The 67,691-nt window shown below is 33.5% G+C and overlaps 1 protein-coding gene across 1 annotated transcript; it reads right to left on the reverse strand.

Annotated features, from left to right (window-relative positions):
• Nucleotides 1-23,524: 23,524 nt before the first annotated feature.
• LOC131949930 (uncharacterized) lies at nucleotides 23,525-48,243 on the reverse strand. Its single transcript, XM_059311890.1, has 16 exons — nucleotides 48,183-48,243; nucleotides 47,377-47,520; nucleotides 46,975-47,088; nucleotides 46,680-46,823; nucleotides 46,365-46,508; nucleotides 44,615-44,866; nucleotides 44,320-44,448; nucleotides 43,330-43,455; nucleotides 42,441-42,545; nucleotides 40,799-40,975; nucleotides 40,147-40,266; nucleotides 39,094-39,178; nucleotides 34,482-34,558; nucleotides 28,829-29,035; nucleotides 24,859-24,981; nucleotides 23,525-23,655 (listed from the first exon to the last, which is right to left on the reverse strand). Exons 1-16 carry the CDS (start codon nucleotides 48,238-48,240, stop codon nucleotides 23,525-23,527), a joined length of 2,136 nt encoding a protein of 711 aa, XP_059167873.1. The 5' UTR covers nucleotides 48,241-48,243.
• Nucleotides 48,244-67,691: the final 19,448 nt, after the last annotated feature.

The following is a 67,691-nucleotide window of genomic DNA, read 5'->3' on the forward strand; positions in this document are numbered from 1 at the left end:
ATTGGACAAAACGAACGAACGCGGCTGAGACCGAAATTCTCGGCTCAAAACAGCTAAGTCTGCGCGCGCACAGATAGACGGTTTGCACCGAGAATTTTAGACCGAGCAAACCGTCTATCTTTTTAAACCTGCTATAATTTTGTAAATATCAACAAAACCCATTTTAAAACGCTACAGTATAGTCGGTAGAGAGTTTCTTCGGAGATATCTTTTTAAAAAAATTGTATTAGAACGATCGAGAAGGAAATAATCAGTTTTTTGTCTCTCCTGTAAAATTTACATTTTCGGAGTTAGACGGTTTGCGACCGAGACCATCGATATATATATATATATATATATATATATATATATATATATATATATATATATATATATATATATATATATAAAGCAAAGTGGTCAAGTGCCCGATAGGGCACTTCCCGGCGCCGCAGGCGCGTCAAATTCGGCACGATGGTACCTTGGGGCGATAGAAGACGAGGGCCGTCGACGGTTTGCCAAAACTGTCCTCGACTGACCGGCGCCTTATATGGGCTATATTACGAAAAAAAATTCCTCCGACGACCCCCCTTGAAATTTTGTGAGCTGGTAGGAGAACGCCTTGAGGTGTCACAAAAAACTCGTTATGTCCGGAAAAAAATCGGGAAATGGGTCAATACTGACAAATCGTATTTCCCTATATAATCTATGTAGTTTTTGGGAAAAACAGAGGGTAATTTCAAACGGATTTTAGGGCAGTTACCCTCTTTACATCTGGCTAATTTTTGGCATGCTTATAGGTAAATGTCTTGGCCGTATGGCAGAATAACGGTTTCACTCAAAGCCCTTGACGACGGCTAAAAAGTGACCGCGAATGAAATTCTCTTCATATGAGCTCTATTACGAAAAAAAAAATTCTTCGACGACCCCCCCCCTTGATATTTTGTGAGGTGGTAGGAGAACGCATTGGGGCGTCACCAAAAAAACTCGTTATGTCCGGGAAAAATTGGGGAATGGAACAAAACTGACAAATCGTATTTCCCTATATAATCCTTGTATTTTATGGGAAAACCAGAGAGTAATTTCAAAACGGATTTTAGGGCACTTACCCTCTTTACATCTGGCTAATTTTTTGTATACACCTCTATAGATGACTACGCCGTATTTAAAATCTGTTGGTCAGACTTAAAGCTAAAAAAAAAAACCGCGAGTAAAATACTCATTATACGAGATTTTGTCATTTGGTCTATGAACAGGGAAGTAACTTTTTAATGTAATAATTTTTAAATATTTTGTATAGTCCTACTCTTTTTAAGAACAAAACAAAAATCATAAATATTTTGTTTAAAATTAAGTTTTGCATTGTACTGAAATTGTAAAAATTAATTGCGAAAGTAATTTATTATTATATTTGATTGATACTCTTATGAAATTACTCCACTGTATAAATTTAGGCCCTAAGCATTTAACATAGCAGCCAATCACCAATTAATTAAATGACTACTTCCTCCATTGTTTTGAAAACCTAAGCAAAACCTAAGCGAAGCTAGGTAGTATGCCTAGTATATATATATATATATATATATATATATATATATATATATATATATATATATATATATATATATATATATATATATATATATATATATATATATATATATATATATATATATATATAGATACATATATATATATATATATATATATATATACATATATATATATATATATATATATATATATATATATATATATATTTCTATGAATACATATATATATATATATATATATATATATATATATATATATATATATATATATATATATATATATATATATATATATATATATATATATATATATACATATATATATATTCATATATATATATATTCATAGAAATATAGAAATATATGCAAATAAACATATACTCTAAATATATTATTCTCTTCATGGGGAATACGATGCAAGCCGACTATCTAACCCTGGTTTCACGGGGGGAATAGTGTCGATTTTACAAATTATGAATTACTGAATGGTAGAAAATAAAGCATCTGGCCTCTCTGAAAAACCTATCTGAAAAAGGACCATGAAATTTGTGTTTAGTAATCAGCATATAACCGGCATTGCCCACCCTAACTACAAACAACCAAAACCAAAACACACACTCACACAAGAACGCAGATAAAATCACAAAAAAACACAAACAAAACGCAAACAAAAAAGCAAACGAAAACACACAAACAGAAACCCAACGACAAACGCAAACCTAACCAACCCGAACATAGAGAAAACACAAACGCAAACATACACGCAAAGTGCTCACAGTCTAACCCCGGGCGCCAAATTGCACCATGCTGGGGCGCCGCAGTTTAATAAACCACTATAGTACCCACATTTATGCAAAGTCTTTTGCATTCACTTAAACGGACGTAAGCGTCATAGCGAACACGTAGTAAAGTTTGACACTGCAAAATGTACCGTTAAAAAATGGATTCGATATTTTTACACATTTGAAAATTAAAAATATTATTCTATATAAAATATTAAAATAAAAATACAAAATTTCATTTCCAACCTGTTTGGCGAAGTGCTGTTAAGTTTTATAAAAGATATTCTTACAAGTAATTAAATTAGTATACGGTAGGTTCTTCAGACGTAGCAAGCTTTTTAAAAAGTTTTTGGCGAACACGTCTACTTTTCTGAGAAGCCTGATCAGGATACGAATAACACTCACGTAACACTCGCGTACTAGGTAGCTTCAAGAGGATCCAGAAAAAACATCTCTTGTATGCAAGTAACTTATCTTCTAAATGATGTGTATTTTTTTAAAAATTGATGTAAGCCGACACTTTTATATCCGCATATGGGGAGTTTATTAAATGTAATATAATAGTGTGAAAGGCGTTTTTACATCCTGAGAAAATATTGTTATCTTGCGTAAAATTGAATTAAATTTTTTTTCTTGTCACTTAACACTAGCAATTTTTGTCTGTCTGTGTGTGTAGTGTGTATGTATGTGTTAGTGTGTGTGTGTGTGTTTGCATTAACATTAAACAAAATAATCTAAAAAGTAATAATTTAATACTTAACCAAAGCCTTACCATATATATATATATATATATATATATATATATATATATATATATATATATATATATATATATATATATATATATATATATATATATATATATATATATATATATATATATATATATATATATATATATATATATACATCAGATTTCTATAAGAGACTGGCTTGAATGAACAATTTTCGAAGAAGCACTTGATAGCTGTCATTTTTTAAGGAAGAATAAGTTGGATGGCGTTTCTTTTAACCTTTTTTTTAAAAATTAAATTACCACATTTTAGTCATTCATGATATTGTGAGTGTGAATTCTTTTTTTTTGTTGTTGTTGCTAAGCTACCGTTTCATATCCTTAATCTGTTGAATAGTATTGTGACTTATATTCTAGTAAAACTCGCTCATCTCTCTGTAGTTCATCTACTATACAGCGTCCAGGTAGTGTGTTAGTGGGACAGCAATTTTGGCTCTTCGGCTCCGTTGGCGCTGTGGTGTCGTGAACATTTCACGGCAAGGCGCCGGGCTCTCCCTGGCCTCTGATGCGCTAATGGACACTTGCCTTAATACGCCAACATAATTAAGTCTATAGGTTGCAGGAAGGTGAACCATTTCGGCGCCCGGGACGAGCAATCAGCTTATAAGTATATAATCTATATATATCATTCTCTTATTTGAGACGCTAGAAAACAAGCTGTAATCGCGTTTCCTACCACCACCACCCCTACATGGTTTGGTGAGCTGTGGTTCACGCTAAATGTTTACAATCGTAAAGCCGGGTTTAGTGACGGCTATTAGGGGCAGATAATTCAGTTTGAAACGATTTTAAACTTAGGGGAGGTAACTAGGCGGATGCTGCTTTCACGGGGGTAGGGGGGGGGTAGGGTAGGGTTTGGGGGAAAGGAGGGTGGGGGGTAATATCTTCCTTAACGACCTACTGATAGTGTTTTAAAGCAAATATTTTCAGTGGCAGCGTTGGTACTGTCGAATTCACAAATTATGAATTACTGAAAAGTAGAAAATAAAACAACTAAATAGCGGTGTATGATATGCCGCGGATTGGCTCGTATTGAATAATACACCAGAGCAAAAACTTGCTTCCACCCATCCATTCAGGAATTGTATTTGCTTTTTTTTTCCACAGTCTCTTATAACAAATCTAATTTTGGTGTCAGATACTTCATGTCGAAAACAATTATTTGATTCCGTAAAGTCAAGTAGCAGTCTATTTTCTTGAATTCTACTGCGTACAATTCAAGAATGCATCTCAGAGTAAGATTTGAATAATTTATAATTTTCTCACCTCATTTGTACGTGTACGTGTACGTGTACGTGTACGTGTACGTGTACGTGTACGTGTACGTGTACGTGTACGTGTACGTGTACGTGTACGTGTACGTGTACGTGTACGTGTACGTGTACGTGTACGTGTACGTGTACGTGTACGTGTACGCGGATGCGGATACGGAAGCGGATGCGAATGCGGATGCGTATAGTCTTTATATATATATATATATATATATATATATATATATATATATATATATATATATATATATATATATATATATAGTCTTTATAATGCGGTCGCGTGAGTTACGTGGAAACACAATGAATAAACAGCATTCTTTCACACGTACCACTTTTAATAATTTATCTTTGTTTTTATCGTCAAACAATCGAGTTTATAGATCAGTAGTTGGGTATGCAGGAAGTAGGTTTCGCAATTCCCAATAGACTCCCAACATTGACTTTTTGTTATATATCTACATCTATTGTCGCTGTATGTCTTCTTTTTCAAACATGGGGATATAATATAAACAACTATTTTACACACACACATACAGAGAGAGAGAGAGAGAGAGAGAGAGAGAGAGAGAGAGAGAGGGCAAGAGAGAGGGAAACACAAAACATACATATATATATATATAATACATTTATACACACACGCAATCTTACATCCACGTGCAGTGAACCACATACACATACACATGCACATTCGCAAGTTGTAACCAGACTGGAATTAGGTCGCCATTTAGAAAGTATGGTTGTCTTCCACTTTTAATGCGCAGCATCATTTTGGCGTATGAACATTTATACTTTTAGGTCTAAAAGTATTATAGAATTACATTTCTATGCATTGAAATGCGAGTTAAATTTAGAAAACAACTCAATTTCTTAATGAAGTCAAACAAATAGATTCGATAGTTTTACTCAATAAGACATGAAAAATGTTTTTGTTTAATATATAAAACTAAATTTCTTACCTGATTAGTGATGTGTCTTTCTATTTTATAAATAATATTATGTCTAGGACTTGAAATAGAATGTGGCTAGTTCATAAGAGGCAGCGAGCTTATTAGATGTTTTTTAACGAACACGTCTACTATTCCGAGAAGGCAAGGTGATAAGGATACAAATTCAACACGTACGTCTCACAAATAAGGTCAGCTTCAAGAGGATGCAGAAACACATATCTCTCGCCAGCAAACCACTAAGCTTCTAAATCATGGGTTCCAAAATTGGGAGTCAGGTGGGTCGCGAAGGGCTGTCTGTGGGGTCGCCAACTAGTAGACAAACCCTTGCAATGAAAAAATAATCGTAAAGAAGAATATCTGAAATTCGACTTTACTAACATCACTAGAAATGGAATAGAGAAGAAAGAATGGGTACTGTGCAAAGTTGTTCTCAGTCATGAGTCTATGAAACTTTCAAAACTAAAACGTCATTTTGAGACGAGCCATTCGGAACACACCAAAAAAAGATATTGAGTTCCTTTCGTCGGCATGAAGCTAGTTGTAAATCATTCACATTAAAGGTTCCCAGAATATAGTTCGCTGTTGTCAAACAAAGTGTGAATCATTCATCAATGGTTGAAACACCTTCACTAAACAGCATCTAAGTATTATCGGACATTTTTTTTTTGCAATTTATTCGTCTTTTAGAAAGTGCGGTGGCATTTCTTTGTTTTTCTTAATTAAAATATACAGAAAAGAGAATGAAAAATGAATATCTATGTATACACACTGACACATACAAACTCAAATATGCAAGCATAAACACACACACACACACATTCACATTCATTTTCATAATTGCCAAGGGACTTGTGTGTCGTTTTTTGTGTGCGCAATATTCTTATTTGCGCACTTTTATGTGTGCGCATATTTTTGTTAGCTCAATTTGTTTTGTGCTCAAATTTATGTTTGCGCATTTTTCTCTTTGCGCATGTTTTAGTGTGCAGGAATTTCTGTTTGCGCATTTTTCCGTTTGCACATCTTTCTGGGAACCAAGAAAAATATTATGTCAAAAGGGGAACAAACACAAACTAGTTTTACTTGATAGTTCAGTTGTGGTTATCTCGCTTTTCAACTTTTACTTGTATTGTACACATTAGAATTAATTTTTATTGACATTCACATTTATAAAATTAAATATGAATGAAATGTTTTTTTTTATATTAAAATGGTTTTTAAAACATTTATGCAAGAAATATTAAAATCTTAAATAGAAAACATTTACAAATTTATATGTTTTTTGTAAGGAAAAAAGTCAAAACTTTTCTTAGATCGGTAAAGGAAATTAAATTTTTAAGTATTTCTTTTCAATTTTTCAATTTAGCTATCTTTGATTTTAGAACTTACAGAATAAAATAAAATAAAATACAAACAAACATTTATTTGTTTCAAATATTATGTTTAATCAGGCATGAATACATTTTTAAATTTCAATATCGATTTTAATATTAATATTTAGTAACATATAAATGCTATCACAAATTATGAACCTTATAATTTATTAACTTAAATGTCTATTGATATTATTATATTGGGAAATATATTATCTTTTATAAGGAGTTCATTTAAAGGTGCACTTTCTAGATCTAAAGGACGAGTCAATCTTGATCACAATCATCCACTTCACTTACTATTGAGATTTCTCTAAAATTTTGTAAAAAGTATTTAATCGAAATTTTGATGTTTAAAATATTACTAATCGCAAGAATCTATTGGATATTTTGTCATTATAATTGCTCTACCAAACATTCATAAGCAATAGAAAATTACCAAAGAAAACATAATTCGTTTTGAATTAGACATTAAAAAAATATGTCTTGAAGTAGTGACACCTATGGTTTAAAAAAGAAATCCCTTGGTCCCGGAATCAATGAGAGTAGGGAATAAACTATAAATTTTACCTCTAACATGCATTACACTATTTTCTTTGTTTTTGCACTAACAAATACTAGATATAAATATTACAGACACCTAAATACAAATGTTAATTTCATTCAGCTCCATCAGGTCTTCACGCCCTGTCCTGTCTCCTGTTTTCAATAACAGCGTTTTTATCTGGAAGATAGATTTTTGCCTTTCTTATACAATTTAATAAATAAAATAGAAAATAAATATAAATCAGTAGGTCACCATGAAATAATGCCGATAAATTTCCCTGACTAAAATTCTACGACCTAATGAATTTCAACCAGTATTCGTCTCAGTGGTTATGACCAAATGACCATGACTCAACATGTCTCAATATACATACTCTTATGACCATAGCGCGGTAGCAAATATTTTACTGTTTTGTTTCTCGCTGTCCTCTTCCAGATTCAGAGTGAGACGCTTTTTTACAACGGAACTTCATTACAAGCACCACTGCAAGCACGAAAAACGTGACCACAACACATGTACCGATCCCAATGCCAATCCATTCAGCCAGTCCAAACGAATTCATCTTTTCTGAAAAACAAAAACAATGTTGAACAAAAAAAACAAATTGCAGATATGAATAGTATGAAAACTGCTTCAATTATACATGTGAATTTTTATTCAGCTTTCCTTAACTTTTATTATTATAAGGCTTTTTTGCATTACCGTACAAGCATGTGTAAACTGTTTAACAGTTAGAAATTGTTCTGAATGACTACAGCTTCCTGGTTCGGAAAATTTTAATTTGCAATTTTTTCTCAAAGTTTTCTGTGAAAAAGATAACTGTACCGTTTCAGATTGATTTCATATATAAGTATTTTATTTAAGTTTTAATTAATACGCTTCTGTCGATTTGAGTACCGTTTAAGTTAGCTGTGCGAGCTTTAATAAATAGGTGTTGTACGCCCATGTTTTATCCAGGGGCGGAACTACAGTGTCGCCAGACCCCTAAATGCAGGGAGGCCCACGCCATTCAGGGGTCCAAAGCCGACCATACATTTTTTATAGTTATTTTGTAAAAAGAATACTGTAGCTGCATTATCTACATTATTGGATTATCTTTATTGTATAGACACCATCCCACGCTCTTATTTTTGCGGGGTGGACATTTTATTCAAGGTCCGCCACTGGTTTTGCCACAACGTTTTAAACAATTTCTAATAACCGGAATTAGTACTTTACTTAATTTACGTGTGAAAAAAACCCGATATATTAAGTATTTAAAATGTATTAAAAATCGTGTATATATCCCGAGTTGCCTTTCCCTGTTGTTTTATACAAGAATATTCGAGAAAGTTTAGGATAGATTACTCCCGGTTTATTTTATACACAATATCATGTATTAGTATGATATTCTATACTTAGATTTAAGTGAATTTTGAGATTCGAAAGTGGTATTTTAATTTTTTTTCCGGTATCTACAACACTTATAACTTAAGTTTCGATTCAGATGGATGGAGAGGCGTTGCGAGGGGGTACGGACCGCACGGGGTGACAACATTAAGGGGGTGACACCAAGACAATTAAAAGCACGATAAAAGAAATACGGTTAGTTTAATGAATGATTATTTAGAGTTAAAAAGTATTTTTAAAATAGTGATGATTCCGTCAAGGGGGGGGGGGGGGAGTGGGTGACTAACTTTAGAGAAAATAAGGCTACATTCAGCTGTATTAATAACAAATGATATATACACATCGGTACTATTAACTAAGAATATTTTATACAATTACCGGGGGGGGGGGGAGTGAAACTTACTGCGAAGTTTACAGATTTACAGAGACAAAATTGTTTAGTTGAACACTTTTAATAACTGATAGGTCAATTCACGACCGTGGTGGGGGTAAAGCCATACTTATAATTTACTATTAGCTTTTTCCACTCGTATCAATGGGAGGATTAAAATTATGTGTTAAAAAATTCAAGCCATCTAACAAAATTGTAGGGATGTGACACAAGTTACAACTATATATTTAGGACTATGAAGACATATATATATATATATATATATATATATATATATATATATATATATATATATATATATATATATATATATATATATATATATATATATATATATATATATATATATATTTTGTTTCCTATGGTGGGGGGGATGACACCATAAGGTGTCACAGCGGGTGACACCCGAACTATTAACGCCACTGGTTAAATTGACGCTATTTTATATATAACTTTAAGATCATATTAACATGTTTGTGTCAACTTTGTGTTCTAAGGTAAAAGAAAATTGTATTTTGTTCTACTTTCTTGAGAAAATGAGAAGATTAGTACAAATGTAGTTAGGCAGACAATATTTCGCATATTATTTCTATCATCTGTTGAGCTGTTTCCGGGAGCGGATTTTTGAAAAGCTTTCAGAATGTGATGATTTTTATCGTCTCTCTCTCTCTCTCTCTCTCTCTCTCTCTCTCTCTCTCTCTCTCTCTCTCTCTCTATATATATATATATATATATATATATATATATATATATATATATATATATTTATTTATATATATATGAAAGAATGTCTGTGGGATTGTTTGTATTTGATGCATTTCTTCACCTTTAATCCGATTGCTATGGTCATTAGAAATGTTCCCAGTCTTAGACACATTTCCCTCTATGGTAAAGCTAAGTATTGCCGTCGTTGACATGGATGTCACAGATGTTGTTGGGTCAGTTTTAGATGTTGTGGTTATTTGGTTATTTCTGCAAATCAGTTTATAGAAAAAAAATATTTATTCTGATAAGTAAATCAAAATACTTCAAAATAAAACATTATATTACGAATCCAATGGCAAAGTTCCTAGTATGAAATATAAATATCAAAAGCAATCATTTCATTCCTCGTATGGTCATCACAAATGAAAGCAAAAATATTATGGAATTTTTATTAAATCACACAAAAAACGTTTTAAGAAAAGATAGTTCACACATTTAAACTAACTATAAAATGTAACTTTTTAGCATCATGCTCTCGTAATGCGCAATATTAAATAGACGGAGTAATGATACAGAAGGTTAAATGCTGGATTCAAAACAACTTATTGAGTGATAATACATTCGATGTTCTATAAAAGATAAAAATAAAAGCAAGCTTAAAATTTATGATATTTTAAATTCGATATTTTAACCGCTCAGTTGTATTTGACTAACGTAAAAAACAATTTCCCTGCTCTTAAACTTATCTACAAAGTTTATTTACATTAAGAAGCACAACATTTTAATTACAAAAGAAAATTTTAAAATATCTTGACTTTTAACCTTTGATGAGGTCAAACGTTCACTCAATAAAACAAAATTAGGAAATATGAATCTTGCGGAAAAGATATATAATTACACAGACTTATAATGCGTAAAATCTGTACAATGTAAACGGAAACGAATTTTTCGTCACGATTTGCAAGAGCCTTTACGTCGGCTGTACGTGGATACGCAGGCAATTAAAACAACTGCCGGTTTCAATTCAAGCTACCCCACCTCTTACTAGTAAGTACCATTAGAATATTACAGTCCTTGGGAGCTTTAGAACGATTGCTATATAGAACGAAAAGTGAGTGAGTGAGTGAGTGAGTGAGTGAGTGAGTGAGTGAGTGAGTGAGTGAGTGAGTGAGTGAGTGAGTGAGTGAGTGAGTGAGTGAGTGAGTGAGTGAGTGAGTGAGTGAGTGAGTGAGTGAGTGAGTGAGTGAGTGAGTGAGTGAGTGAGTGAGTGAGTGAGTGAGTGAGTGAGTGAGTGAGTGAGTGAGTGAGTGAGTGAGTGAGTGAGTGAGTGAGTGAGTGAGTGAGTGAGTGAGTGAGTGAGTGAGTGAGTGAGTGAGTGAGTGAGTGAGTGAGTGAGTGAGTGAGTGAGTGAGTGAGTGAGTGAGTGAGTGAGTGAGTGAGTGAGTGAGTGAGTGAGTGAGTGAGTGAGTGAGTGGGTGAGTGGGTGAGTGAGTGGGTGGGTGAGTGGGTGGGTGGGTGGGTGGGTGAGTGGGTGAGTGAGTGAGTGAGTGAGTGAGTGAGTGAGTGAGTGAGTGAGTGAGTGAGTGAGTGAGTGAGTGAGTGAGTGAGTGAGTGAGTGAGTGAGTGAGTGAGTGAGTGAGTGAGTGAGTGAGTGAGTGAGTGAGTGAGTGAGTGAGTGAGTGAGTGAGTGAGTGAGTGAGTGAGTGAGTGAGTGAGTGAGTGAGTGAGTGAGTGAGTGAGTGAGTGAGTGAGTGAGTGAGTGAGTGAGTGAGTGAGTGAGTGAGTGAGTGAGTGAGTGAGTGAGTGAGTGAGTGAGTGAGTGAGTGAGTAATATATATATATATATATATATATATATATATATATATATATATATATATATATATATATATATATATATATATATATATATATATATATATAATATGACTTATTCTGTAGACAAACAGGTTTTATATTAGTATCATGCTAAGCTAAAATATTAGGTACAAATATTTATGATTTTTTATAATTTTAAACTAGAGTTAATCTAAACGAAAATGAAAATGTGTCTTTATAATAAGACCATGATTACATTAAAAATGCCAAATATTGCTGTACTATTAAAACGGTATTATTTTTTAAGTAAATTAATAATGAATGTAAGGGTTTTTAGTTTGTGATCTTTAACATGATAGCTATCTATTCCAGTGCCTCTATTTGCATAGTCTTCATAAATTATGAGTTCAAGTGATTATCAGACATATGTGATTATGGGCATATTGAAATAAAACATGTTTTTATTACAGAGAGCAAATCATTTATACTTTTTAGCCTAACTTCATCTACATACGTTATAATTGTATTATTAGTATTTTATCCATGTTTTGATTATTAAAAAAATTATGATTTATGTTTTTTTTTTTGTTTTTCTTCCTAGTCTGAATCGAAGATTTGGTTTTGAATTTTTCAAGGGTGATAACTAAAATTAAATGTTTAAAATTTCGCTGCATGGAAAAACGTTAACATTTTGTTTTGATAAAATAATTATTTTAAAGCGTCGAATGTCGAGCCCCTATTTTCCATGGCAGGAGAGAGTGAGGCACCAGTGCCATCTTACGAACGAGTTCTCCTGGACTTTTTTTTTTACTTTACACGTGCGCGTGTTTGTTGTTATTTTTTATGCTGCCACCAGGCTGTCGTAATCTGATACCTACACACGTTACCATGGTAACGAGATGGATGGGATCTATGGGAAGGTGAGTGGTCAGGTTGTTGTCGTGTTGACGTCGCGTGGAATGGTTACACACGTATATCCGCATGCAACAGTTGTGTGTGTGAGAGTGTGTGGTTGTGTGTGTGTTTGTATGTAGTTGGTTCGGAAGTAAAAGGGGAAGATATTGGTTGTGTGAGTGTGTGAGAGTGTGTGGAGGCTAGAGTGTTTGAGGAAGTAGTAGAGGTTGTGTGTGTAGGTGTATGTGTGTGCAGGATGAACGTTTTGTATGTGAAGTTGGGCTAGTATAATGTGTGGAGCTGTAGCCTTGCGTGGTTGTGTGTGTGTGGTTATGTGCAGGATGAAAGTGTATATATGTGAACTCGGGTTAATATAATGTTTGGGGCTGTGGTATTGCGTGGTTTTGTGTGTGTGGTTGTGTGTGTTTGAGAAAAAGAGAGCTCGTGTGAGTGGGTGGGGCAATAAGTTTGACTTTGTGTGGGAGTGATAAGTGTGGTTGATTATGTGGAGGATGAATGTGTATGTATGTGAATGTGTGTAGCACTGGTGTGTGTAGTGTGAGGGGGCTGTGGCCCTGTGTGATTGTGTTCGCCAACGTTCGCCCATCACGTGTATATGCACATCGATTTATACATGTGAACCTGCTTCATGTCAACAAGATAATAAAGACTCCATGCCAAGCTTATTAAAAATTGATTTTATGAAATTTTAATATAATACTATTGTATAGATGCATGTTAAAACATAACCATTTTTTTCTCGCAAAAACCTGCTCAAACTTTCATGACGATCGGATAACAGGTGTAGTAATGCATAAAAGACACAAAACACACACACACACATACATTGCTTTATATATATATATATATATATATATATATATATATATATATATATATATATATATATATATATATATATATATATATATATATATAAAATAAACCCACCTTCGTCATCTAAATTCCTATTTTTTCAATCAAACTTATGTTTACAATCTAGTCACCAAAGTGTTAATCATGCGTATTAAAAGGTGATCAAAAACACCTCAGGTTAGCTCCATTTAAACAAGCTTTTATTATTATAAGCTTTTTTTTAAACTCACTTCCTGTGTCTTTCGTCAGTCTGTCTGTCTGTCTAGATCGAAACGGCCGAGCAAAATTGCAGGCACTTCTACCTGAAAGATACTGTTCGTATTTGGTACGTGGGTCAAGACATGAAGACAATGCATCGTGACATTGAAGTTGACTTAATTGGATGCCCAGTTTTTTTTTTTATGAATTAATTAAAAATTTTGACCGAATTAGTATCAAACTACTCCACACGCATCATAAAGTTAAATAGCGCGTCATCACGTTCAATGGGTGCGCAATGGTTTTTAGTCATGTAACTCTATTGTAAAGAAAAACATGTAAAGTACTAAAAAAAAATCACATGAAAACGTTTTAATAACAAGCTTTTTTCGGTACCCGTTACACGTGAATTATAGGCTTATATATTTTTAATGATATAATCATATTTGAAAATAATAAGTTCTAAAATATTGATCAAAATGCAACACTATACGTTGAAACAGAGGCATAGCGAGGGGGGGGGGGGGCGGGGGTGCGGACCGCACCGGGTGATACCATTTAGGGGGGTGACACCAAGGCAAAAAATTGCAAAATATGTAGAGAAAAATTTGAAGGGGGTGCAAATCAAAAGTTTGATGGGGGGGGGGGGTGCAATTCGAAAGTTTGAGGGGGGGGGGGTGCAAGTCAAAAATTTGAAAGTTTGTCCCCGAGAAGGGTCACTACGCCTCTGGGGGGGTGACACCATAAAGTGCCGCACCGGATGACACCCGACCTCGCTACGCCACTGCGTTGAAATATTAGTGACAAAGCATGGAAATAACTAAATAGCTGAAAATCCGGCACATTTAAATAAACAAAGACTACCAATATCCTAATATTTTATAATTAGTTATTGGTCAAAACGCAATGTGATTTACTACGCGGTTAACGATATTAGTGACCATATACTACCAATAGGTATTCGAAAAATTAAAACCAAATTAAATACATTATTTGTCAACAGAAAACCATATTAAATGCACTCACTGATTAAAAGACTTAAATGATTACATTAAAAACCTGGCTATTCAATGGTCATTATGTTGTTTGTTAAGTAATTTGTATTAGTTTGAAGGATGAAATTGTATATTTTTTATATCGTAAGTCTTGATAAGTAGATCTAAACATCTAGATCTAAATCAAATTTGAATGAACTAGTTACTTTTTTAAATTCTAAAATCGGAAGATTCACATCAAAAAAAAACATATTGAAAAACAAAAATCAAGATTGACTAATAATGTATGAAGAAACTTAACTTCCGCAAACAGGCCTATTCTTTCAAATACATTTTATCCAAAATTAGCCGATTCCATAGCTAAACAAAGATTTCTATAAAATAATTAAGGCCTGAAATAGTTTAATAAAGAAATTTATTATTGGAATAGATTCTAGAGTAGGTAAAGTCTAAATCTAGAACCTAGATCTAGAATCTTTCAACAAAAGTCCGTATCAAGTTCTCCATATATCGCTGAAGATTCTGATGTGATATCCTGCGGAAATATTTTGCGGACAGACAGAGAGAGAAGTGCGCACATGGTTTTTTATATATTAGGATTACACTATCCAACCCCATTCTACCTATTGTAATAAAATGATAACAACTTTTCACAAACTGTTGTTCTTTAACAAAACTGTTCGACGTTTCTCCTCCACCGCCGAGCGATGCCAAAAGTTAATAACGACTTCTACATTAGCATAAGATATTTGAAATATTATTTTTTTACCGCCAGTCTTTCTTAAGAGTATTTATTTTTTACTTGTCGTTTGCTTCGTTTGTATTATCAATAAACAGTAACTTAAGTGTTAAATTATTAGAAAAAGTATGTAGGCTTACTACGACGAGCTCTTTTTTTTCAGTTTACGTAACGTGTAAGGCCATTTACACATGCGTGATAATCAAAAATCAAAAATGACTTTTTATTTTGTTTTTAAATCTTACACCACATTCAATATTCATGTTCTCAACGATTGTTTCAGGTAAAAACAAGCGAGTGATACTAAATTTACCAACTTACATGTCTGTATTAGTCTGGCCAACCTATCAGGTTTTAATTATATAACAATATAATATGTTTGAATAAAAACAGTAAAAGAAAACTTCCGGAATAAATGATCCGCAGGTGCTAATATTGAGTAATATTTTGTCGTCGTCTGCTTATAATTAGATGTTTTGACCCTACTGCCTAGATATTTTCTGTATGTAATAATGTAGTTTTCGAACCAAAAAACTCTAAACAAATTTACTGATTGAACAAACGAACTTTAAAACAGTTATCAATAAATACATACCATGAAATTCCATGCAAATGAAAGAATAATTTTGTTGACAATCGTCATCATTTAAGTAATTTCTATAAAGTTGAAGGCAGTGTTCCTTTCCACCCAAGTTGTTGGGTTCGCCTTTATTCCACATAGATGTAAGATTAGCCTTTGTACCATCTGTCCACACCCAATCACCTTCTTTTAGTTGATCACTAGCTCCAAGCCACACTTATGGAAGAAAACAATCTACATAATTATATCATACACGTTGATAATTTAAATAAAAAAACGTTTAGAGGATGGGAGCGGAGGAGGGGCCACCACGAACACCGACTCTTAGTTAGAGCCAAATGAATTTCGACATGTCGGGGAAGGACGACACTGGTAAATGTATATATTTTCTCTATAAATTACATTATGCCTTTTTTGGGAGGGGGAGAATAGACGTTCTACCGTGGGGTAGGTGGGGGGTTAAGGGGCTTTGCCCCTACCAGAAGAGAAACTGCACGCAAAATACTTGTAACATTAGACACATAATTTAGGCCGTAATGTCAGTATTTTTTATTATGGAGTCTCGATGACGTCATTTATTTGAGAGGGGGGGGGGTCGGCATAGACGATCTACCGGGTGTGGGGCTTCGCCCCTACCCGATAAGATGCATGAAAGAAACTCTTCACTCAAAACACTGCATAGATTAGACACATTAATTAGGCCGTAATGTATGTGTTTTTGTTATAGAGCATTGATGACGTCACTTCTTTTGAGCGGGGGGGGGGGGGGGCGGGTTGCCGTTCTTTAGGGGGGGGGGGCGGTGTGCTGGGGCTTCGCCCCTAACCAAATAATTGCATGAAAGAAACTCTGCAAGCAAACCACTTTTAAGATTAGACAAAATTGGCTTTTTTAAATTCAATGTTTACTCGAGAATCAATGGCGCCATATTAGTGTGTGCACTCTCCGGCTTGATACTATTTTCTACTATATGCTAAATGTGACGTCATATTTCGTTTCCGTTTTATTATGAAAGCTTTTATTTTGCTTGTGTTTTCTCTATAGCGTTCTTGTCAGATACGTAGATAGATACACAGATAGATAGATAGACAGACAGCGAAACTATTAGTATAGATAAAAAATACACCAAGAGTCAGTGACCGGTAAAAACCGCTCTTAATGGTGGGAGGGGGGGGGGACGTTTTTTCGATAGTATAAAAATTAAATCAAAAGGATTTCCAACGGATTGATCAGAAGATAAATATCGTATGATAGCATAGTGTACGAATTGTCCAGCCTGTGTTGTTAGGAAATTAATCGACTACTTCTTTGTAATTACAAGTTAAGTTTCACATAAGTAACTTTAAGGTGAGCGATCAGAGACTTTTACTTGTTTGTAATAAATCTTTTCTGTATTCATTTCGGGGGTCTGTTAGTCGAGTTACTTTCTGCCGTTAGCCGTCTACGTTCGTTACGTCAAGGCTGTTTTCTCTTGACTATTTGGTCGAAGAAGTCGTCTGGGAACCCTAAACGTCCATTAACCGACTGATTTTTGCACATGATTTTTTTAAAATTATTGCATACCTCGTTGATCTTTTGCATAACTCTGTCTCATAGAATTGAGAAAGTGCAACACAGAGGGTGAAGAAACTTTGGCCAGGCTCCTGGATCCATTGAAGTTTGAACAGAATTTCTTCAAATAATAATTCAAGTCGCATAAATATGATTAAAATTATAAGCTCCAATTATTCATCGCTAGTTAACTTCGTATATTAAATAATAAAATAACTAATATGTAATATGTAATTTATATTTAAAATCGTCAATCTGTTCACTATAACTTCACATACACTAAACATTTTAAATTACTTACCTGCGCTTGAGTATAGTTCATTTTTGCTGTGAATATCTCGTAGCAGTAGTTTTCAAACTCTTTAGCCGTTTTGCTTATGCACGTTGCTGGTGTTTTAGAATATAACACAACAAAAATGATTTCTACTGTTATGCCATATCAACAAAACTGTATCACAAAAAATATAAAAAGGAAACCTGTTAGCTAAGACATTTAGGCCTACCTTGTGTAATGACAACTTGTACGATAAAAGCCAACAAGATACATGTGAAAATCTTCATTGTGTTGATCCTCAACATAATGACTTAAATAACACCTGATCAAATAAAGATTTTTAAATTTTCATGTATATATATATATATATATATATATATATATATATATATATATATATATATATATATATATATATATATATATATATATATATATATATATATATATATATATATATATCAGAGGCGTAGCGACCCGGGGACAAGCTTTTCGATTTGCACCCCCCCCCCCCCTCAAGATTTCGATTTTTCACCCCTCCCCCCCCTCAAACTTTCGGATTTGCACCCTCCTCAACCTTTCAATTTATTTTTCCAACCCATTTTGACGCCCCCTAAGGTCGGCGCCCGGGGACATATGTCCCCCCCCCGCCCCCCCCCCCCCTCGCTACGCTACTGATATATATATATATATATATATATATATATATATATATATATATATATATATATATATATATATATATATATATATATATATATATATATATATATATATATATATATATATATACATAAACCCGTTTACTTAGATTTTACTTTATGTAAAGAGACAACATGTGCCACAAAAACCATCAAGTTACATATGAAAACGTTTATATTTGTATAATATATAATTACATAATAAACACATAATACATAATATACATTATATATATATATATATATATATATATATATATATATATATATTTGTTGTACACAAAGTATTATAGGATTATGATTCTAAATATTAAAATGAGAGTTAAGTTTAGAAAACAGCTTATTAACGAAGTCCAAAAATAGATACGATAGTTTTACTCGTTTGGCATTAAAAATATAATTATATATAATATATTAAAATTAAAATACAAAATATGATTTCCTACCTGTATGGTGACGTGCTGTTCAGTTTTATAAAAGATATTCTGTCTAGGACTCAAAATAGGATACGGTAGGTTCTTTAGACGCAGCAAGCTTTTTAAAAAGTTTTTGGTGAATACGTCTACTTTTCTGAGAAGCCTGATAAGGATACGAATAATTCACATTTGCCACAGAGTAGAGCACGCTTATATACTAGGTAGCTTCAAGAGGATCCAGAAACGCATATCACTAGCATGCAAGCCGCTTATCTTATAAATTATTTGTATTTTTTTAAAAACTCATGTAAGCCGTCACTTTTACATGCGCGTATGAGGTATTTATTAAATGTAATATAATCGTGTAAAAGTCGTTTTTACATCCCTGAGGAAGTATTGTTATCTTGCAAAAAAGTGAATTCATTTTCCTCTTCTTCAATTTTTGTCGTTTAGCACTTTCATGTGTCAGCAAATTATTCTAGCAATTTTGTCTGTCTGTGTGTGTATGTATGTGTTAGTGTGTGTGTTTGTTTGTGTGTGTGTGTGTGTGTGTGTGAATTGACAGTAAACAAAAATGAAATAAAACTGTGATAATTTATACTTATCCAAAGCCTTACCATATATATATATATATATATATATATATATATATATATATATATATATATATATATATATATATATATATATATATATATATATATATATATATATATGTTGGGGCGCGTTTATTTTTTTATAAAAATATACAGACGTTGGAATGAATTATAACTCTCTATGTATACACATGGGTAAGTGCAAACTCAAACATGAACGCATAAATGAACACACACTCACACACAAACACACACACACACACACTGCCGTAATCCTCATTGGTTAGCAATTTGTGTAATTTACCGTTTGCGCATTTTCCCTGTGTTATTGATAACATTTCTAATTTTTTAGATGTTAGTGATGAAACAGAAAAACAGAGCTGAAAAAGAAATTAAATTGATGAACTTTTTCTTCATTTCCTGGATTAGATCCCTTTGAATATCAAAATAACCAGAGACATTTTTTTTAAATTATAAATAAGAAATTGTTTCATTTAGTAACTCATCCGAGGCTACATCGCTTGTCATTTTTTTATATGAATATTGATATAAAAATAAATGTATTGATATGAATATGTATGAATATTCACATGTTATTAATACGAATACGGGGGGGGGGGGGGGTGCGACGGGGCCTAGGCCCCGTGCATCCACTCCAGGGGTGCATCCAGGAGGTTGTTTGTTTGTTGGGGTTTTTTTTTTGTAATTTAAAACAGAATGTTGCTGACTGATTTATTAATTTGCCAATCTCACCTATCAAATACTCAATCGTCTATTATTCGTTTTGACAGTATGTGGTCAGGTATTGCAAAAATTACTTAGAAAAAGCGGGCATCATTAAAGGGTAGTCGTTTGGTAGTCATTGATATTTCTTTAATAAATGTAGGGCATGTTTAAGAGTAGCTGTACCCAATAATTCCTTTGCACTATATTCGTTATGCTAATTTTGAAATACATCCGTAAAGTAATTATATCCACATTTTTTCATAATCTGTAGGGGCATCTTTAAAGTTATTATTAGTATATCCATTATATTATATTTTAAAGGCATCCAGTAATATGCCCACTTTGCTTTAAAATACATTTAAAGGCATCCATTCAGTAAGTATGCCCATTGTCATTTTATATATTGTAACGGCATATTATTTATATATAAGTAATTATGCTTCTAATCATATATTACATTCGAAATGCACCCATACAGTAATTATAGGATCATTTGTCCGTGAGATGATTTGTCCTTAAGATCATTTGTCCGATTGATCATTTGTTCTTGAGATTATTTGTCCGTGAAATCATTTGTCCGTGAGATCATTTGTCCACGAGATCATTTGTCCGTGAGATATTTTGTGTGGGATATTTTGAGTGAGATAATTTTTGTGCTGAGATTATTTATCATGGAACCATATATATTTACATACGCATACACACACACATATATATATATATATATATATATATATATATATATATATATATATAATAAGACATGTAACACATTGCTTCGCTAAGGTGAAAATACATTCAAACATTACTCTGTAGAAATCAAAAGAATAATGCACCGTGCAGACTGAATGTAGACTGACAAAACAAAACAATTTATCACACAAAACAAAACACAGCTCAAAATATACACACAGCACAAAGAAAAACAAGAAATGCGAGGCAATCTGTTTTGTAATCTTGTTAAAAAAAACAATTTAACATAATGGAATATTAATTACAGTAGCGGAAATAGTCACCATCTTAATAACCATATGTATGGGTCTACTTTTTTAAATGTTATTGTCAAATTCAACAAGATAAATAATTACTTTATTTTTTAATGTAGTAGCTTTTTACTAATCGTTTTTCCGAAAATATTGTCTACAATCAGAATTAAATATATTTCATTATAAATGTTAAAACATCACAGCATAAAGAAAGTTTGTTTAAGCGGAGTTGGTATAGAAAAGAGCTTTTAAGTCACATGGAAAACAAAGTTCAATACGTTGAGCTTTCTGAAAAATAGTCGATAGTATATTTTAATTTAACTAAATTATTGGTCTTGCATTTCAAATCTTTACATTTTTGAATTAGCTTCTGCTTTTTTTGTGTTCTATAAAGATTATTATTTTTAATAAAGATAAGGTATGGGTTAGATCACTGTATTGCGAGAATAATATTCACATAGTTTTACCCTTTTCAAAAGCTACAATTCTGATTGTAAAAAAAATAAAATGTTGCTATTTATTAATTGAAGTTTTTTTCCTATTCAGCATTTGGAGGCAGTTTTAAATGTTAATTAAACTTAAGTAGCCTACATCTGCACAATCTGATCACCTTGTCCGATACTAAAGTTCTTTAATTTGTATGAGAATGTGTTTCTTTGTATGTACATTTATTCATCTCCCCCCCCCCCGCCATATAGTTGCATAGAGTTTTTATACACAATCCATATTTAAAAATATGTGGATCTGTATAAGATGCCTTTGGAAAATGTTCTAGATCAGCTGGCTGGCAAAGAACCTGCAGATAAGCATAATCCTACTCTAAGAGTCCTACTTTAGGTAATAATTACCCTACGTTTCTGTACTGATCTTAAAACCCAAAGTTAAGGGGTCTCTCGTTTAAAAAATATATAGCTGAATTAAGCCTGACAACTTAAGCAAAATGCTGTGAATTACGATCGATCAATGGGTTGTTCACGGTCTATGTTCAGCAAGAATAACACAAACCGAAGATGTACAGGCGCTAAAGTTAACAGACATTGTGACAAAAAAAAGCGCCTAGCGCTGAGAATGTCTTAGTAATGTTTTGAATAAAGACTAAAATAAGAAGAATTAGTATCCTGTTAAATATAGAGTGATGTCTATGACCAAGTGTTAACATATAAGGGAGTGGATATCCTAATATATAAATCCCCACGTTCGCACATCTCTCTCTCTCTCTCTCTCTCTCTCTCTCTCTCTCTGTCTGTCCGCAAAATATTTTCGCCGGACATCACGTCAGAATCGGCAGCGATATATGAAGAACTTTTTACGGACTTTTGTTGAAAATAATATGTTAGATGTTTTAAATGTATAACCACAATTTTAGTTAAAGAAGAAAAATAAAAATTAAAGGCGTATTCGAATGTAGAGAAACAGTATTATTTATGCAACCGGAAAAGCATTAATATATGTGAAAAAGAACGCATAAAACTGTGACGTCACTATTGCTTATACATTAACTAATGACGTCATCTGCCGTGTTTAGAATGAAAAGAAATGAACTATTTCATTCAAATTTGATTTAGATCTACGTACACTATGAAATGTATACAATACAATTTTTCCGGCCTAAACTCATAAAATTTATTTTATTTATTTGGATTCTAGATCTAGAGATTCTAGATCTAGACTAAATCTAAATCTAAATCTACGCAATAACTAGATCTAGACGTAGACGCTAAGATCTAGATTTAGACTCTAACTTCTCTAAAATCAATTCCAAAAATAAATTTCTATATTAGGACTCAACTATTTCAAGACTTATTTATTTTATACAAAATCTTTGTTTGGAACTGGCTAATTTGGGATAAAAAATTAATTTGAAAGAATAGGCATATTCGCGTAAGTTAAGATTTTAAAATACGTGTTTCATTCTCCGTATTTTATAAGGTGCCTAAATAGCAGAGATGTTAGTGTACATTAAACCACGCAGGTGGTGCGGGTTCGAGACACAGCAAGTCAACTTGGTTAATGTACTCTTTATTATTATGCTCGGGCTAAACTTAAAAAAAAAATTCTTTTAGGAATCTAGATCTAGATCTAGATTGTCGGGTGTCCGATAGGGCACTTCCCGGCGCCGCAGGCGCTTCAAATTTGGCATGATCTTGCCTTGGTGCGACAGAACACGGGGGCCGGTTGGCCGAAAAGTCTACGATGTGGGGGTCAAAACTGACCTCGACTGACCGGTACCTTATATGAGCTATAAATCGAAAAAAAAATGTCCACGGAAGAACCTCTTCATAAGCTATTGAGGTCGTAGACCGAACTTCGGGCGAATTAATTAAGCATTCAAATTCTCAATGTTTTCGAAAGCCTAAGCGAAGCTGGGCAACATGCCTAGTAGGTATAGAAACGCCCACAGTGATGATGGTATGAAAAGGTGAACCTCTCACAGCAATCTCCCACACTAGATATAATTATTACAACCACCCTGTTTGTCCAAAAATTCTGCATACACATGTTTGGTTTCATCTAGCTCCACCAGTTGGGCTCGCCCTGCCTCGGTCCGTGCTATATTTTCATAAACAGTGTTTTCATCTGGAAGAGAAATTATTCGCATACAATACAATAATATAACAATAAATATTTGTAGAGTCACGCTGACATAATGCCGATAAATGTCTATGACTAAAAGTCTATCACGCAATGAATTTCAACCATTATTCATGAGACAATTGTTATGACCTAATGGCAATGACTAAATATGTCTCAATATTCATGACCCAGAGACCATAACACATTTATAATGACTCATGCCTCTCTGCATATATGTCACTGCCTATATGCCTAGTGGTAGAAAGCTAGACTGCTAACCCGTGTGTCTTGAGTTCGAATCCGGTTTCAAGTTAGTAGACCGTCCCTGAGTCCCCACAGCTCTGATGGGTACATAACTCATGTTATTGAAAGTAAAGGCGGTGGGGCATAGTGCTGACCATACTATCCCTTCATATTCCGAGGTCACAGAAATAGGTGAACTCTACTTCACTTGCCCATAAACCGTCAAGTTTGGAAGGGGAACTTTACTTTTATATGTCACTAATCATAATATGTCACTGACCCTGATCCAGTGACCATGATCTAGAGATCGTAATTTTCATTTTTTTTTTTTTATAAAACATGCTCTATGTATTAATATTACAGTCGCCCTTATGGTACGCATAAACTTAATCAGTTTCATCCAGATCCACGTGTTGGACAGGACGTGCCTCTGTCAGTGTCATGTTTCCATTAAATTCTTTTGTTGTGGGAGATAATTTTTACCATTGTTGTACAATATAACAATGAGTAACTAAAATAACTATTACCATGAGCCAAAGTCTATGATCCAATGACTTAGATCCAGTGTACATGTCTGAATGGATTTGTGCAAATGACTATGTCTAAACATCCATATCCGAATATGCGTGCCCTAATGAATATGGTTCCGTGAGCATGATCTAGTGCCCATGGTCCAGTGGCTATAACCCTATATGAATTACTTAATATAAAAGCCTCACTGACCATAATCCAGTGACCATTAATCAATAGACATGGCTAAATACCATGATCTAGGTCCATGGCCGAAAATCAAATTCAATGTTTCATTAGATTTATTTCGTGGTTTAAGCTTATTTTTTATCAATACATAGGAATTTGTTCTTCTGTTCTGAATATCTAATATGGAACTACTATGGGATTAGAACATTTTATGTGCAAATATTTTACTTATATGCTTCCCACTGTCATTCACCAGATACCTACTGAGTGACTGTGTTTTACTACATTTTATAGCAATCACCATTGCAAGCACGAAAAACGCGACCACAACAAAGATACCAATCCCAATGCCAATCCATTCAGATAGTCCAAGTGAATTCATCTTTTCTGAAAGACAAAAACTTCAATGAATCTATATGGACATAAACATTTTGGACATAATACGTATGAAAATGGCTTCCATTTTTGGTATATGCTCATTACAAAATCCTGATTTTCGTCATAATGGATTTTTTGCTCTTTTGGATACTTCGTGCATTTTTTTAAGAAAATTATAACTTTAATGAGAATTTTTACCATATTTCTGTTATGTAAGAATGTACGAGAACGTTTTAAGGAGATCATTCAAATTTTATACCACTAGCGTTTCGGTAAAATTGAGATGATTTACTGGCATTTAAAATCACCTGTGTGCATTTTTAAAATTGTAGTGAGCAATAGTGAATAGTTTACAGCGTTAGATGTATATTTTAATAGGGGCAACACCAACAGTGATAGTCGAATTTTCAGATGTCAATGTCAAAGTAATGTCAAAGTAATGTCAAGGTAATGAATGTAAAAACAACAATTAGCTATTTGACAGCTTGTTTTTAAATATTTCTAAAAAAATATGAACGCTTAGGATTTGGGTATTGTTGTTGACTACTAAAATTTTCTTTTTCAAACAAGAGTATGCACATTCAAAATAAGCTTACACATTTATAGGTAACCGGTCGTATGTTATCATGCTACATAGATTTAAACAGATTTACCGGAGCTGTCACTAGAAACGTTATCCGCTTTTGACATATTTCTTTCTGTTGATGACGTCACAAATGTTGTATTTGCTTCTACAGAAAAGAACAAAGTAAAAATGTTTAGCCAAAAATGTTTTGATTATTTTTGTGTGAATAAAGTGGGAAAATTAAAAAATACAAAATTAGTAATCAATATAAATGCCTATAGAATTTTTAAAAAAATCTATTGTTTTTATGGTTGTTTTTTTTTACAAAAACTATTTAGTTATTAATGTAAATTTTAAAATATAAATTCTATAACTATTTGCACTTTTGTACTCCAGATTCAATTATTAACATTTACTAATAGTTGCAGTATTCAGTGATTGTTTGGAGACCTGAATGGTTATAAAGGCAAATACAGTCTATAGTTGTTAACAAGTAAAATGGCGTTGCTAGGGGGGGGGGCAATAATGATTGTTATTGCTTTGTTAATTTGTTAAACAAAACTGATAACCTGAAACTAATATAAGAGACAATTAGTATCGAGATTTTTCTAATGACACGACCAAAAATGTCTCAAAAAATAGCTCAAAATTCTTGTTTTTCCTTTTTTCAAATCATTTTGGCTCCCTAAGACCTAGTCATATATTGTCACCTAACTTGATTTTTTTTAAAACTTAAATTAAGCGTTAACAATCCAACCTCCTCATCTTCCTCTCTAAACATTACCTTCATTACTTTTTCGGTATACAACTCTTCCTCTTTCCCCGTGATTGCACACCCGAGCCTGCTTAATGGTGATATAACTGTCTTTATGAGGGTGTACCAATGCCAACTCCTTTTGTTAGTTACCCTCTGTCTCCGAGCCATCCAATAAAAAGACTTCACAATTTAGCTAACGATCCTGATTTTATTATTTTTTTTTGTTTTTTGTATTCCATTATTTTTCCTGTGGTTTGTTCCTTTGTTTAATCAACCAGTCAGCCAAATACCCCTAACATACTCCAAGTTTTACCTTAAAAGTTTCTAAAAATGTGCTATTGCGCATCACTTGGCATTTTGAGTAGAGGTTAAGTTAATGGATGATTAAAATACATTTATCTGAACTTCCATAGTGCTTCATGAGTTTTTATATTACTATGCAATAGTTTAAAAACGTATGAATCCTTATGTGTACACTATTAAATGCTTTTTCAACTGTTAGAAAAGTACATGTAATTTAAAGTACATTCCATGCCTGCTCTAAGCTAATCCTCAGTGTTGCAATATGATATACTATGCAAGAGTTAAATTTTCGAAACATGCCTGCTCCTGTCTAATTTCCAACTGTCCTATAGCCTATCAACCGAGTTTGATTATAATTAGTATTTGTACAGGTTTATATAGCAAAGTGATACCTCGTCAGATGAAAGCTACTGTTTTGTAACTGTTCCAACACACTTATATACATATATACAACTAGTTATTAACTGTTCAAATCAGTAACACGTTGCACTAAACGTAGTTACAACAGCCTTGGCCTACCGGTATTTTATTTGATTCTATTATTAGTAAAAAAATTATAATTGTTGCATTTTGTTTATTCGCGTCGTGGTATTTTTAAATCTTGAAGCGAGAATAACCGCCATGATTTTTTTCAATAGAAATAAAGTTTACAACAACTTTGGAAATGTATATATCTCTACCTGGCACATTTCTATTTTAAGTGAGTAAGAACGAGACTTACAGGTCCTATTTTGTTGACTTATTCGTCCAGTAATTCAAATTCAGCAAACAAAATAATAAGGAAACCGTAGCTAAAAACCGTGTTTTCTATAATATAACGCTGCTGGTAGTGTGTCATTCCATCAGTCATCGCTATAGACTTTGGAACCATTAAAGTAAACATCGAACCATGCAGTGCATTTACATTGCATCGCATTGTCTTATTATAATGATTATTATCTTATTATAATTAATAGAGTAGGGTTTCTTTATATAACGATTTAAACCTATTTTATAGTTGCCACCGTTTTTACTCTTTCGCATAACGTGAAAAAATACTGAATACACGCACATTGCAAAAACATATTAAACGGATCAATGTCAAATATAATTTTCGGTTAGATTCCTAGATAAAAGTGGATACATTTTCATAACAGTAGGGTCGAAAAAAACTAATTAATTAAAATAGTTATTAGTTTTGCCAGAAGAAATAATTTAAAAATAAATTCAATTTACGCTCAATAATTTGATTTTTAATATTATTAATTATTATATGTTTATGTTCATAATTAAAATAGATAAATGTTAAGATTATTTATAGTATTTTCTAGTTAGTCAATTATCTCTCAAAATCACAATTTTTTGTTTTGTTTTTCGGTGTTATTTAAACTGGAAATGCACCCTCTGGGCGCGGACGCCTAAGAAAGCGTGTTGTTCGGTGGAGATCCTAAGTACAGTACCAATGTGTTTTCTTAGAAACATAAACGTAAACACCGCTTGCAATACATTTACTTGCATTGCATTGTCTTGTTGGAATGTGTCTTATATGGAGTGGAATCTATTTATGGGTGACAGGACAAATGATCTCAGGACAAATGATCTCAGACAAAATATCTCAGACAAAATATCTAACGGAAAAATTATCTCAGGACAAATGATCTCAGGACAAATGATCTCAGGACAAATGATCTCAAGGACAAATTATTTCACGGACAAACGATACCAGGACAAAATATATCTGGACATATGATACAATTGACAATTGATCTCAGACAAAATATGCCCAGCAGGCATTCCCGACTGCTACATTTGCATAAGATATTACATTTTTTTTGGTTATATTTGCTTTTGTATCACTTTCTTAATCATAACTTGTATCTATTTTCTCGTGTGTAAGTGAGAAACAGACAATAATTTAAGATCTGATTTTAAGAATAAAAACCTCTAGACTTATTACAAAAAGTTTTGTTTTATTTTTTTTTACATGATAGGGTTATAAGATATGTGTGATTAATAACAAATCAAAAAGACGCATACATAATTTAGTAAATCTTACATCACAGTCAGTATCAACATTCTTAACGATCGTTTCGGGTGAAAATGCCCTGCTGAAACTGGATATAGAAATGTACTAGGCTGAATTTATCTTGCAAGCTATTCAGATCATTTTTTATTTATATAGCAATACATGTTTGAATAAAAATTGTTCGATAATTGAAAAAACTAAGATATCTTTTTAAATAAATACTTACCGTGAACTTCCATGCAAATAAAAGGGAAAGCTCTAGAACACGCTTCATCATTTAGATTTTCCCATTCAGAAATGTCAAGACAGTCTTCACTTTTATTATTATAGCTGTTCGGTTCTCCAGCACGCCACATTGATGTCAGATTGGCCTTTGTACCATCTGTCCACACCCATTCACCTTCTCGTAATCCATCAGTAGCTCCAAGCCACGCTTATGGATAAAAGAAATCTACATATCGCACAAGTTGATACTTTTAAAAACGTTTTAGAATGTTACTCTTAATTATAAGCTACGGCGTGGCCTAGCGGTAGAGCGCTAGACTGCTAACCCATAAAATGTCTCAAGTTCGAATCAAGACAGCGGAATATCCCTGAGTCCACCCAGTTCTTATGGGTAACTAACTCACGTTAGTGAAAGTAAAGACAGCTGGGCCTTTTGTTCATATCGGCATTTTGTTCATGTCGGCCTTTTGTACGGATACAAGTATTTACTATTACATAAGCCATCGAAATAATTATTTTTTTAGATTTGTCAATTTTATTTAATTGTTTATTAGACAGTTATGTCAAATTTGTTTGAGGTGACAATGTTTTATAATTTTAATTATATAATAGTAGCATCAGTTGTACTAAATATTAATAGAATCAAACAAGATCGAGTACGGACATTAAAATTGAAGATATTCGGTAACATTAGGTTACTCTGAGGTAACGTGAATAATATACTGATTTTCCCAATGCTGTTTTCAATTTTAACAAGCTTTTATTATTTTTAACTCAATGTCTCTGTCGTCAGTCGTCAGTCTGTCTAGATCGAAACCCCCGAGCGAAATTTCGTACAATTTTAACTGACAGATTTATTTCAACGTTGGCACGTGGGTCAAGATATGAAGACAAAGCAACATGACATTAAATTTGACTTAATTGGTTGCTTGAAAAAAGAATTGCGCAGCAAGGGAACGCCAAAAAAATGTATGTATAATAGTGCGGAATATTTTCAGTCTAATATATAAAGCTCAATTCTGTATGTAAAATATTTGTTTGTAAAATTAAATTTGTTTGTTGTGGATACTTCTATGGAATTAAGTGTTAGATTATTATCGTGCTCATAGTCTAAATTTATGAGTTAAAAAATTACTATTGAAAGTCTTTAAAAACAATTTTCATTTTATATACTTAGAATAAAAATTTTCAATTATGATTATTACATAAAATTTTTAAAAAAGTGTATCAACGTTTATAAAATTTCTAAAATTGTGTCTGAAATGTATTAACTACACAGTTACTTCCCTTTAAAAAAGTCATTAAATCGGGGGAAGAAAGAATTTACTTTTTATTACTTTGTTTTGGTGTTAAGAAAAAAAAATATTACATTGATTAAGTGCAATGTCGTTGGTATTTTTAATACTGCCTTTTATTTATTCTATACACTGAACATACTGTTCAATAATTATTTTTTTAAATCAATAACATTTAATAAGCCAGGTCCTACAAATCCTATATGTTTATTTCTTTCCATTTACGGATAAGCTTAGAGTATTATGATTTTGTTCACTAAATTGAAACAAGCGCGTCCGCCGGCGCCCCTGCACGGTTCGATTTGGCGCCCTGAGCTACATGTGAGCGCTATGCTGCATAATTTTGTTTTGAACAGTGCGATAGAATATGGATAAGAAAGGTTACTATAGTCTTTAAGTGAATCAAATCCGGGCGTCCTCATGCACCCAGACAGGGTGCTATTTGGCGTGAGTTCAAAAGACTATGAATAAGTTATGTACTATAGTCGTTTTCTAAGTTGAATCAGGCGGTTACGTCATGGTGCGTGCTCTGGCGCCCAGACAGGGTGCTATTTGGGGCCCCGGGCCTCCCGTGTTCGGTTTAGCGCCTACGTTCGTTAAAATGAGTGCAAAAGACTATGAATAAGTTGGGGTACTATAGTCGTTTATTAAGCTGGGACAGGCGATTCCGCCCCGGGCTAGACTGTGAGCACTTTGCGTTTATGTTCGCATTAGTGTTTTCTTTGTGTTTAGGTTGGGTTTGCGTTAGTGGTTGCCTTTTGATTTGGTTCGTTTTTGTTCTTTCTTTTTTTCGTTTTCGTTTGTGTTTTTTTCTTTGGGTTTGTGTTTGTATTTGTGTTTGTGATTGGTTTTGCGTTTGGATTTGGTTTGTTTTCGTTTGCTTTTTCGTTTGTTTTTTTCTTTGTGTTCGTATTTGTGTTTGTGGTTGTGGTAGGGTTTGTTGTTAGGTTTTTGTTTTCGTTTGTATTTGTAATTGTGTTAGCGTTATGATTGCGTTTTGTTGTTTTGGTTTTGGTTGGTTGTGGTTGGGTGGGCAGTGCCGGGTTTATGATGATTACTAAACACACAGGTAATGGTTTTTAACAGAAAGGTTTTTCACAGAAGCCAGAGCAGGGCCTGGCCGGGACGGCTAGTACTTTATAAATTTACATGCGTTTTTTTATTATTAACACGTTTTTATTAACTCAGCTTCGCGTGTGTTTGTTGTTAAAATTGACATCGAAAATTAGCCCACTTCTGATTGCTCTATAGATCTGAAATTTGGCATGCAGGCTACTTTCGCCTAACAATTTCAGATGCAATCATAAAAACTAGCAATTAGAGACCGTAATTAGCTTAATTTAATTACGCCCTAAGGACCATAAAATTGAGGACATGATTTCTAAAGATACCGACAAGACTGGAGGCCTATTGACACAGTTACTTCGGCCCCAATCGATGTGAGCGCGCTGGCCGTGATCGTATAGTGGTTAGTACTTCGCGTTGTGGCCGCGACAACCCAGGTTCGAATCCTGGTCGCTCAAGATTTTTTAGTCCATGTATTTATAAACACTTAGTCAAGTCATACTTAATCAAGTCATTAGATAAAGTAGAAAATAAACTATATAAAAAACTTTTTTAAAAACCACGTTTTTCATGTGTAGCAACGGACTAAAAAGGAGAAAATAACTATTTACATACATTTGATGACAAAAAACGTGGGTCGGGCAGATGGGTCGGGAAATTTGATGGTGAACGTACCCACGTTTTTTGTCATCAAATGTATGTAAATAGTTATTTTCTCCTTTTTAGTCCGTTGCTACACATGAAAAACGTGGTTTTTAAAAAAGTTTTTTATATAGTTTATTTGAGAATATGGAAATAGCGTAAATTACTACTTCCAGTCAACGGAAATTACTCAAGTTTTGAAAGAAGGCAGAGAGTTAGATCTTTTATTTACGTGTGAAATTTCATTTATCTGAAACAGTACTCAAGTTATAGATATATTCAAAATTAGTAGTTCGGTCTCCCCCCCCCCCCCCCCTAAATTTTAAAAAGACCCCCTCCGTTGAAAAAAATTGAATAAAACACGGGCTGTTCCGGGAAACCATTTGGTGCTCAGAGTGACATTATCGTATGAACGCCGGAGGACACCTGGTAGTTTGACCGTTAATTCACAGTATCCCTAAAATCCTATGCGGTGAGTCGGTTTGCTGGCTGGTTGGGCTGTTTTCGGTGTAAGCTGTCGTACTCTAAACAGCCCGGATCCCGTTCACTACGGGACGTACCCTACTATTCCATACCTCTTGTATCACTTGTTATAGGAGTCATACCAGTTCATTTTGTGAAGAGCTCATAGCAGTTGTTTTGAAACTCCTTAGCCGTTTTGCTGATACACGCTGCTGAAGTTTTAGATTAAAATACAGTAAAAATATTAAAATTGTTAATTGAACATATACTTTATTAACAAAATCTGTTTTGTGTAGCTAAGTTAAAGACACTGTCGTCAATTTGGTGCTTTTTTACTGTCTTGTATACGAAGTATAGATGAAGTATTGTAATCGTGAAAAATTCAAAATTGAGATTTTCACAAATCTTAACGTTTTACACCTCCCTAAGTCGGATAACCATAGTTTGGTATTTGTGTCCGTAGGCCTATGTCTGTGTGATTGTGTGACTGTGTGTGTGTGTGTTTGTGTGTGTGTGTGTCTGTAAAGAGGATAACTTACGTACCGTTAAAGCTAGGTTGATGAAATTTCATATATAAATATTATATCAAATTTGTAGTTCTGTTTCAACTTTTAAGCGATATCCGGTAACTGGAATTTGAACTTAATCTATTTCTGGATTTTCAAAAGCCTATAACTTGAGTATTGTTTGGATAAACGAAATTTCACATGTAAGTAAAAGATCTAATTCTCTGCCTTTTGTCAAAATTTGACAAAATTTTTGCCGTTGACCCGTGGTAGTACGTTACGCTTTTTGCGAATTCTCAAAAAACGAATAGGCCTATAAAGTACTAATATTCCGTACTATTATACACACATTGTTTGCTGTTCACTTTGTGTGCAATCATTTTTTCTATTGGATTCTTCTCTATTTTTAAAAAGTTTATGTAAAAACTGATTAAAAATAGTGTTTCTATCCCAATAGTGTTATATCAGTATATATTTTAGAAGGTTTAGGGGAGATCACTCCCTAATATAGGATAGTTACTCTTTATTTGTTCGGAAATTTTTCAAGCATTGTGGTCTGACGTGTTAGTGTGTTTTGCGGGAGAGGGGGATATGATGTTTGTCTCTGGCGGTTGTAGAAGTGATGTGCGGAGTCGATTTTTGTGTGTACATTTCTGCTGATTTAACACTTTTAAATATATCCTAATATATAAAAAGTCAATGTGCGCACTTCTCTCTCTCACTCTCTCTCTCTCTCTCTCTCTCTCACTGTCCCTCTCTCTCTGTCCGCAATATATTTTTCCGAGGCTATGCGATCAGTATCTTTAGCAATATGTGGATATATGTTAGATGTACTAAATTTATGAACTAAATTTTATTTAAAGAAGGAAAATAAAAATAGAGGCATATTTGAATAAAGAAACACATTTTTAATTATGTAACTCGAAAAGTGTTTATGGTTGTGAAAAGAAGACTCTATACTAGATAGCACATTGTAAAAAAATCACAATCACTGGCAAAGAGAATGACGTCACGGAAAACAAATAGAAAAATATCAATATGAAAGTATGTTAATAAAAAGTTAAATACTACGGAAATTACACAACACTGATGACGTCATTAATTATTGGATACATAAAATAGAATTAAAAATCGAATTCCGAAAATGATGCACAATACTTCAATAAGATTCGCTTCCCATATCTTCCAGTTTTAGAATATGAACAATCCAATTTTAGAATATGAATAAATAAACTATCTCTTTAAATAAGATCTATAGATCTACATATCAAGATGTACACTGTGAAATTTATAAAATTTTATTGGCCAAAAATAATATAATTAGATAAAAAAAAATACCATTGAATAGCCTGGTTTTTAAGCAATCATTTAGTCACTGTATCAATGTGAGCATTTAATATGGTGTTGTGTTGACTAATAATGTATGTAATTTGGTTTTAACTTTTCTAATATGAATTGGTAGCCTATGTTGTATTAAATGAGTCGGATTTTTAGCTATTTATAATATCGTTCAACGTGTGATAAAGCAGATTATGTTTTATAACAATAACTATTTTATAAAATACTTTTTTCAAACAGTATAACATTTAAATATATAGGCCTATATTTCACGTGTAACGGGTACCACTGGCTAATTTAGAAGTAAAACTTGTTGGTTTAGACATTTACCTTGTGTAAAGACAACCTGGGTGATGAAAGCCAACAAGATACATGTGTAAATCTTCATTGGGTAGATCCACAACAAGATGACCCGAATAAAAACTGATCAAAGAAAGTTTTTTTTTTACAAATTCAGTTTAGTTAAAGTAGAACTTTTAAAAAAATATAATATTTTTTTTATACTCGAAAACTATTTGTACATTAGTAATGTTAATTAATATCTAAACTGAAAAGAAAACAATAGACGAGATTATTTTACGTGTAATTGAGAACTTAACATTTAAAAAAATATGATGTCCTACCTGTTTGGTGATGTGCTGTTCAATTGTTTAAATGATTTTATGTCTAAGACTTGAAACAGGATATGACTGGTTCCTAGGAAGCAGCGTGCAGATTAGAATAATTTGGTGAGCACGTTCACTATTCTAAGAAGTCAAAGTGATAAGGACACAAAATATGCACGTATTTCACGGAGTCTTTTAACGCTCGCAAACTAGACAAGCTTCTAGAGAATACAGAAAAACTTCTCTCGCATGCAATCCTTTTATCGTCTAAAGCATGGATTCCCAAACTGGCGGTCGCGACCCCCGGGGGGTCGCAAAGGGCTTTCTTGTGGGTCCCCAACTGGTAAACTAAAACCTATCATTGAAAAAAAATTAGGAGAATATCTGAAATTAGGCTATACAAACAACACTGGAAATGAAATAGAGAATCAGAATGTAAAATAAATAAAAAATTGAAAGAGGATTCTAGGCATTATTTGAATCTTTTGTAAACGAACTTCGACTTTATTTTCCTCTGAACTGAAAGAAGAAGAATCTGCATTGACCCACTCTCTGCATCCCTTGAGGTTGCCAGCATTCCAGATGAATTAATCGATGAAATCTTGGATTTGCGGAATGAATCCGCGTCAGGTACTGTGTTACACACGATTTTGGTGTAATATGCACCATTCATACCCCAACGTGAAATTGAATGCGTTTCGAGTTTTAGTTCCTTTTGTGTCTACATTATCTTCGTGAGAATACATTTTCAAAATTTCTCCAATTTAAAACAAAGACTCAAGTAAAATGCTGAGAATGACATGAGGTTGGCGTTAGCAAAAACTCAACGGCAAATGTTGAGTCTAGATAATAGCATGCAATTTCACTCATCGTATTAAAACCGTTATAAAAAAATAATTCATATTGCAAGGCTACTAGAAAATCTTATTCTAGTGTGTATTTATTTCCTTACTAATACCGACTTTTAAATTCTATGGGGGTCGCGGGTCACTTACTCTTTATAAAAGGGGGTCGCCACTCGAAAAAGTTTGGGAACCACTGGTCTAAAGGATGTGTAATTTTTAAAACATGCGTTAAGATGACGCCACTTTAACATCCACACATGAGGAGTAGTGTGGATGTAATGTAATTGTGCAAAAGACGTTTTTACATCTTCCTGAGGAAGTAATGTCATCTTGCTAAAACAAATTCAAGTTGTTTTTTCCAAATCTCGACGTTTTACACCTTCCTGTCAGAGTTTCTTTCAGTCATCTCTTCTACCCCCTCCCCCCCCCCACACCCCCCCGAAAGAAATGTAATGTATATAGAAAATATATGTTCTATATACGGTGGTCGCCCCCCCCCCCGTCGAAAATTTTAGCTCCCCCCCCCCCCCCCCGCTATTTTTATTTTAGGTGCTGGTGTATCTCTAATAGTGCCATCAATGTAGCTTGTAAAAGGCCAAATATTTTCTAACTTCCCCAAATTTAGGACCTTGAAATATTTTATGTGTGTACCTTTGCTGAACTACATACGTTCTTTTACGCTGTTTGATGAGGCATAAAGACAGAGTGTGGTAGAATTGAAAGGCAGGCCAGAATCCAATCAACAAGAATTTACAACCCGGAAGGTAAGACTTAAAAGCTAAAAACATTTCGCATTGATTAATCACCTAGGCAGGCACTATAGATTACATCAGTAAGATTTGATTCAGAATACAAGATCTTGAAGCATAGTGGAGGGCCGGAAGTTTGAAATCGCGTTCATAAATAGCATTCAAATGCGCCTATAGGCCTATAGTTTATAATGTTTTATTAAAAATGTATTTTTTCGAATTTGTTTTTTTACTTTCTCATTTATAAAGAGTATAGATGATATATTGTAATCGTGCAAAACGTTGTTTTACATCTTCCTTAGTTTGCTGTATATGCTCTAGTTCTATGCGCATCACGCGGATATTCGCTCCATTTAGATTAGACTGTGTGTCAGGTGTGCACTTGTTGGACATGCAAGGTTGCGATTGGCAGATAAGTCAGATGACCACTGGTCAATCAGTAAAATACTTGAGGGGGGAGTTAGTGACCATGGTCTAGTGTCCTAATTTAGTGTCCATGATTTAGTGACCTTGATTTAGTGATCATGATTAATGATTCATTGTCGTTATCTAAAAATTGAATTGAATTCATCACTCAATAATTAGTGTTTTAATAAAAAGTCAACTTTACTATATAAAGTAAGGATCGCATCTATGTACATCTACTAATATTAACGTATTTAAATGCTGCATTACTGCTGTCACATTTTTCATTATGCTCGTAAACGTCGAAGGAAAGAACATACATACACCTGCATCATATCCAGAAAACTTTTGACATTCATAAATGATATAAAGGGTCGTCCATACATGACGTAACGATCGTAAGTTTGTTACGGTATTTTATGAAGGGGGTTCAGATAGTGTGACGTCACACTTTTGCGTTATTAAAAGTAATGAAAAACGAATTTCAGTAATTAATTCGCGTTTTGGATAACTGTTTTTATCAATTGTTATCGAAATTGATTTAAATTCTTTATTTTGACCGACTTCAGTCAAGAGTTTAGAAAAAAAAATGATGTTTAAAGAAAATTTTAACTGCAATTTTAAAATTATAACAATTTAAATATTATATATATATATATATATATATATATATATATATATATATATATATATATATATATATATATATATATATATATATATATATATACGATCCCTTCGTCACCCAATATCACATAGTTAGAACTACCCGTTACCAACGAGTCAGACTTCATAAACAAACATCCACTCAATTATTATGGGACGGCGTGGCCTAAGATAAAGAGCGTTTGGCTGCTAATCCTAAAGTCTCGAGTTCGAATCTGAGTCCAAATCAGTCAGTATGGGTGAGCCTTGCTAACTAATATAAGGGGAAGTAAAGGCGGCTGGGCAAAGTGCTGAACACACATTTATATTCCGAGGTAAAAAAAAACATATGACCTCTACTTCAGCTGCCCAATGGTCCAATGGTCTGCCAGCTAGGTCTGTAGTAAATGAGTGAAAGGGAATGAATGGGGCGATTGTTGTTTATACGCTGTAGCCTTTCCCGGTCGTCCCAGATCAATCCTCGTGACAGTCCGGTTTGTATCTGTTTTCTGTAAGGGCTGCTGTGTGAGAACGTGTGTGATTGTCTCAGTTTAGTCCAGTTCTCCCACAAGGCTAAGGTTAGTTCTGTACTGTTAGATAGCCACTGGATCTTAGTTTGTGTATTAGCGTATTTATTTATATTTTAAATATCCTGCATTGTGTAGATTGTGTTGATAGTATTAAACTCTTTTAGCATTAACAAGTCGTTGTTTCATTGCGTCTCGTCCTGTAACTCGTTTGTGGTTGTTTGCCTTATATATTCCGTAGAACACTGGATCATCCGTGTGTTCACAACATACTAAAGAGGATTATTTTTCTTTATCATTTATATTTAAATGCGTTTTTAGAAACGTAAAATATTCAAAATATTTACTGTTTAGCTATATTGATTTTACTAATTGTTTGTATTTACTTTTATACTTTCACATTATAGTTGTACGATACGCTATACTTTGGCTAGAATTGTTTCGACTTGTCTTTTATGGAATCTGCTTCAGCTAAAAACTAAAAAAGTTAAGCCGTGCCTAAGTTGATGTCAAGTACCAGTTCAAATCTCAGCGTAGCCAACACAAGAACTAGGAATTTGAACTCTAGTTCCGGAACTCGACTCTGCCTTCCCGTAGGCAGAAGTTAGTGCGATTAATAAATAATCGTTTCTCACAGTCGTGGTACTAGTCATAGGAACAGGCCAATGTTGATTAAAATCCGCATCACATTTATATATAATTTTTTTTCTAAAATGTGTACTATTTTTATCGTTAATAAATGATACATTTTTAAAATCTTAGAGAGAATTTATTTTTTGTGTGTTAAAATTTTACAAATATAAACAAGTTATGTGTGTCAAACTTAACATTGCTAAATAATAACCAGTAACGAAAATTGTGATTAACAAAAATGAATGTTACGAAATATGTTGAAGATAATTAGGACTTGAAATATCTATGAACTTCTCTTTGGTTAACAAAAGTTTTAAAAAAATTTGTTATTGCAACGAGAGTAGGTAATAACCGCATATTTTGACATTTAAATTACGTAATTGTCTTTATAATCATAAATGTAATGTTTTAATATAAAAAACACTCTGTTAGTCTAGAACAGGGGTCTCCAAACTACGGCCCGCGGGCCGGATGCGGCCCGCGAGGCCCTTACATCCCTTACTGAAATTTGATAGTTAATGCGGCCCTCGGTCTGAAAAGTTTGGAGACCCCTGGTCTAGAATGTCTGTATACACATTTGCTTCACTAGCGGGACACACTAGGCCTTGGTCGTTGTCGTGATCAGCTTTTTGTTCTGGAAGAGAAAGATGTTAACCATTCTTATACAATATAACAATATAACAATAAATATCCTTAGGTTGACATTATTATAATACTGGTAACTGTCTATTATCTAAAACCTGTAATCAGATTTTCTTCCAGATACTTTCCCCGTCCCACTGACACCCCCCCCCCCCCCCACACACACGTGATTGAATCATATCCACTGCCACCATTAAAATATCTAATTTAAACAGAAAATAAATACTTTATCGTGTGCGCCACCCGAAAATTCAGGGGCGTCATCCTTCTAGAAAAAGTCCCCCCCCCTTTCCCATCAAGTGTACAATGTCTAAAAGAAACACTGCTTGTGATCCAGTATCTGTGTTTTAATGGTTATGACGAAACAACCATGCATCAATATGCACGCCCTAATGACCTTGCCGCTTTGACCGTGGCCGAATGACCAAGATCCGTTTACGATAACTCATCACGTCTTACTCCACATATGTCACTGACAGTAGGTCACTTATGTCACTGACCATATGTCACTGACAATATGTCACTGACCGTATGTCACTGACCATATGTCACTGACCGTATGTCACATATGTCACTGACCGTATGTCACTGACCGTATGTCACTGACCATATGTCACTCACCGTATGTCACAAATGTCACTGACCGTATGTCACTGACCGTAGGCCCTATGTCACTGACCATATGTCACTGACCATATGTTACTGAGCTATGTCACATACCATATATCACATATGTCACTGACCGTATGTCACTGACCGTATGTCACTGACCATATGTCACTCACCGTATGTCACAAATGTCACTGACCGTATGTCACTGACCTATGTCACTGACCAGATGCCACTGATCATGGTCACTGACCATATGTGGACTGATCTAGTAATCATGATCCAATGTACATGCATTAAAGACCATGAATTTCTTTACAACAAATATAGACTATATCTACTAGGTATTACCATTACAATCACTCTGATGCTCCGCAACATCTGCATAAACATGTTCAGTTTGAATGAACTCCGCTAGCTGGACACCCCCGGCCTCTGTCCGTGTCATGTTGTCATAAACAGCGTTTTGATCTGGAAGGAAATATATCATTGTTTTTAAACAAGGATTAATTCCCTTAATGCAACGCTAAAATTGAATTTACTTTAACATTTCTAGGTAACCATGGCTAAATGTCGTTAGTTAAATACCCATGATACTTTATATATGATCCAATGACGAAGAATTAGATTCTGTGTTTATGTCTCAATGGTAATGAGCGAGAGACAATGTCTTAGCATCCATGTCCGAATACTCTTGCCACAATGACTTGGTCTCAGTGGTCAAGTTACACTGACCATTATCTAGTGACCATGGCCCAGCGACCGTGATACATTGATAGTGCTTTGATATCTTTATCTCACTGATCATGATCCAGTGACAGTAAGGTTCATTAACCATGATAAAAGCCGATGAACCCTTCATTATTTCTATAGCTAGTCTTTTTAAAAATACTATTTATATGACTTAATAAGGCTGTTTTGTTGTGTTATTTATATAGCTTCTAATGATATAAGCTCTGGATGAATAATAAAAACTTTTTTTTTAAATAAGCGAAAATTTTACGTGTTTGGTTCTCGCTGTCATGGCAGTTTCCAGATTCCACTAGACTCCTAGTGAGTGATCGTGTTTTGCAACGCAACTTTACCACAAGCACAACTGCAAGCACGAAAATCGCTACCCCAACACAAATACCAGTCCCAATGCCAATCCCTTCAGCTAGTCCAAGTGAATGTATCTTTTCTGAAACACAAACACATCACTGTATGCGTATGAATATAAAAATAATTGCAGGTAAAATACTATGCAAACTTTTTACTTAAACGAAATGTTCAGTTTCAAAAAGATTATTTAAGCTGTAATTGTATAACACTAACGTAAAAACTGAATTTATATGGACAGTTCAATCTAGTGCTGTACAGCAAATCTGGAGGCGACCATGCAGTTCGTCTAAGACGTGGGTCTTATTGTTTGATTTATCCGATATAAAAAAAATATAACAATAAGGTAGAAGAAGATATAGTACTTACATCAAAACTTAAGTTATATAAAAAGTTCATTAAAATACAGTATAGCTATGTAAAGTGAATTGTGGAAAAAAATCATAAAAAACAACGTTTAATAGCAAGCTTTCATTTAATAATGAACTAAAAACTAGAAAATAAAATTACTAATATTTAGGAATAGTTGGATAAGTCTGCCTACTAATTTCAGAATATTCTAACTAACACACAAATTTAATTAGGCATCCAATTAAGTCAAATTTTATGTCAGATTGCATTGTCTTCATGACATGACCCACGTGCCAACTTTGAAACGAATCTGTCAGTCAGAAGTACCCGTAATTTCGGTCGAGCGTTTTGAGCTACAACGAGAGATAGACAGACTTACTGTCGACAGACAGACAGAGGAATTTTTTTGCATACGTCATGTGTAAAAAACTAAGAAATAAAATCAATATTTCAGTTAATAATTACTAATTAATTAGCATTTAAGAATAGGGATTTGAGATCGTTGTAGTCGTCAGGAAAATAACGTGCATCTTTACTTCAGAGAGGCGTTTTTCAAAAGTACTTATAAAAGGAGTATTGAATTCGTATTGCACAAAGTTTAATTTATCTTTAGAAAGCTCAATTGATGGTTGAAAATTTGAATCTCAAACTAAATTAAAGGTAAAGTCAAGATAATTAATGTAAAACTCAATGTCAAAATGTGATAGATTGAATGCGTAAAATGATTAAATAGTATTATGTGTGTGTGGGTAGGTTTTTTTTTTTAAATATACATTTATCTAGACTATAGATTAGGGGTTCTTAACCTCATTGGAGGTACCGAGAACCACCAGTTTCATTATGGGCTTTCACCGTACCCCTCTTAATAGTTCTATCGTCCGAAATGCAAAACCGATTTGAATCGTTTGAGTCGAGTGTGTGTCTTGACCTCCACCAAACCTCCGAGACTGACTCACCGATCCCCTGGGTCTCGATTGAACGCACGCTCTAGATTATGGTCGTTTTATCTATTAAACTGCTCTTCCTTTATTAAAAAGCTTTTTGTTTTTTGTTTTATACAAAGTAAATTCAAAACAAGTTTGAACATGGATAGGTGGCCATTCCTTAGTTATCTCAAATATCACAGATTTTAACCGTTCTACCCTACAACAACATACAAAAGTACATTTAGTTTAACGACATTGTCATGTTTTTACCCAATTTATAGTCAGATCCGTTCACTGTAGTAAAGCTAATTGTTGCCGTTGTTGCGGTGGACGTCACAGATGTTGTTGTGGTGGTTTCAGATATATTGGTAGCCGCTGCAAATCAGGACAAATTAAAAACATTTAACAGGGATATGCATTTATTAATTTTCTTGAATACATTAAAAAAAAATTAAAACTGATAATTAATTTGTATTCGATATAATATGGAAAAGTTAAAAATAAAGATTTATTTTCCGAGTTTTGAAAAACTTTCAGAACTTAATAATTTTTAATGAATTTCTCTTAACGCTTATTCTAAGAAATTTTCGCCACCAAGCGTTACTCAAAAAGCGCGCAATTGTTTTGTTTCAAACTTCTATTCTATTACCCGATCCATTTGTGTTATATGAAATATTTTGGGAGCTTACTATGACTTTTTATCACTCGCTTTTCTGTAAAAGTTAATGTGTTGGCTTTTAAAAACACATGTATACAATTATTGTTATAGTCGCAAGCAATTTTGAATGTAATTGTTGTTACACACTGACGTTTTTTAAAGTAAATCTAAAAGACTCTATCATTCATTACTGGAATAGTTTCCAGCAATAAATATATTTTCCATAAGGCCAAAAGCACCAGAGATGGAAGAAGTTTTAGATGTCAAGGAATTTAATGTACAACTTTATTTTGAAACGTGAGTTTATTTGAGTTTATACATCGATCGTCAAATAAAAGTTGAAAGCTTTGAATTAAGGTACTTTTCTTACTTATTAAATTGTTCATGCTTTATAATTATTTTTTTCCTCACAAACGTGATTTAATTTGAAAAAAAAAACAGTGGTAAAAAGATCTGTAGTCATTTTGTCGACATTTTGCTCGATAATTTAAACAGATTTACCTAATGTATTTAGAGAAACTTTCCCAATCTTTGAAACATTTCCCTCCGTGGTAAAGCTAATTGTTGCCGTCGTTGCCATGGATGACACAGATGTTGTCGAGTCAATTTTTGATGTTGTGGGTATCTCTGCAAATTAGGACAAAGCTATAACTGTTAACCGACAACGTTTTTATTTCTTTTGGGAATTTTTTATTAATAAAGTGAGAAAATACCCCGGATTTGGATAAATTCAAAAATTCAAAATAATAATCAATTTGAATACTTTTTTTAATAACTAGTAAACAAGCGATTCTTTTTCTATTGCGTTTTTAAAAACAAACGTTGTAAGGCATTTAAATTAGTATTAGAAAATCCAATTATTAACATGTTCTAGTAATATCAATTTTCTAGTTATGCGTTCTGCATAAAAAATTTGAAGGTACATTAAATAAAACTTTTTAACATTTCACATTTTTAACAAATGTGCGAATGGGACAAATTTGTCGTAATGGGATGACTGTTCGAAAGAACATTAAAAATTCAAACTGTAAAATAGCTGTGTTATTGTTTAATGCCTATTTATAATACAAAGCACATTCTTTAAACTATTTTCTACTATTTGAACTTACCAGTGGTAGTATTTAGCCGCACGAGAGGGTAATTAGTGACTTAAATTAATTGTTGTTTTAATTAGTGTGCCTTCCCTTTCAATAATAACACAAAGAAACATTATATTTTGTTTGCTTTGGTTTTCAATAAAGTTTTCTGTAAAATAAAAATAAACTAATTTTTCCTATTGAAGTACCTATTTTCTTATATATATACACGTCAGGATTTTTATCAAAGATTTTTTCTTTAGAGATGCAGGTTTTGTCATTATACTTGACTTACATATTTTTAAGGAGCGGATTCATTTATTTTCAGTATATTGTAACATTTATTATAACCATTTGTAAAATTGCATTAACCTTTAAAATAAGCTCTAAGCACTTTGAAAATGAAAAGACTCACTTGTAACATTACAATTGGCTTCATCAGATTTGTCTTCACAGTCAAACTCCCCGTCACAGAAGAAATCACTTGTAATACAATGGTTAATGTCGCAGAGCTTGTGATTAGGTGGACAATCACGCTTTGTACCTACAACCAAGAATGTATTGTTTCAATTTACTTAAGCATCGCAAAGCGTGTGATTACACGGACAATCAAGTTGTGTACCTAAAGCACATAATGTAGTGTTTCAAGTAACATCAGCAATTAATTTCTAGAACGTGTTAAAAGTTAAAAACAACTTTTATAAACTTACAGTTGACCTCATCACTTCCATCTTGACAGTCCATTTCACCATCACACAGCCAAGAGAGGTGGATACACTGTGCCTCGTGTGCAGGTAAAGAACAGTGGAACTCAATTTGACGACATTCTGTGTGGGTGCCGGAGCAATGGCTCTCATCCGATCCATCTTTACAGTCCTTGTCTCTATCACACCAAAAATGTTCGAGGATGCATTCTCCATCATTGCATTTCTTTTCAGCCTTTTTATCACAATTTATTTTAGCTTAAAGACAAAGACACCGACTACTGCATAGACTTCATAAATCGTTACATTTATTTACAGCTGGGTAACAGTTTTTCTGTATCAAAAATGTGTATTCGTGTGATTAATTGTTTCGAAAAGTATACTAGGTTTTACTAGTTTCTGTTTTAAAAAAAAAACATTCGCTTAAGGTTAAGCCTGGGTGTTATGTTAGGTAAACTTTATTGCCAAAGCGGTTTTTTTAGAATTCACTTATGGTTGTGGGTTCTTTTTAAGTATGACACGGAACTAGCTTATATAAATTTGATAACATTTTTAACATAACAAAACGGCTTTTGTACTATGAAATATATATAGATCGCTGAATACAAATTTTCGATACTGGAGCACACCAACTTTCAATCACACAGTTATCTCATGTAAAGTCGACTTACACTCATCTCATTTGACGCACTCGACGCGTTGATCACACATTTTATGTACCTTCTCTCACAGTCTTATCCTACAGTCAGTGAGCAAAATAAAAAAAAATCTCACATAAAATTATAACACATTTAAGGAAAAATGCTTTTATCCTATTCAAAAATCACCACAAAAAATTCACACAAAAAGCATTAAAAATTAATTTAATTAGGTGTAACCTTACAAAAGCTATTTTTAAAAATAAAAGCCAGGGCGCTAAAAGATAAAATTTAAACATGTCTTCTTTTATGCTGTCGAAATTAAACCTATCAATAAAATACACATGAAGGGAAATTATTTTCAGTAAGTGAGCGCCCAAGCTTTTATTTGTACTCACACCGAAATTTAGCTTTATTATGGATACATCAAATTAATTTGATTATATTTACTTTTTTAGTGCATTTTTTGTTTGAGATTTTTTTTTAATATGATAAAAGCTTTTTCCTTAAATATTATTTTTATGTGAGATTTATTTTGCACTATTTAGTCATTCGTTGGTAATTAAAATAATACGTAGAATAGCTTGCGATCATTAAAGTTGAGGTACATGTCTTTTATTTGTTCGTACTCGACCAAATAAGGAAATCGCAAACTGAATAAAGTTTATCCTCGACGGCCCTCTAATAAAGCGATCGCTAGTGTTTTTGTTTTGTTCTGTTTTTATCTTGTCTCCCCTTTCACTCTTAATTTGTATTTTTAAATTAAGTTGTAATGATTAATTGTCTATCTAATTAGATTAATAATTTTATATTCTAGAATTGTCATCAAAAATATACTACTGTGCCAAATTTCAGCTCAATCGGACAATAGGAAATGGGTTTAATTATTACTCTAAAATTGGCGGAGACACATACATACTGAGCCAGCAAAGTAAAAGCCTTTAACATAGCAAGAAAAACATTATGATGAATCGCTCACGTAGTCGTTTCTATGGGCCAGGCATTCGGCCATCACACAAAGCTCACTCCAAACATAATACTCTAAAAGTACTGTCTGTTAAAAAATTATCATTATTAAATTTAAAAAATCTATGAGTAGACCAAAAAAATAGACTTACGACAGTCAAGCTCATCAGAATCGTCACCACAATCATCAGTACCGTCACACCTCCAACTGCCGGTAAGACATCTGGTGTTGTTGCATTGGAACTCATCCGATGCACACATCAGTATAGGCCTCTTTAAATTACCAAAGTCCAATGCTAAATTGGAAGGATTTATGTGTTGGTTATTGAATTAATGAACCATATTTTATTAAGCATGTAAATATCTAAGTGTAACCTGTTTAAGTTGTTAGTTTCTCATTTATGATTTTCCGAAAAAATAAAAAATGAAATTATTAAGTATTGAGTATTGTAAAATAAAAGACTTACGACAGAATTGCTCATCAGAATCATCACCACAATCATCCGTACCGTCACATCTAAAACTGAGGGGAATACATCTGGTGTTGTTGCATTGGAACTCAACCGATGCACACATCAGTATAGGCCTCTTTAAATTACCAAAGTCCAATGCTAAATTGGAAGGATTTATGTGGTGGTTATTGAATTAATGAACGCTGTTTGATTAAGCATGTAAATATCTAAGTTTCTCATTTATGATTTTCCGAAAAAAAAAAAAAAATGATATTATTAAATATTAAGTATTGTAAAATAAAAGACTTACGACAGAATTGCTCATCAGAATCGTCACCACAATCATCAGTACCGTCACATCTCCAACGGACGGAAGTGCATCTGTTGTTGTTGCATTGAAACATATTCACGCCACACGTCAATCCTAAGTTGGAAAGATTTTTGTGGAGGTTATTGAATAAATGAACAGTATTTTAAGCAGATACATGTAAAATTCCAAGCACAACCTGTTTAATTTTTTTAGATTCTCATTTGGGGTGTTTACGCAAACAACCAAAAACAGTATTAATTATAGAATCTCTAGCATTCTACCATCACACAAAGTTCACTCCAAACATAATACTTTAAAAGTACTGTCTGTTACAATTATATTTTTTTTTAAATATCAATATTAAATCAAATAATCTTTGAGTAGACCAAAAAAAAAACTTACGACAGTCAAGCTCATCAGAACCGTCACGACAATCATCCGCACCGTCGCATCTAAAACTGAGGGGAATACATCTGGTGTTGTTGCATTGGAACTCATCCAATTTACACGTCTGTATAGGCCTCTTTAAATTACCAAACTCTAATGCTAAATTGGAAGGAATTAATGTGGTGGTTATTGAATTAATGAACCATATTTTATTAAGCATGTAAATATCTAAGTGTAACCTGTTTAAGTTGTTGAATTCGAGTCCTGGTCCAAATCAGTGAGCCATGTGACCAAATCACCCACCATAGACACTGTTATGAGTTGAGTTTGCTACGTGCGAATGAATATTGGTGTGAAAAAGATAATGAATGCATGGAATAATGACGCAAATAAAGAAAAGTGACGTTTTTGGGTAGAAACGGGTTGCTGTGGATATTGGTGTGAGTCAGTGCTTGTCTTGATCGTCTTTGTATAAAGAAGTGTGACTTGTGCGGCTAGATAGGCAGAATTATGTTGTCTTAGGATTGTAAGAATCTGATACCATCACCTGAAAGCTAGAGACATTGTGAATGTTCATTAACAAAGTGTAATAATACCTGTGAATATACACGAAGCTAAATACACGCTTCTGGTCAAGTGATTGTACATGTTGTGATTGTACCCTCACACATTTAACAGACATCACTCCCCATTTACCTCACCCCACCTCAACACACACATATTCCACACAACACAGTCTGAGTAGACCAAACCCCACACTACCACACTTAATAGAAGTAGATGTTGTAAAAAAAAGAGGCACCTGGTCTATATATATTTACCTAGTGTACAGACTACTTGCAGGACGAACGCCAACAAGATACATACATGTACCTTCATTGTGTTAATCCACAACGTAATGATTCGAATATAACCTGATAAAATAATGAGGTTTTTTTTGTTAAGTTGGGCTTAAGTAGATCTTTTTTAAATATATATATATATATATATATATATATATATATATATATATATATATATATATATATATATATATAAACAAACAAACTATCTGCACACTTAATAATGTTATATAAAAATTTAAATTTAAAATATCTACCGATTTCATCTCAAATCTATCTGAGAAATATCAATAAATAATGCAGTATATATATATATATATATATATATATATATATATATATATATATATATATATATATATATATATATATTATACACTCGTAAATTATATATTTTAGTACTTCCAATATTGAAACGTGCATTGCATAGTGCATTATATGCGTTCATATTTTTATTTTGGTTTTAAAGTATTTTACTTTAATGATCTTGAATACAAAAATCCGGGTGAAATTGATAAAAAAGATCAAAGAATTGTAGACAAAGATTCAATTTTCCATTAGAATATGGAATCGGCTATGGGTCGGCGTGGTTGAGTCGGTAAATCTCTTGCTTGCTGAATCGAAAAGTAACTCCAAAATCAAATAACTGCTGTCTTGTATTTTGTATTGGTTGTACCAGAGACTTAGCGAGGGGTGGGGGGGGGGGGCGCACCGGGTGACACCATTTAGAGGGGTGACACCAAGGCAAAAATAGCAACATATATACAAAAAAAAAGATAATTCCACTTAGTTTATTGATAAATTATAGTGAGTTAAATAGTCTTTTAAGAGCAAATTTGACAAATCCCGACAAGTGTGGAGAGGGGGGATGACACTATGACGTAAACCTGCTAATGGTAGAGAAAACATGCTACATCCAGCTGTATTTATAACAGACTATAGATAAAAAAATCTTCCTTATATCTGAGCACAGTTTAAACCAATCGCCTTGGGGGTGGGGTGAATGGGGGGGGGGGAGTTACATCAACTCAAGTTTGTAAAATATGCCTGAGGAAAACTGTTTGGTTCAGAATCGTTGTAACTTATGTGTTAAAATTTAAATACTTCTAGGGAAAAAAATATATTTGAATACATATGCACGTGCGTATACACATACTTACAAGTGTATATGGAATATATATTTATATATACATATACATCAATATATATATACATATATATTTTTTTTCTTACGGTGGTTGGGGGGAGGGGAGGGTGACAACATTAGGTGCCGCACCGGGTGACTCCCGACCTGGTTTGTACAACAGCTATAAAAGCAAATCCAAAAACAAAAGCAGGCTGAAATCGGAGTCAACGGCTTATACAGCACATAACAAATTGACACGTAATACTTAACTGTGTCAAAGAGAATCCCTTCCAACATAAATACAAAGAACGAAGAAGAATATGTTAGGTCTCTACCTGTTGGGTGATGTAGTGACATGAACACGTACCTGGCTTGTCACATTTCAACGACCCTGCGAGTTGTTGTGGCGATCTATGTTTCTCGCTCACAGCCACTCATTTAAAAAAAGGAAACAGGATTTAACGTGAGCTGCGATTCTGTTTTTTTATTTTCGTATCAAAGGTCATAACGTCAAGTGGATAAGTGGATTGACTGACTTTCTACTCCGGGGGAGGGGGGGGGGGGAAGGGGCACTTGAAATTTTCGGGGGGGGGGGGGTGGGGGGGGCGGTATACTCTTACCGCCCCCCCCCCCCCCCTCTTAAAATAACATGAAATTATATCGTCCAACCCACTTAAGTGTTCCAAAAAAAAACTAAACAAAAAACCCAGCTCTAAGTGGTAAAGTTAGTGGAAATGACTGAAATAACTATTACACTTAATGTATTGTGTTAAACATAAGTACGGGATAATAAATGGTTAGAAAGCAGACACAATGTAGTTTACAACGGTTTTGTCTGCGATGTTTTAGCCGGTATAAAAGAAAGGCAGTGTTACCGCGCTTAATAACCATCACCGGATTTGTTTTGGCATTTTAAGGGTAGGCCTAACTTATAAAACGCACCAAATATGTGGTAAATAAACGACGTAACGATAATATTTTCACAATTTTTTAACCCACAACCCCTATAAAAACATAATGTCAGCAAAAAAATCAGGCAACCCCCTCCCCCAAATGACGTCAAACTTCAACCGCTCCCCGTATCTTAAAATTTCAACATCCATTAATACAGTAAATGTTAGTCACTCCAAATCAATATCCCGATTCATTTATCAATTTGCACCTCAATTCTATAAAAATGTGTTTAATTATACAGAATAACATGACAGATTTAGTTCGAGAATTTTTTTTTTTAAATATTAAACTCTGATGTTACAGTTTTATTATTATTTTCCGTTTCCATCGTTACATATCTACACAAAAATCCGATCGCCCCCTCCCCCCACCCCCAACCCCCCTTCGCTTTTCCAACCATTGCCCCAGCGACATTTAAAAATCGAATCCTCCAATGGACGCTTAGTAAACTTTATTTTACAAAGAAAACATCCAAGAAACCTGAATCATATATACGATAATTAGAACAGTCTACACCACTACTGGTGTTCAAATGTGGCTTAATTGTCGTTTTTTAAGAGAGCCAGTATCAATATTAGTTGACCTTTTTTCCGACAAGACCTGTGGGTACTTCCAAACGTGGCAGACAATTGAAATATGGCATTACTCAAATATTCTTATTAGATGAACACGAAAAACAATAGGCCAGATTCTACGTCCAAGCAGTGGAAGCGAAAATCGACTAAGAGTGACTACATTTAAACAAGTTATTAAAAAGTCTAGTGACAATTTAAGCGCAATTTCCTTATGTTATTCATAACAATTTTAAATCGAGATCAATCATATATTCAGCAATTAAATAATGCAACACAGGTAGTTTTAATAATTCAAAACAAAATAGAAAAAATATTTATTAACGAGATTTAAAAATATTGTTCTAAATTATGGCAGGAATAACCTATATCAACGGTAGGCCTACACGATGCTCAGTTTAAACAAGTAGACGTTACCTCTCACTAGCGACTGCCTCAGCCGGTGTGCTTGGTTTGGAACTTCACCGCTTCGCTTCTTCTAGTGGTGAGACGCGAAGGGATGAGGGTGATAGAAATTTTTGTATATTCTTAGTAATCTTAGCCAATACAAATTAGAAGAAATTAATTTTTTGTGACCGAACGAAAGGATATTTTTGAAAACTTTCTTCAGCAATATTGTTCTAAATTATGGCAGAAATCGATAGGTAAATGTTTCAAGTCGCTAAGTGGTCTGGTTGCCGAGATATGGGCCAATAACTGCATTTTTTCGAGTTTTTTTGGCTTTTTTGGCTTATGTTCATCCTCGGAACTTGCTTAACATATTTGCTTTTGGAACTAGTCCTCGATATTGCTTCTTTGAGGGGGAGATACGACTTAAAGCTGCTGATACGTTGCGGACACACATCCATCCATCCATCCATCCATCCAGAAATGACGAGTTAATAATCGCAATCCCCCAGTATGGAAATTGCGCTAAAAAATGTACAAACTTCAACAATTTTCTATATAAGGCCTCAAAGAATAAAAACAATCATAAAAAACGTTTTAATAACAAGCTTTTATGTAATAATGCACTAAAAAGTAGAAAATAAATTATACACTACTATTTAAATTAAACAATGAACTCCTTACGAAAGAAAAAAAATATTTCTCTAAAAAAATTTTATAAACCAGTATTTTATTCTGTTTATCTCCCCTTTCTCATTATTGAAAATAGTAATTTTTAAATTAAATTGTCTATCGAATAGAAACCTGTACTTAGATTAAAATTATAGATGCCTAAATTGTCATTCAAAATTTACTACTATGCTTGATTGGACAATTGGAAGTTAAATTATTTTTCAAGAGATTCGAAACAAAACTCATTTAAATTGAACGTAATTAAAAGCAACTTAGTTGGTCAGTCCGTTAGTGTTATTTGCAAAGTAAAACATAAACGTAGGGGTCAAAGGAGGGGGAGGGGGAGAAGGGACTTTTCGGTGCGACACAATAACACAAAACTTGCAATACAGCAAGTACATTTTGATAGCTGACAGATAAACAATACACTTCTAGAAATCGATTAATTAGGTGATATGCTTGATTTCTTAGGAAATAGGCCTCCATTATAGGAACAATGTATATTATTACAAAGCGCCATTAGGATTTTTCCAAAGTTCGTGTTATTTAAATCGTAGGTCTTCATGTTTAATACATGTTATTAAAATTGTAATTATATCGACATGTAATTTAACTTTGTTTATAATTCTGAAGTCCAAACAGTGTATTTAATATAAAATACAATATAAACTTCAAACAGCAAAACAAATCGCTCAAAAGTAAACTCTTTAAAGTTATTTAAAAAAAAACTAAATTGTATTTAAATGTCACTCTGCTTTACAAATATAAAAACACGTTGTCTTGAAAGCAACGTGAGTGTGGTATGGCATTACATTACTACATTGTATCTGCATTTGGTCTTTTGATATGCTTTTCTTTGTTTTTATAATAACAAATACAATGTATAATTATTACTAAAATGTATGACCATCCTGACAGATTTCATACACATGCTCAGTTTCATATACATTTAGCTCCACATGTCGTACACAGTCGCCCTCGGTACTCTTTACATTGTCATATAAGGTTTTCTGTTCTGGAAATGCAAAAAAAAGTTATAAAAGCCATGACAATAATAAGCTTTTGAATGCACCGAGAATAAAAAATAAAACCAACAATGTTACAAAAAGTTTCTGGTTCTGGAATAAAAAAAATATAAAACAACTTTATAATAATACGTTTTTAATTGCACTGAAAAGTAGAAAATAAAACAAATGCGTTCTTTAATATAAAAGCTTTCGGGGCCTATGCGAGCTTATATTTAAGAAAGCAATTTTGTTTTACTTTCCTTATCTTTAGTACACTTGAAAGCTTATTATCATGAAGGATATGTATGTTTTTTGTATTTTCCACTTTTTAACAATTTGTTCTAACCGACGTTGGCACCGGATAGGCCATGACTAAAAGCTATTTGCGTTAAAACTCGATCAGTAACATTTAGTCTCTGAAATACAGTTATTTTTACTTCTTAATGCCTGCGGATACAATCAGTTACAAACACATTACAATTGTAATGTAAACAAGTTGATCGCAAATTCTTTCAAAATTATGTTATTTCACCACTTTTACTGAATTTTTTATTTTAAAATTAAATTATTTGACTAAATGCCTATTTAATAAAAATAAAAATTAGACATCCTTGCATTGTCATCGAAAAAGAACGCATCTGGACTGTTTCGGACGAAATCGCTGCATTAGAAGTGGATAAAAATTGAGTTTAATATTTACCACAACCCAAAAACAAACAGACAAAAAAATCAGACATTGTGAACTAATTAAAAACTTATGAAAAGATATTTTACCCATTTTAAATAACAAAGACGAAAAAAATCTACATAAATTAGCACTTCTATGTGATCTAGACAAAATACCGATAACTTAATGTCCATGACCGAATTTCCAAGACCCAAAGCCCATAACATATGGGCGACGACCCAATTTATATTTCTCGGCGTATGTGCTCAATTAACCATTCCCCAATATACATAACCCAATATCCTAGACCGAATGACCTTGAACCCATGACTCCGATCCATAGAACATGACCCATAAAATAATTGAGAATGCCTTAGTATCCGTTCCTCAATGACCACATTTCACTTAAAATGATCCACTGACCATGGCTCAACATTAATGTCAAAAAGACCATCCCTCATTGTCCACGACCGAGTTCTTTTTAGTTGTTTGACAAATCAATGTCATCATAAAGCAGAAAACTTGTTTGTGTATACTGCATTTAATACTGAATTATTTAAACACTGCATTACTAATATTAAATTAAATTTTATGCTATTATGTTTTACTTGTTTGGTTCTCGCTGCCAGATTCGTCCAGATACCTACCGAATGACTGTGTTTTACGACGACATTTTATACCAAGCACCACTGCAAGCACCGTAACCACGACCACAACGCCAATACCAGTTCCAATGCCACTCCATTCAGCTAGTCCAAATAAAAGCATCTTTTCTAAAAGACAAACGCTCTAATTAATGACAATGTGTATATATTATGTGTGTAAAACTTCTCTACTAAGACATCTAAGCATATGCATAACATTTTGAAAAAAAAACAAGTTTTTATTGCATTAATTTATTAATCTTATATTAATGATAGCACTAACAAAAACGTAACGTAAGTAACTAAAAAAACATTTTATATTTTATAATTATAAAAGCAATAAATTGTATAATATAACTGGTATCTTTAGTACGAATAAAATACCATTTAATTTCAAACATTAATAATAGAAACTAAACTCAAAAAATAATAACGAAATCTTGTTTTTGAAGACTAGATAGACTAAAATTGTCCCTGAATAATTTCAGAATGTAATCGTAGACCTGAGTAGTTGTAAGAACGCTATCTGGACTACCAAACAAATTGACATAATCTGTTTAGCTCTATAAAAATCGTTCTGTTTGCATCTTGATCATAAGGTAAAAAAAAATACTTTTTAGTCGGAACATAATTTTAAACAACCGCACCTGTTAAAAGTAGAAATATATTATTTAATAACATTTTTTTATCATTTTCGAATCTTGAATAACCAAAAGCATTAGATTTCACTTTCTAAAATGATAACATCACCATTTGTAGTCGATAATGTGGCTGTAGTTCCATTTGTAGTCGATAATGTGGCTGTAGTTCCATTTGTGGTCAATGATGTGGCTGTCGTTCCTGTAGGTGCCACAGATGTTTTCGGGGCTGTTTTTGAGTTAGCGGTTGTACCTATAAATAAGGACAGGAATAAAATTTTCATTTGAATTAAAAGCATACATACAATATAACAATAATGTTTAATGCTGCATTTGAAACAAAATTAGTAAAACAGTAGAATTCACAATACTATTTACAGTTTTATATTTAGATTCTAAGTTCTATACTTGTAGAGGATCTAGTTTGTTATATTTATTTTCTATTTGAGATTTAATAATAGGCTTGAAAAGTCTATGTAATGATACTAATTTAAAAAAAAAGTCTTTAAAATATGTCAAGTGATAAAATTATACCAAAATTAAAAAAAAACGAAAGCCGTTTAGGAACCATCAATTACACTCATTTTCATAATTTTGTAATGAATATAAGCCGTTTAAAATAAGCTGAGAATTATTTTATTAATTCAGAAATTTTAAAAATCGCTATCAACCCATTCTTGAAGTCAGACGGAGTGGCCAGGGAAATTAAAACAATGAAAATCACAAAATTTGTTTGCAATGATAAAATACACAATAGTGGTCAATAGAGTAGGTCGTAAGCCTAGTAGATTACTTATGTTAAATACTATAACATTACCTGTCACCATGACACCCTGACTCTACTGATCCAAATTAAAAAATAAAAATGTTAGCTAAAATTCTATTATATTATTAATAATTATTTGTTTGAATATTTCTAGACTTAATCAAAACGGAAATCATTTTGTACTTATTTCTCAAATGTTATAAAATATTCAATTTTGGTTGAAGAATATGCTTTCTGGCAACAGCCATTTGAAACCAGCGTTCCAAGCCAATAAACATGCTAAAATTGAATTATTCAGCTGATTTTACACCAATTAATAAATGCTTTAGATATATTGATATAAAATCACCACTTTCTTAAAATCTGTTTTCAGGTATATGATTCAATATAAACGCTTTCCGTTGTACCATCAATGGAATATGAGCTTCTATTAAAGAACTAATAATTAATGATTCATAGTAACAAGACAGTTTCATCATCGCAACTCGCTATGTGGTAAATCAATTCCAAAAGACAAGTACTGCTTAGGCGCATAAAACAACCAAAACAACATCCACAAAACCGCGTATGGCCTATATTTAAGTTCTCTTCAAAATTGTCTTTTGTATTTTTTCTATGCACTTGATTTTTACATTTCATTTTTTTTTTAAATTTAATGTTGGCATCCATTTGTTTCTTTGTTTATATGTCGGAACGTGGAGTATTAAAATACATCTAGTATAGCTGTTTAAACGAAAATGTACTATCTTGTTGATTTTATCAAATATTAAAAATCCAGTACATCGGGAATAGTCCCGCAGTCATTATCCCTGTGGCTCCATTTCTGTTTGATTTTAGAGTTTTCTCTGCTAGATGGGTTGCTGTCCCCAGCTAGCGAGATCCGTCAGGTTTCGAACTCGGGACTTTTAGGGCTAGCCCGACCACTTCAGCTTAAGCAAACGTAATTAAACACATTCACCCTCAATACACATGCGATCATATATTATCAAAGCTTATATTTTGTCTACGTAAAATTTAACAAAATTGTAAGTTGTTAAAAAGTATATATCCTTCGACAGATGTAACGTTTATATAGCTACATCTTCTTCTTCTTCGTTCTTAATTTTAGTGTTGGAAAGGATCGAGCCTTATCTACCAGAGGGTTTGAACTCGAGACTTTTTCGAATTTATCAACCCTGAACTTTTTGCCGACTCGACCACGCCTCCATCACAATTTGATTACGTGTCAACTGGTTATGCGCCATTGCGGCCATTGACTCCGATTTCAGCCTGCTTTTCTTTTTGGATTTGCTTCTTTAGCCTTTGTCCAACCAAGAACAAACTACAAGGCAGTTGTTTGATTTTTTGGAGTTGTCTCTCTTAGAAGAGTGGCTGTCCCCAGCTAACGAGCCTCATCTGCCCATCCAATCTCGAACTCGAGACTTTTTGGTTTAGCAACCATGAGCTTTACCGAATCGACCACGCCGACCCCTACATCAATAATGTTCAATTAGTAAACACATATTTTTAATGACGAATGTTAAAGTAAAAACTCATTAAAGAACGCAGAAAAAAAGAAGAAGGAAGTAAAAGTTCCCTTTTTGAACTTGACCCATCAAAGCTAGGTGCTCAGTGACGTGCTACTGACTAGAACCAGGATTCTAACTCGAGAGTTTCGGGGTAGCAGTCTAGAGCTATACCGCTACGTCACTCCGTCCCACACATGAATGTTAATGTTATGAAAACTAAAAAAGAAAAGAAATGTGAATTTAAAACAATTTAAGCGCAATTTCCTTATGTTATCCATGACACTTTTTAATTTTTTGCGACCGAACGAAAGGATATTTTTTTGCGCTAAAAACCTACACGATGCTCAGTTTAAATTAAAAATATCATCCTAGGCTACACGATGCTCAGTTTAAAAAATCTTAATTAATTTTTTGTGACCGAACGAAAGTATATTTTTGAAAACTTTCTTCGGCAATATTGTTCTAAATTATGGCAGGAATCGATTGGTAAATGTTTCAAGTCGCTAAGTGGTCTGGTTGCCGAGATATAGGCCAAAAACTGCATTTTTTCGAGGTTTTTTGGCTTTTCCGGGAAATCCAGGAAGGAATTCCGGGAATTTTTTCGGCCCACAATCATCCTTGGAACTTGCTTAACATATTTGCTTTGGAACTAGTCGTCGATATTGCTTCGTTGAGGAGGAGATACGACTTAAAGCTGCGGACACACATCCATCCATCCATTCATACATCCAGAAATGACGAGTTAATAATCGCAATTTTCCAGTATGGAAATTGCGCTAAAAATACTCACCATCAGTTTCCATGCAAATTACCGCAAAAGATAAATCACACAAGGTATCATTTAACTTCCCAACATAATTTAATTCAAGGCAGTGTTCAATTCTCTTTTTATCATTGGGTTCATCATCCTCCCACAGTGATGTTAAATCTGCTTCTGTCCCATCTGCTCACAACCATTTGCCTTCTTGTAACTCATCACTAGCTCCGAGCCAAACTTAAGATGTACATTAGGAAAAATATATACATTTTAATATACTAAAACTACCGGAAGAAAAGAAGTGTACTAAGTAATATGGTTATTAATGCTTTTAAAATTGGGCGGTTAGTTGTGAACAAAGAATGTGAACTCTCATTCACGCATGGAATTGACACTTGCCGTTTGCCCATTTTCCCGAAATTATTAATCAGTGTACCCTCATATTAATTTAACCCCCTCCCCCAAAGAATTACAATTTATAACAGAATATGAAACATATAATATTCTGATTTTAAAAATTGCTTTTTAAATTAAGTGTTAATAACTACTGACCGTGATTAAACGCTACTTTTAAAGAATTAAGAAACTGCAACTCAGATTTCGAAAAAACTTTTGACAAGATCCAATTCCCTCTGAGACTTGAACAGTAGGCCTATTCCTCGAGAATAAAAATATAATAAACTTATGATAAAAAACGTATGATTTATTATTGCTTACACAAAGGTTTAATAACGTCTACTCTTAAAATCTTACATCTGCTTATATAATTAAGATGCTGGTTTCCTGGATGTATTTAAGTTTGATAAAATATAATATTGTTTTGAAATGCTAACGAAACACTTTTTAGTTAGTGGTTTTAGTAACATTGGTTTAATCAATTTTCTCGCTCATATAAATGTTGGCTTAAAATCGAGCTTTTCACGTATTGTTTGTTTATTTTTAAAGTATCATATTATTTTCATTTCAGTAACAGTGGCTTCATATTATATATAGTGGACCCTAGATCTATCAGTGGCATAGGAAGATGGTGTTATGATAATGTTGTTTCAAGTTAGTTTGAAACGATACAATCTTGACACAGTCCAATTGGGTTTAGTCATCGATTGTAGTTCATTATGTAGTAGCCCGCCGTATCCCTAATGTGTGATGCTCTTTAAAACGAGTATAGGCGCCATTATGCGGAGCCGAACCACAGTTTGATCTTTTGACTTAAATAAGAAGACCTGCGTGGGAATTCTTGGCGCCCGACTACACAATACTTCATTTTAGAAGATTAAAAAAGAGATGTTTTTGTTTTTTGTGCCTATCATTTCTGTCCTCCAACAATTATCTTTAAATGTCAAACCATGGCGAAGCACATATATGCAGCTAGTTTATCTATCTTTATATATGTATGTTTATGCAATTAAAAAAAATACCCCCCTTTCATGACAAATTCCCATCTACACCACTGAGATACACACAAACACACACACACACACACACACACATATATATATATATATATATATATATATATATATATATATATATATATATATATATATATATATATATATATATATATATATAACTTGATGATTACTAATGTTTTGTTCGGGGTTAAGCATCTTTATCGAAATTCTACACAAAGCTGGGTAATGTGGCTTGATCAATTTATTTACCTTAGCATTATGCCAGGTCATTAGTCTATCATTTAACTTGTAGCATTTGTTTTCAATTTTCATGTTGCTCGGACATTGTGCTAAAATGTAAAGATTTTTAGATAGTTAAAGTTTGCCATTTAAAAAAAAAAACAATTAAAATCTTGTTTATTTTATTGTAATCTGATGTAGGGGCTACACGAATGAAAACTCAACAATGTACTGCAATGCAGACTCAAGGCTAAAGCCACAAACTTCACAATTCGAATCAGCTGGAGAAAAAAAATCCTAGGACAATGGAGGACAAGTTGCACAAGAAGAACGACACGGGGACAGAAAGGTGTTAATTAATTGTCATCTCAAGCTCAACTATTTCTCCTTTTTATTGAATTACTAGACTACTCGTTATCCTGTCGGTTTCTGGGGTCATCAATAAACGACATCACGTCTGTCATTTATCGTCACAAAAAGAGACACCACATTGAAAGAGACGTCACACCTCAGACGTTTTTGTCTTTTAAAAACACATCTTTCGGCTGAGCACGAGTCTGACCAAACTCTACTTCCCCTGCCCAGAGCCCCGCAAACTAAGTTATGTTTTTGTCCTTTAAAACATCCATTTCGGATGAGCTTGGATCAGACCAAATTATCCGTTTATATGCTGACGTCACAAAAGAGGTAAATTCTACTTCATCCGCCAACTCAGATATGTTTTGACTTTTAAAACACCGATTTCGGCTGAGCATGGGTCTGACCACACTGTTCCTTAAAATGCTGACGTCACAGGTGAAAGCTACACCTACCCAACTCTACTTCACCTGCACAGTGTCCCGCCAAGTCTCAGACAACATGTTTTAATCATTTAAAATAAAGATTTCGGCCAAGCATGGCTCTGACCACACTAACCCTTCATATATCTGGAGGACACAGAAAGAGATGAACTCTAAATCACCTGACCTGTGTCCCGCTTAGTCCCGATAAATAAGTTTATCATTCACATCTAAAAAAAAAAATTGAAAAAGTAATTAACATTGTCATGATGTGTCTCGAACCCTTACCACCACTATTTAGGCTTTTCCTATTTATTAGGTGCAAAATTAGTGGTATAGTTTACTTAAAGTCTGCGTAAGAAACTTCATTCACGCAAATTGGCCCTATTATTATTTTAAATTACATTCTATTACAAATTAGCCAATTCCATAGCTAAACAAACAAAGATTTATATAAAATTATTAAGTTTTGTATACAAACTCATTATTGGCATTGATAATAGATCCAAATAGAGCTAGAAATCTAGATCTAGAATCTAGTCAGATAAATCCCTTGTGTTATTGAATTAGATAATCTTTTTAAGCAAAGATTTGTATCAAATATTTAAAGGCTAAAAACGCCAAAATTTTGATAAATCTGGATTTAGAACTTTTGCCTGATTAAAATAAGTCCCCTATGCTCCGTGTGTGATGAAGTACTGGGGTGTAAAACGGGGAAAACTCAAAATTTCATGTGTTGTTTTTGTGCACGATTACAATACTTCCTCTATATAAAGTAAAAAAAAAAGAATCATGTGACGTTACTATACTTAGAGTCAGTGTTCTAAACTTTTATATTTAAAGTGGTGTATCTACCAATGAATATATCAAGAAATTAATTAACGTCTTTAAATGAATTAGTGATTAACAGTTTGGTAAAAAAAAACATCAATCTCTACTTAATACGTAGTGCACATATTGCAGATTCTTCCCTGTAATTAAACAGACAAACATAAAAAAATACAAACTTGTAAACAAACTTGAGTTTTAGTAGTATACTAGGCATGCTGCCCAGCTTCGCTTAGGCTTTCGAAAACATTGAGAATTTGAATGCTTAATTAATTCGCCCGAGGGTCGGTCTACGACCTCAAGAGTTATGAAGAGGTTCCTCCGTGGACATTTTTTTTTCGATTTATAGCTCATATAAGGCGCCGGTCAGTCGAGGTCAGTTTTGACCCCCTCATCGTAGACTTTTCGGCCAACCGGCCCTCGTGTTCTGTCGCCCCAAGGCAAGATCCTGCCAAATTTGAAGCGCCTGCGGCGCCGGGAAGTGCCCTATCGGACACCCGACAATCTAGATCTAGATTCCTAAAAGAATTATTTTTTTAAGTTTAGCCCGAGCATAGTAAAAAAAATACATTAACCAAGTTGACTTGGTGTGTCTCGAACCCGCACCACCTGCGTGGTTTAATGTACACTAACATCTTCGCCATTTAGGCACCTTATAAAATACGGAGAATGAAACACGTATTTTAAAATCTTAACTTACGCGAATATGCCTATTCTTTCAAATTAATTTTTTTATCCCAAATTAGCCAGTTCCAAACAAAGATTTTGAATAAAATAAATAAGTCTTGAAATAGTTTAGTCCTAATATAGAAATGTATTTTTGGAATTGATTTTAGAGACGTTAGAGTCAAAATCTAGATCTTAGCGTCTACGTCTAGATCTAGTTATTGCGTAGATTTAGATTTAGATTTAGTCTAGATCTAGAATCTCTAGATCTAGAATCCAAATACATAAAATAAATTTTATGAGTTTAGGCCGGAAAAATTGTATTGTATACATTTCATAGTGTACGTAGATCTAAATCAAATTTGAATGAAATAGTTCATTTCTTTTCATTCTAAACACGGCAGATGACGTCATTAGTTAATGTATAAGCAATAGTGACGTCACAGTTTTATGCGTTCTTTTTCACATCTATTAATGCTTTTCCGGTTGCATAAATAATACTGTTTCTCTACATTCGAATACGCCTTTAATTTTTATTTTTCTTCTTTAACTAAAATTGTGGTTATACATTTAAAACATCTAACATATTATTTTCAACAAAAGTCCGTAAAAAGTTCTTCATATATCGCTGCCGATTCTGACGTGATGTCCGGCGAAAATTTTTTGCGGACAGACAGAGAGAGAGAGAGAGAGAGAGAGAGAGATGTGCGAACGTGGGGATTTATATATTAGGATAGATAGATTACATTAACGCTTGTTATTAAAAATTTTGTTGTGCATTTTCTTCAGTACTTTGACATTTCTGATACCTAGAATTGCTGACTAAAACCTATTGCGCTACAAATGAATATGAAATAATAGTGCGGTAAATAGTAGATCAACCTACTAATTTTAATTTTAATTAATTCATACAAAATTAATTTAGCATCCAATTTTAGTCAAATTAGATGTCAAATTACATATATCATCAGCTCTTAAACGCGTGTCAAGTTTGAAACAAATCGGTCAGTTAGAAGTGCTCAAAATTTCGCTCGATTATATTGATGGAAGAAGGTCGAAGCACGATAAACAGACAGAGGAAGGAAGCTAGATAAAAGCTTTTAAAAAGCTTTTTATTAAAACGTTTTTATTGCATATGTTATTAACTTCATTTTAACAGCTCTAAAATCTAATCTCTGAAAGGCTACTCCCCCCCCCCCCCCCATTGATTGTACTTAATGTACTATCTCTGTATAAAAAAGCTCGAGGAATTAGAATTATAAATATACTGATTTATCGGGCCTATATTATAGATGTAATTGCAACTTAAGGCAATTTTGAAACTAATTGAAAAAGTCTAAAGGCAGTTATTTTTTTGTAGCTATTTGTTAATCTAAATCTATATATATATATTGATAGTTCGATTTAATATGTATATGTATATATGTATGTATGGGAGCCGGACGTTTCCCGAAAGACACTTGCCCGAATGCCGTTTGCCCGAAGACGTCTATCAACATGGAACAGAGGCACGTTTGTCTGATTTATTTTGTTTGTTTAACATGTGTGGTGATAATTTCAAAAAGAACTTGTCGCGGTCTAGTCCATGAGATCATTTATCATTGAGATCATTTGTCCCTAGATCATTAATCCGTGATATACTTTGTCTGGGATAGTTTGTCGGAGATAATTTGTCCTAAGATCATTTGTCATTGAGATTATTTGTCCTGAGATAATTTGTCCTTTCACAAATAAATCAACCGATAGCCAATATCAATATCACGTATTATCATTGTGTACTAATTTATCACAAATCAGTCACGTTTAAATGGTGTATCATAATATATTAAACGCTACTTACCTTGTGAATAACCAATTAGCGAAACAAAAGTCAGCAAAAGCAAGATACAAATCTTCATTGTGATGATGGGGTCAATCGATACTTGATTATAACCTGACCGTAGAATTATATGTGGTATTTACTAGACTAAACTTAAAAACGCAAACACGACTTAAATGCAGTTAAATTCGAACACCAAAACCAAAGCTGTAATAAATACACCAGAATTAATATTATTATTGAAATAGCTGGTCGATATCTTGTGCTAACGTGAAGCAAATAAGCTCCTATGGGTTCCAATGATTTACTTGCTTCATAATAAAAATCTCAATAACAACAATTAAAATGTTGGAGTATGTTAGTATTCGAAAAAGAAAACCATCTGATAATATGGACAACAAGCTAGTTGTCCTATATCCACAGTAGAAATACAATCAGTCTTTAAATTTGTCTAAAAGTTTTGTTTATAATTGTGTGTTGTATAATGTTAATTTCCCGTTTCGAACCTGACGACCCATGGGACATGTAAAATATAGTTTGCCTGTTTCCAATACTCGGGATATTAAGGTATAGTGTGGTCAGCACTATGCCGAATCGCCTTTACTTTTCCTAACGTGAGTCAGGTACCCATTAGAGCTGGGTAGACTCCGGGAGGTCAGTGTTTCTTCTAGACTTTTTTTCTCCGGGGGGCACTTGATATTTCCGGGGGGCGGTCAACATTTTCTAGGGGTGCGAACACTAGTAAAAGTATATGTTTTCTATATAAATTCCATCCCGTTCGGGGGGGGGGGGTGCGGTAGACTTTACTCTGCCCCCCCCCCCCGCCCCCCCCCCCCCCCGAAGAGATGCCTTGAAGAAACTCTGCGGAACGTTCTACTAACCTAAACCCTTTCACGGTAGCAGTCTAGCGTTCTACAGCTATGCCACGCCGTCCATTCTACAATGTACAAGATCGGAATGTTGTAGACTTCCTAACCCAGGGGTTCTCAACCCCGTGCCCGCGGGTGCCAAGGCGCCCGCCGAACGATTCGTATGTGCCCGCCTCTCACTATTCGACAGAGACAGACTTTTTTTCATAAACATTATTGAAAGGTTGATTGGGATGGAAATCGAAAGTTTGAGGGGGGGGAGGTGCAAATCGATAATTTGAGAGGGGGTGGAAATTGAAAATTTGAGGGGGGGGGGGGGGGTGCAAATCGAAAATTTGAGGAGGGGGGTGCAAATCGAAAGTTTTGTCCCCGGGTGACGGGAAGGGTCGCTACGCCTCTGGAAGGAGTTTGTCGATTTAAAATAGGTGGTGCCCGCCACCCTACCGTTATTTTAGAATGTGCTCTAGAGTAAAATAAGGTTGGGAACCCCTGTCCTAACCAATATCATGTGTTTATAGCTTGGATGTATAATTTTTTTAAAATGCTTATATAGGCCTAGACTAGCTTGTGACACTCTTATCCACTTACTATGTCTTTCGTGAAAAAAGAAGATAATAAGTTCCCCAATTTTACGATGGCGATTTCTTTAAATTTATCGGGATATGCGCAAAAAAATTAATGTTAATTAATTAAAAATCCTGTTTTTTATCATAATAGGTTTCTTGCACTTTTGTATACTTTGTTCATTTTTTAATTAAGATAAGAATAAAAAATAGTGTAGTGTGTTTAAAATACCATTATTATTACCCCATTAATTAAAAAAAAAATCTTTTTTCCCAATCTTACGAGCTCTCTACGAAAATTTTAACATTCGCCTATTACTTTTATATTTATAAAATAATGCCCACCATATTTTCAGTAATTGCTCTTCATGCAAAAATAAAACTATTTTCACTAGGCCTTTGGATGGCTTTTGTAAGAAACAAAGTTTATTGTAAATAATATGCACATTTTTAAACATTTGCATACTGAAAAGGGTGCGATATTTCATATACTGTAGAATTCTGACCAGTAGCTCTATCAAAAAGTTGTCGGGACAAAAGATTTATTATATACTGAAATAAAACTAAATAAAAAAGCCTTAGCGTTTTTAAAAGTACCAAAAAATAAACAAAAGCTTTTTTATGCTGATTAATACTTACTTTCATATGCCAAACTTGTTAAACGTGTTCAAAAGGCTTTATATCTTAAATTTAAAAAAAAAACTAGAAAAAAACTAAGCATATCCTCTTAAGAAATACTTGAATAATAAACAAAGTGACAGAAAAATTGAATGGTAAAAAACATGTAATGAACACCCCCTCCGCCTACGTCATCTTCCGTAATTAATTTCTGATATGTATCTTAGATAGATAGGGCAAATCCTTATCACAGGAAACAACATTGAGAAAATGTCTGTTGAGTGAAAATAGGGCTGAGATTAGATTTCACTTACGCATCCTTCAGACCAATTTTTTAATATTTTGTTTTTCCTGAACATGAACAATGCACTAATGCCGACACATGCATGAACACTCACACACACGTGCACACAAAAACGTATAGTGAACAAAAACACAAAAACACACAAAAACATTTACTCAAAAACAATGAACAAAAACAAACACACAGCCCACATAGACACCAGAATTTAAACGTAAGTGTTAAGGATCAGAAGGCTTAAAAACACCATAGCATTTAGTTAATTTTATTCACGCAGTCTTTGAAATACTTAAAAGCTTATATTATGGAAACAGTTTATACGTTATACTTTTTTTTATTTTAAAGATATTGTGCTCTAAAAGTTATAAAAAAGCCATCGCTTCCCTTCCATAATTTCGTACCCAAAATAAAATTGGAAGTCAGTCGATTACTCAGTGAAATGATCTCATACACAGTTTAAAAAAGTATAATGAGAATATTTTTCACAGGAATCGAATACTAGAATCGTCGAACAACTGCACTGTATGCCGAGACAAAGCCGGAACTTGAATACGGAAAGAACAAAAATTACCCACAAGTGGAGGGAACCTACGCATGTAGACATAAGTGGCATACGCAAAAAAGATTGACAATGCTAATTTGTTCTGTTAAATATTACTACCTCTGTCTATTACTGGATTTTGACACGCTTAACATAAATTCTGCATCAACAGTTTAGTTAAAAAGTTGCGGAACTAAATCATCGTGAAGCGCCGCCACCTCTATTATTAACCAAATACTAGGCCTATGACAGAATCCCAACGTTTCATGGCGATCGGATGAATAATGTAGTAATGGATAAAATACAGAAAAAAAGTTTTCACATGTACAACTGTAAGTGTCCATCTGACGCCTCTTATAACCTTCTGATTTAGGGGCCATCCACAATCGTCGTCACGCATTTTAACGACTTACAAAGAGCCAGACTCCCCCCCCCCCCCCCCACAAAAAAAAAATTAAATATAAAAAATACGCCATCTTTGAATAATATTTTTACATAAATAATGTCCAATTTACTCCCAATGTTTAATTAATTTCTAAATAGTATAAACTATTTGTGAATTAGATGTACAAAACACTATGTAAGTAAATTTATATATGCTGACTAGTGTCTGACAAAATGCGCTGAAGTGGTGATTGCACGGTTAGGAAGTATTTCACGATACATTTATCCACTCGATACTTGCGAGGCTAAGAATGGGATTTATGTAAACAGTTCAATCTAGCGCTGTAAAGCAAATCTGGAGGCGACCGTGTAGTTCTCTACGACTTCGGTATTTTTGTTTGATTCATCCGATGTAAATAATTATAAAAACCAAGACGAAGAAATAGTACTTCAATTAAAACCTAAGTTACACAAACAGTTCGATCAGAGTTTCTTCCAAGCATCTCTTCAAGTCGACCCCCTCCCCCCGAACAAAATGGAAATTAAATAGAAAACATACACTTTTACCAGTGTCCGCTCCCCCCCCCCCCACCACCAGCCGGAAAGCAGTGTACCCCCACCCCCGAAAATATCAAGTGCCCCCCGGAGAAAAAAGTCTGGAAGAAACACTGAGTTCAATGTAGTACAGTATAGCTAAGTAAAGTAAGTTGTAGGAAAAATATACGCTTTTTTTACTTATAAGTATAATACGTCATATGTAAAAAAAACTAAGTTCATAAATTAGGTAG

This window comes from Physella acuta, unplaced genomic scaffold, assembly GCF_028476545.2.
Source record: "Physella acuta isolate Inbredline_101_S28 unplaced genomic scaffold, ASM2847654v3 ptg000720l, whole genome shotgun sequence".
In the NCBI taxonomy this organism is placed as follows: Eukaryota; Metazoa; Mollusca; class Gastropoda; family Physidae; genus Physella; species Physella acuta.

Excerpts from the sequence above, each read along its gene's own strand:
- LOC131949930 (XM_059311890.1), bottom strand. The coding sequence starts at position 48,240 with ATGAAGGTACATGTATGTATCTTGTTGGCGTTCGTCCTGCAAGTAGTC. Across the intron at positions 42,546-43,329 it reads AGTTTCTCTAAATACATTAG|CGGCTACCAATATATCTGAA; the intron begins GTAAATCTGTTT and ends CCTGATTTGCAG. Across the intron at positions 40,976-42,440 it reads CGGATCTGACTATAAATTGG|AAAAGATACATTCACTTGGA; the intron begins GTAAAAACATGA and ends TTTGTGTTTCAG.